General features: G+C 41.9%; 1 protein-coding gene across 2 annotated transcripts; it reads left to right on the top strand.

The window, feature by feature from the left end:
* Nucleotides 1-27,610: 27,610 nt before the first annotated feature.
* On the top strand, nucleotides 27,611-57,486 carry NAMPT (nicotinamide phosphoribosyltransferase). 2 transcript variants are annotated; one of them, XM_033058151.2, is made up of 12 exons: nucleotides 27,611-27,759; nucleotides 39,248-39,404; nucleotides 40,675-40,778; nucleotides 43,520-43,648; nucleotides 44,105-44,263; nucleotides 44,616-44,752; nucleotides 45,867-46,092; nucleotides 47,209-47,328; nucleotides 49,863-49,880; nucleotides 52,524-52,664; nucleotides 52,773-52,907; nucleotides 54,569-57,486. In XM_033058151.2, exons 1-12 carry the CDS (start codon nucleotides 27,700-27,702, stop codon nucleotides 54,680-54,682), a joined length of 1,500 nt encoding a protein of 499 aa, XP_032914042.1. In that variant the 5' UTR covers nucleotides 27,611-27,699; the 3' UTR covers nucleotides 54,683-57,486. The 2 variants fall into 2 exon arrangements, with proteins under 2 accessions (XP_032914042.1, XP_032914043.1); XM_033058152.2 differs by lacking the exon at nucleotides 49,863-49,880.
* The last annotated feature ends 14,603 nt before the right edge of the window (nucleotides 57,487-72,089 follow it).

The following is a 72,089-nucleotide window of genomic DNA, read 5'->3' as shown; positions in this document are numbered from 1 at the left end:
GCACTTGTGTTTCACTCTGTGATTGTCTGTACGAGACAGGCATGGACATACTGGAGTCAGCCTAGCAAAGGGCAGCAGAAAAGATTAAGGAACTGGAGGATCTGATACGTGAGGAGAATCTGAAAAAGCTGGGACTTTGCAGCAGAGGAAGAAAAGCCTCAGGGAGTTGTTATCAGTGTGTATAAATAAATACCAGAGGCAGAGTTGTCTCTGTAGCGGCCTGTCACAGGGGAGAAGTAAATGGACACAAATTGAAATGCAAGAAATTATGCTTGAACATGAAAAAACCCTCAACACTTTTTTACTCTGAAGGTGCACAGACAGCAGTGCAGGTTGTCCAGAGAGCATGTGTGGGGTTTCTGTGGCAGGAAATTTTCAGAAGTGTGAAGGACACAGCGCTAGGCAGCCTGCTGGAGCTGAGCCTGTGCTGGGCAGGGGGGCTGGACCCTCTTATCGCCAGAGGCACCTTCAAACCTCATCCAGTCTGTGACTTCATTCCTATGGCATCTCCTGTAGGTGCCTGCTCTAATCCTCAGCTCCTAGCCAGGGGACAGTCAGTTGAAGAGCAGCCTCTCCCCCATCAATAAACCCGAGCTGGTGGCACTGCTCACAGGAACACACCCCCAGGTGAGCACCTCATTGCACAAGTTGTGCTGCCCCTATTCCAGGACTGGAATTCCACAGTGCCAGAGCAGTAACTCCCTGAATCACTCCACAACAAGCACTCAAGAATACCTCAGAACACTCTCTGATTTTGGGCTGAAGCAAGAATAGCTTAATATATTGATGGAATGGGGGAAAAACTCTTTATCCTTTTAGCCAAGCTCTCCTTCAGCTGTTAAGATAAGATTGACTAAATCCAGAGGAATTGTGAGTTTTCTTTTGTTAGTGATAAAATCTAAGCTGTTGTTAGAAACACCAGAGGGATTTAATAGGCTTAGCAGTGTCTCCTAAATTCCTCAGGAGGCCTGTGAATTTGGAGTTCAGATCTATGAGCTGGGAAACGCTTTGCACCTTATCAGCAGTCAGCTCAGCTGCCTCTGGAGAATGAAAATCACCTTTTTGTTCAGCTTCCCCTGGTAGCTTGCCAACCTTCTTGTTACTCAGTAAGTCAACTGTCTCTATAAAATATGGTCTCTGGTCTAAGCCACAGGATTCAAAACACAGCTTAATAAGTAAGAAGCAAGGCGAGGAGAATTATGTCATATCATAACATCTCCTCAGCAGGCAGAGGCAGTTCAGCTCCTTGACTGCACAATATCCTGACTACTCACTGGGGTTTGCTCAGAGTCTTCCCTCACCATGAAGTTGTGTGACCTCTTTCCTTCTGGAAAGCACTGGGCAGGCAGGGACACAAAGTGGTAGTATGGAGGAATGGACTGTGGAGAGAAAGTCAAATAACATGAGTAGGCAGATGAGCAGCCGGCAAACAACTGATGTGAAACTTCCTTGGCAGATTTCTCCAAATGGTTGAAGTGTACCCCCAAAGACAGCCTCATCATGACCCTGATGGTTTCACGTGGCTGAAGATTGCTTCAGCTGCTGTTCTGATAAGGTCATTTCAATAAACACAAATAGTCCATGTGTACAGATGCAATTATTGCCATTTAAGGAGACACAGAATACAATGGTCTTGCACCAGTCACTAGGAACACTGAATTATAATTGCAGCTATCACTACCTCTCCTCCTTCCCTTCAAAAAAAATTCCCAAATTTATATGTATTCTACTGGTATTCAAGCCCATAACTGGAGAGGCTGTGCCACAATCAGAGCTGCCAAAGCCATGGTCAAGGCCCAGACAGAGACTCCCATGACAGGCACCACAAGGGATGGGAATAAAAACAAATACAAGGGCAAAGGAAAGGATGTTCCCAAACAATTTTATTGTTCTGAGATGTTAAATATTTTGCAGTCACCTTGACCAGCTGTGGAGTACTCTCCATTAAACATTCATCATTTGCTATCCCATCAATCACAGCAAGTGAATCAGTAAATAGCTGGGATGAACGTCAGATTTATGTCTGAAAGTACTGATAATTTTTTCCAAACAAAACTCTATCTAGCTCTAGAGAAAACACTCCAAAAAACAGTCCTCACTCACAGATCCAAGCAAAACGTGTGCAAGAAACCAGGACTTGGCTGTTTCTCTCATGTTAGGAATTTGGGTGATTTGAGATGCTTCACTCTTAATTTCAAGTAGCAATGTGAGTTTGCTTGTGCTGCAGCAAAGAGTGTATTGGTGGTGTCATTTCCCTCAAATACCCTTTTGGCTGAAATGCAGTCCATGTTCCCTTCAGCATGACAAATAACACACTTCATCTCCCCCTGGAGCCTGGAAAATCTGAAATGAGATTGGCACTGCAATATAAAGAGAGATATTCTTAAAAGGGAGGCAGAATAATTTGACCCAAGTGGAAATAATCACTGGCACTCCTAGCTACAGACAGTCCTTAGATTTCAAGCTGTATTTCAATGTAAAATGACTTTTCCTCATCACATCCATAGAGCCTCTAGCACAATTGCATTTTGATCTCAACTGTGGGTTTCTGGCACTGCAATAAAACAAACATTGAGCTTACTAAAAAATATACAATCAATCACATGTGCTCTTGCATGAGCTATCCATGCCCTCAGCATAATTTAAATGCAGGTGTGGGTCTGTGTATGACTTCAGCTTCAGTCATTTAAAAACTAACAGTGTCCAGAAGAAAACTTTTCTCAACTAGTCCTGCATTTCAGACAAGTTGAGGGTTCTTTTTAAAAGATGAAACATGCAGCTGGTCTGCCATTTGCTGTGGGTACATAAAAGGAGTATTACACAGATAGCAAAGGAGAAATGTATGGCTCTGGCAGATGGCATCATGCTCAGGGTTAGCCAAATCCCCTCTCAGGCACTGGAGATCAGATGGCCAAGCAGAAACACTTTCTGCCACAAACCCCCTGCATGCTTTTGAGATATCTCTGTACTGGGAGAGGAAATATGTCAATTCAAAATCTTGCTGTGATAAAACAAAATTTGACGTATTTTGGGAAATATGTTCAGCCATAGGCCCCCCTTGGCCCCAAGGCTTTCCTTCCCTCATCTGAGCCTCTGCCAAGCTAGAGTGCTAATCACAGCTCCTGCACACTCTAAAAGGTGATTACCACTAATCTTGAAAGCTGGGTTTGCAAAATGAGCCAAAAAGACCCTTGGCAAGCTTCTGTCCATGTATCTCCAAAATCAGTAAGGTCTCTCTGAGAAGCTGGGAAAGCAAGGACTGGGTGCATGCAGCTGCTAAAGGAACTCAGCAAAGGTGACTGACACTGGTGGAAGTGCCGTGCAAAATCCTCAGCACTTCCCGTTTGTTTTGACATTGCTCTTTAGTTTATGTGATTTCAAAAAAATCTGCTTTGCTCAAAGTCACTGGAGATCTGAAGCACATGGTTAGAACAAGGGGCTCCCACCACTTCTCTCACAAATGACACCACAGGGCATCCAAAATGTTGAGACCTTGCAACTGACTCCTGCCTGCTCCTTTTCATGCTCAGCCTGAGTTGACAAACACTTGTCTCCACAAACTTGAAGGCACTCTGGGAAATCCCAGAACTGCACAGGCACAGTGACCTTCCAATTCTGTGTATCCTCTTCCAGGGCACTGTTGTCATGCCATGGCACACACACTGACCCTGAACAGTGAAATAAGGCTTGGGTAGGTTCTGGTGAAGGCTACAGACCCCGCTCTTGCCAACATATGGCCAGGTTGCCACTGCCTGGCACATTAGTAAATGCTCAGCATGTACAGAGGCAGTGCATAGGAACTGGATGAGGGGAGGAGGAAGGTGAGGAAAAGATTAAAAAATGGACAGGACAGGGAGGGGAGAAGTAGGGCTTGATTCAGAGAAAACGAGCAGGAGCATCATACAGCTTTGTTGGGGGATGAGTTAATGATTACCTTTGATCTCCCCTTCTCTTTCGCCTTTCCTGAAACCTGACACTGCCTCATACTATCCTGTCCTGCTCCAGACTCCCTTACAGACATCTTCAATACCTTGCACAGTGTGGTCTTTGCACGGTCTTTCCTTTCGTCCTTCCTCCCTCCCAATCACTGGAGTCTGTGCCTGCTCCATTGGTTCCTGCTCTGCCCCAGCTGAAGAACCATGTCTGTGCAGTCACTTGAGCTGGGATACTGCTGCCATCATGCCCACATGTTCTCTTATGATTCCCTAAATTCCTTTAAAAATCAAAAAGTCCTGTTCAGGACAATTCTGCCTTTATTGTGAAAGCTCTCAGCTCCAGCACGTCCTTCCTCTTCCTCCTTGGAAAATCATTCCTAACATAAATCATTTTCCCTGTGCACACATATATGCCAGGAAATCTCTGCCTCTCCTGCTGGTTTAGGGTAGTGATGATGCTCCAAAGCCAGCTTTCCCTGCCTGTCAGGCCAGCTGAGCACAGCCCACCCCACAGCACCCCACTGCTCACACACCTCCTTTCAAACCAGAGCAGCCTCTCCATGCAACACCTGGAGTTTTAGCCTAAAGCCAAGAGCAAAATGGAGCCAGGACTGCGACCCAAGCACCAGCTCATGATCAGCAACTAAATCATCAGGAAGATCCTTGGCATGGGCGAGGTCTGGGCAGCCTGAACTGTGCCCAGCCAAAGCATGGGCTGGCAGGAGCCTGGGTTCTTGCAGGCTGTTGAGATGCAGCCTCTGTTTGGCAAGTGGAGAGTTTGGCTGTATGGACAAGCTGAGCTGTGCCAGGGGGGCTCCAGGCCAGAGAACAGGGGTTTGTTTACTAGCATAAATGTAGCCTCAGCATCAGGAAAGTGTTAAGCATTGTTTTCAAACTCTCAGAAACAAGAAACACACAATAGTATCTTCAGTAAAGTACAGTGGATATGGTATGACTTTATTTTTGCAACTTTATTGCAGGATTGAGTCAAGGTAGTCTAAACACTCTCCTGTACCCAGATTTTACATTCAGGATTTCATTGCTTTGGGATAAGCACCTTCATTCCCATATCTGCAAGGCAGTGATTTTCCTCACATCATCTGTCAAACTAATGCTGCTGCTCCTTCTTCTGCCATCTCTGCCTCTGTACCTTTTCCCATCTATCACACAATCCCAGATCCAACTGGCAGACTGGCAGATCGTAACAGGTTCTGGCTGTCAGACATGCCAAAATTATATCTAACTTTAGGCTTTAGATCACTGAAACAGTAGAATGCTGAATGAGAAGTTCATATTTGAGAAGGTGTACTTTGAAAGGGCATCTCTTGGAAGGTGAAGTAAAAGCCAACTGGATCCCTGCTGTCGTGCTGAGCTTGGTATGGGGGGACTTATTGAATATCAGGAGGCACTCAGAAACTCCAGGCAGCTGAACCCAGTGCCTGTGCTTGAAACTGATCCCTGACAAGGAACTGGGATTATGTTAAGATTAAATGAACATTTTTTCCCCATATTACATAGAGACAAATATTCATTCTCACTTAAAAGCTATCGGCCTACAGTGCAGGGAAAAAAATCTAAAAGTGGACTACAGGTGGGAAAATCCCTCTTTGCGTTATATTTATCCTGCAAAACAAGCATGTCTTACCCTCTTTGAACACATCTTGCTGTGTCTGAGCAGGGTAGCATATTAAAGAACACTCTTTTATTCTCCAGATTCCTCCTCCCTTCCCAGCTGGAACATGCATCATCCTCACCATTTCCTCTTGGCTTGGTGCAGGATAGCAGGATGACAATGTGGGAAAGGCTGTGCTGGCTGGGAGCTCTGTGAGTACGTGGTCCATGCAGCCAGGGCAGGCTCTGGCCAGCCAGGAGCACATGTGGAGATGGCAGCTCGCATCCCTCTGTTTCCTAGTGGGTGGCAGGAGCTCTATCAGCCTGCAGACAGATCCTGGGAGAGTTAGGGAACAAGCCTGGAGGTTGCTTTTGTGCAAGGACATGTATTAAGAAGAGATTTTACACTCAAACTACCTAAGCGAGCAGGTGAACCTCAACAGGGTGTTGAGAAACCATGAGTTCTTGTAAAGGAAAAGTATTAAGTGTCTCTAGCTTGATGAATTAAAGCAATATTGAATTTATTCCTATCTTTGGGACTCAAGGCCTGAAAACTTGTGTGTAACCCTTATGGATTCTTAACCCCGACTGTGATTTCCCAGGGCTCCAGGAGAGGACACAGTACTGCTCATGGTCACTCTAACCAGAAGCCACAAAACACCCTTGGGTTCATGTGTCCAGCTGCTTCCATGATCCTGCCTCCTGTCAGGCAGGTCAGCCTATGCTGAGGTCCATGCTGCCCATTCCCATTGGCCACAAGCCCATGTCAACACAGCACTACCACCACAGTTTCTGTGCCACTGCAGCATGGGCTGGCTCTGACTCCTGTTTACTTGTAAGCAGGAAGAAGGGAGAGGGTGTTATAACATTTGAAAAATAAGAAATTGGTTTCTTCTAAGCCATTTAATTGTTCCTGCTCCTGTTTCACTTCCACAGGCTTGTTACCTCTCAGCAGGCACGGCTGTGTGACAGAAACAGTCTGTTTTTTGCTGTGGGTCCCTGGGCCCTTCTGGGACCCATCTCCCACTGGACTGTCTCTAATGCTTTTTCCTGTTGGAAGCTTTGAGGTGGATCCATTTCATCCTGCTTCCTCAGAGAGTTATCCTGCATAAAAATGCTGTAGCTCTTTCCCTGACAGGTCCTTAAGACATGTTATAACTATTTGTCATATAAATGCAAAGAAGCTGGCAGCATTATATTCAGATGGAGCCATTCATCACCAGAGGTTAGCAAGGCCGAACTTAATTTAATAGCATGACAAAATTCTTGTTCTGTTTTTGCTGGAACACCAAAGCTGTGGGTGAGAACACTTCAGACCCGAGATCCAGACCTTGTCACTCCTGAGTAATGGTGGGCACAGCTCTGGGGGCATTGCTGGAAGGGAAGATTGACATATGGTGCTAGCCTGACAGTTCTGGGGGTAGCTGTTATTTTCTGAAACTTTTGCATTTATTTTGTTTTATGCTGATCAGGAAAGCTCTGAGCTGAGAGCAGATGGTACAGATTTGCTCAGGGTTATTGCTGGTCGAAACCAAAAGTACTGTACTCCATTCTCACAGACAGCTATTAAACTGGGGATGGATATAATTTATGCATTGGTATTTCACTGGAGTTCAGCTGGGAGTGAAGCCACGCTCAGCTGGGCACTGTTCACTTACACAGAGGGAGTTACGGTTCTTCATTCCTAGAAACCCAAACCTGAAGTGAAAATCCCGGATGCCCTGACCTCAGGATTTTACCAAACACTTCTCTTACTGTTTCAGAACCCTTTTCTCAGCAATATAGTTTCCTCTTTCTCTCTCCCAAACTTGAGGAGACCAGATGTGGTATTGCAAGAGCTGCTGACCCACCGGCTAGCAGGACAGCCCTTCAAGGCACCTCTGAGCTGCTGCAGCTCTGCTCTTGGGGTTGCTGGGAGTGGCTGTACTTCTTTCTGTATTAAAATATGCCTTGTCACATCATCATCCAGTTCAGGCTTCCTGCATAAATTTGAGACCTGTTTATTTGGTAAAACACAGGCTAAACTTGCTGTGGACACTGTAATGCAGTGCATCCCTGGGGCGGTCTTTTCCTCCTTATTGAGGGAAGGGGAGATGGCACAAGGTAGTGTTGGTAACAGAAACGTTTCTCTGAAGCAATTACTGACAAATCCACTGTCTTTCTCAAAGTCTCTATTAAAACTACTGATTCTGAACACTATGGTCTAGCAGAGCTCAGAGGATCTCAGCAGCTCAGTGTCCCATGTGGCAGGTCTGGGGCAGGCCTGCACAATTCTTGGGGATGGAGTGAAACAGCACTTTGGAAAGAAAAGTGTCTCTAGGAACATGGAGAACAGAAGAAACAGAGCCACGAGGCAATACCCATTTACCTTTGCAAAAGAAATTAACAGACTGGGATCTCCAGAGGCTTTATAAGGCCACCTTGCTTTCCCTTTCAGCCTTGGCTGATTTACACACATACTTGTTTTGCTCCAGTGCATAAAAACATGCAAACTGTGAAATCTACTTAGATGAGGAAAAACCTAAAGTTAATGTAATGGTTGCCATCATAATTTACACCTAATTACAACTCATTACAAGGCTGTTTTGCTACAAATGTGATGGAAGGTAGTTATTCTCTTAAAATAGTAGAATTGAGCTGCAGGTTTGGATAAATAAAAGGTTAACAGCAAACACTGATGTATTACTTTGGACAATACTACAATTTTTCAGCTGAAGTTGTATGATCCAGAATGAATTTGAAGTGTGTGCAGCTTGCATAAATTCTTTCAATTAGTAATTCAAGAACAGAGATTTCTAAAGCCTACAACCAGGATAGTATCTTCAAGTGGCAGGAGCTGTCAGACTAAGCTCTAAGTATGAAACTCAAGTCTAGCTGTAGTTATAAGTGTGGTGAAGGTGGGTGTCAGGGCCGTGGCCCTCTGCACATCCCGTACTCTGAATTCTTTAATTCAGAATTAAGGAACACCAGGAACACCCTAGCTTGTCATCAGCACAGATGAGATAGCAAAGCTGGTTTGAGACAACAGATTGCCTTGAAAACAGGTCTGAACTCCTCAACACATCCATAATTAAGTAATTGACACTCAAAGGACTTCTCCAGATGGGAATTTTTGACAGGTCTACATATTCCCCCAGGTAGCTTCTGCTGCAGCTCATCTCTTTTGTATATCTAAATGTGTTTAAAGGGTTTAACATTGTGGGTGGATTGTCCCTGGCATTCTCACACGATTCTGCTGATTTAGGGGTTGCAGCAAGGATCAAGTTGTACATAGATATAACATGTGCAAGCAGTCAGTACAAACTGTTCCTGCAGATGCAGAAGAATACTCATGTAGGGCAGTGTTTTGTACACAGTTAAGATATTTAAACCAGTTTTGTATGTCATTGTCACAGACAAAACAGTCCAGAATTGGGAAATTTTACTTAATTTATTGCCAGACCACACAATCTTCTGATCCCTGAGATTTGGATATCAGGAGAAAAAGGAATACAAACAGCTAGACCCTTAATATGAAACTCCCTCCTTACCAGGGTCAGCTTCCTTTATTTTTTCTGCAGTCACAACTGTTCCATCAAAACTCCCTGGCACTGGGATGGGTGGTGGGAGAAAGTGGAAGCAGAGCACATGATGGCTTTCTGCTGCCCGCTGTAGCTGTTTCTACTGCACAGCTCTTAGTGATTCCTGACACCATGAGCAATGGTTTCCATCACCCTGCACACCATGGCCTTTGTTACTGTCCTCCCTCTGTCCCTGCCCAGCACAACTCACTCATGGGTGTGTTTCTTCACCATATGATTTCCACTTACTTCAGGGCAGGCTGGAATCATTTTTGGCAGGCAGCAAGGCATGGGCTCACCCCAGAGAGGCCAAACCAGTGACACACGAAGCCTGGTGACAGCTGCCCAGTGCAGTGATATGGTGACAGGGATGGATGGCCACACAGGACAGTGGCACAGCTTGCAGCCAAGCACTTGTACAGCCCCTACCAAAGGGGCTCCTATTAGCACAGGACAGCAAGTTCTACTTTAAACAAACGTTCTCTCATTGATTATCTCTGCAACATTGGCCTGCAAGAGAAAAGGCTACTAAAATACCTCTATAGCACTCCATCTAAAAGATGCACAGCTCAGTATAGCCCCATGGACATGAGGGTTAACTGCATAGCAAGAGAAGGCTCAATTCATTTAGAAACTTTAGTGGTCACATTAGAAATAGAGCCAAATATTAGCAGAGATCAGTTTCTTGTTGATGCTGACAACCGAAGGAGATCTGAAAAGATGTTCTGTGTCTGTCCATCTCTCAGAGAGCATGGCAAGGGAGGAAACCTGCCAGCCTGATGCCTGTTGAGGAGCATTCTTATTTCAGGATGAGTTTCAGTCCTGGTGTTACCATGGGCATGTGAGTGTGTATAACAGGGAATGTGCTGAAATTGCAGGATGGATATCAAAGCCTTGCCCACAATCAGGCTGATGTAGCTACCACCCTCTTTAAACAGAAATCTGGGACCACTGAAGCTTACATAAAGTGCTCAAGCAACTCCTCTGTGTAGTTGTACTCTGAGCTGGGAAAACAGCCTCCTTGTCGAGGCCTGTTCCAGCAGTGTCCATTTTGGGAAAAGATTAAAAGAAGTTTAAGTGAGTAGGAGAAACCTGCAAAGCTGGGACATTTGAGTGGATTCCATCCTTCTTCCTTCTGCTGACTGACTTAGGAGTTCTCACACCTGATTGTTTATCACACCAACACTGCTGTATATGAAGGTACAATGATTGTTATAATTAAATCACTTCAATGATGTAAATAATTTTGACAGCTTTTCTTGTACTTATCTAAGCTTATAAAGAATGTTAACTCTGGTAGCAGTTATAAAGCCCTCAAATACCCTCAGATATTGCTGTCCAGAAAAAGTGCACTGTGAGATCTAAACATTTCCAGAATGTTTTTTATGAAGGAAACCATGGCAGTTTCTCAGGGAATGTTGTTCACAGTAGCCAGGCACTTAGTTTCAATACTGATCCCTAATCCTACTTTGAATGAATCAAAAGTGGAAGTAAAATTGTACTATTACACAATTTCCCAGCCAGTCAGTTCTGCTGTCAGCAGATGTGATGGCCAAAGATCCCCTTAATCACACACACAGGATGTGTGAGTGATACATGTCAAGAATAAATATCAACGTGAAAGTGAAACATTGGGAAATATTTCACGTAAAACCTAAGTTATGTAGTGTGTCAGAGGGTTTGAGTCATGGATACATTATACTGCAATATTAGATGCTGCTGTGAAAATGTCATCATTAGCACAAGTTTTACCCCCTCATGAGGCAGAATAAAATACAGAGGTCAGTTAACCTGCCACATACTGCACTCTTTTTTACTGTTATGGTAATAGTAGCTCCACTGAATTCCTATGTGTAATTTATTTCAGGTACAGATAGGTGCAAAAATATTTAAATATATATATTTTAAAATATATTTTATGCATATATAGAGTATGGATCACACTACTCCAGAGAGTTAAAAGCTTCTACAATCACAGCACAAAGAGGGACTCATGTTACTGATATTTACTCCAGGGTAAGTACTGTCACACCATGTGTACCTTTTGTCTGTCAGATACATTAAACTGAGATACAGTCTGCCAAATGATGAATGTTTCTTTTCTCAAATTCCTTTAAAGATGCTCAACTTTCAGCTGTCCCTCTCAGACACCAGATGAAAGCATCATTCAGACATTTAACAACTGAGTTTCGCTGCACAACTTGTCCCAAGGCCAGGGTAATGGAAATTCCTTGAGGACATATGAAGGTGATCACTGACAGCACATTCTTGGCTGGCAGGTGTTTCAGCACTTGATAAATACCTGGAATATAGCCCACTATTTTGGGAGTAGTTGTATAAAAGCTAATCTGATTCAGAATTCCTGTGCAAATGTTGATAGATAAAGTGGTACAAGATAATTTTAAATACAGGTTGTCTTCTTCATTCCCTTTGCACTCCATTAAAAAAATAAATTCCTTAAACCTTCCTTTGCCTTTAAAGTCCCCAATCACATTTTCATTGCACATCATTTATTTATGTAAAACCTGGAAACTGAAGGGTTGTTTAATTTCAGTATATGCCTACAGACTAGGCTAAAGTCCATGTGAGTTACTATATGCCTCCAGAAAGCCTTGGAAGCAGCAAGGGGCAATGTTAGTGCAGCTTGTGAAGGGCTGCAGATGTCTGTTTAATTAGTCTGAGACTGCATTTTTCCAGAATGAGTTAAGCTGTGAGCTGTGGACTGTTAGCTGACAAGGCTGCCATACCACAGCTTCAAGGGATCTGAAACTCTGCATTCACAGAGGAAACAAACCATTTTCATGGCTGCCTGCTGTAAAAGAGCACTTCACACTAGTGCAGATGGAGCCCTTATCTCCATCATCCCCAACAATTCTTTAAGAGATGGAGCATCCAACCTTGTGTAAATACTTCTGTTCAGTACCTGAGTACGAGGAGTCCAGGTTGATTTTACTCCTGTTACAAGGCAGGTGCTGAAAAAGGCCTGGTGCAGATTTTACTTATCTAATGAGGAGTAGGTTCAGGATGATCAAGGAGCTCCTGCACATGGTCCATTTAGAGAGGCTGAGATTCTAACCTGGCAAAGAGAAGAGTCTAAATGATCCATGACAGAAGAGCAAAAGATAACTAGCACAAACTGAAATTTAAAAAGTGTACCAGTCTGGACACTGATAAACACTTTTTCACCATGAAGAAACTCCCAACAATCAAGCATTAGAACAGATTGTCCAGAGAATTTGTTGAGCCTCCATCCTCTGAGGACTTCAAGACCCAACTGGATACAGCCCTGAGGGCCACAATCTGATCCCACAGATGACTCAGACTCCTGAGGTTCCTTCTAACCTGAACTATTCTATAATTATAAACATTTCATGGAGTTCTCATTGCAGTTGCAGTTTGTCTCTGTGCTCCATTCCCAGTCTGATGACATAGCATGGTCTTAATTATTAATTATTGCAGCATGGTCTTAACCAGAATAACTGATGTGATGTAGCTGGTTTCTATGCAGGAATCTTCTCCAGCTGATGTCAAACAAGGGAAACACCTGTTAAATCCAGCACACTCCACTGCCTGTAATTGGTCTACAGCAGGAACAGTGGCTGGGACAACTTTGGAAAATGCTTACATTCATTGTGTGCTGCACTCACATCTCTTCTCTTAGGGTTGAAGCAACTATACAAGGTAAAATAGCCACCAGTGTCAGGCTTCTGGGTAGCCAAGGGCCATGGCATGAAGACTGAGGATGGTGCTGACAGGAAGGAATATATTTCCTTATTCCATTGGATGGACTTCACCTGGAGCATTGTTCTTGATCTTGGATAGGAACACCAAGTCCAAGGATCCCTCTAGCATGACAGGCTTTGCATGAAGGCCAAACTACCTGTGGCACCATCCTGGACTCATGATCAAAGCTTTTATCTAGATTATTTTAAGTGAGATAATTTTTGACAAGTCCTTAGCTATATCCTAAATCTTGAACAAACATGCTGCTTGCAAGCATCCCCTTTGAGCACTATTGCACTGCTGACAGCACAACCTGACCCCCCTCTTTTAGCACAGCCTCACACAAACCATGTCAATTCTAAATCCCACATCTTCCTTCTGCAGGAGGATGAAATCTGGGACATCTGTCTTTGAGAATAAAGACAAACAAAAAGTAATCCCCTAAACTTGAACAAGATAAAGAACAGGAATAAGGATAGCAAAAAGAATGGCAAAAAGCCTCTGGAGGAATAATAGAAAATAGCAGCAAAATGCAGTGCCCATGGCAATGGGCCCTGGAAGCAAGTTGCTGAGTGGGGACCTTAATATGAAACTCTGAGCTATGGCACAGGTCAAGGAGAAACACAAAATGGAGTGATCACAGAATGAGGTACACGCTGCCACAAAAGCTCCGCAAAAATGGTAGCTCTTCCAGATGACTGCATGGACTTGAAGATTCAAGGGCTAAACAAAATTAAAGGTTGAATGTTCTGTTCTGAATCCAGAGCTTTGGACAAAACTGTTGACCAAGAAAACCCCACAGGACATTTTAAAAATGGTTACAAATTTGTATGCCTTGATTTCCCAATATATTAAATGAAAAGAATGTTACCCACTCAATATACTTTATATGCTTCATTCCTTCAATGTTCAAAGGACACTGAGATCTTAGGAGGGTAGGCAGATATAGAAGTACAAAACATTCTTTTTGATTACCATCTTATTGATCAAAATTTCTTATATACTTGGAAATTCTGTCTGAATTGAAGTGACTTTTCAAAGCCATACAGCAGTGTTTGAGTACATGTGGAAAATAACCTGAAGACCTTTGTTCCAATTAAGATGAAGAGATGGGAAATTTATTCAGAATGTTGGATTAATATTCTTACTTAAAAAAAACCAACCAAGCCAACAGAACTGTAAGGCTCTGTAAGAATAAAAATACAATACAAAACCTCACAAAGTAGAAATTCTTCTCATCTCTTTGGACTTCTGATCTGGCTACAACAAGGACATATTAAAATATAAAGTCTCAGTTCTAGGAAAAATAATGTCTTAAAAAAAATATCTGTGTGTAGTACATAAAACAGTATTTACCAAGGAGTCCATGTAATCAACCTTCATTAAAGAAAAGTATGTTTTCAAAACCTAACTACATTGATGACTTTAGCAAAATCTTGCAACTATTTGGTTATGTCCCACTCTTAACAGGAAGGGAGCACCCAAGATCCATAAATGCTCATGGTTGACAGGAGCAACAGAAGTCAAAGGGTCTGCAAAAACTCAAAGTTTTGTTAGTAAATTACACATTTTGCATAGAAATTGCTATTTTAGCCCCTGGTCTGTTACATATGCACAGAGCATGTGTTTTGTATAAAAGGATAAGATGAAAAGGAAGAGAAAGACATGAATTAAAGAATAAGAGAGAAAAGAAGAGAGACCACTAGTCCTGGCTCCAGTGCTGATGCAGTTGATGGGGTACCCAGGGTCCTGGGAGAACTGTCTGGGCTTGGGGGGTAGTTTTCTATAGATAATTTTCCCCACTCTGAAGACAGATGCTTGCTTTCTATACAAATTAGTTATGTACAGACAATTCTTTCAGACCTTTCTGAAGGAAATGGGTCAGAGGATACAGGGGTCTTGGGTGGTCCTGTTCCCCCACACCAGTCCATGCCCACTTCTTGATCTTATTCCTGACTTAAGTAAGAAAGAACGAGTGACTAGAAACAGTAAATCTCATGAACACATATAGACTTTAAAGAGCTTCTTATTAGAAACAGAAGCTGAAATAAAACCTTGTTTGTTTCCAACTCCTTTTTTAGGATAGAGCATGCTCAGGCTTCCAGACAACTCCAAAGGTATGGATGACCCAGCTTTATTAATGCTGTGTCACAGAGTGAGGAGCCCTAAAACCCTGCATCCACTGTCCCCTAAGATTCCAGATTCACCAGATTGGTTAGGCATGATTTGCCCTTAGTGAAGCAATGCTGGCTGTCTCAAATCACCTTTTTGTCTTGATGTGCCTGAGCATTGCTTCCTTGAGGATCTGCTCCAGGATCAAAGATGAGGCTTACCAGCCTGTAGCTCCCTGGGTCTTGTTTTCTTCTCTTTTTAAAAACAAGAGCAGTGTTCCCCTTTTTCCAGTCACTGGGGAGTTTGCCTGTCCACCATGGCTTTTGAAACACTTCCTCGGCCTCATTCTTCACCAGCAAGGTTTCCTAGGCAGTTGTGCCCAGAGAGGGGGCAAAGAATTGTCTTCTCCTTATAAGAGGATTGACACAAGTGCCTCCTGACAAATCTAGATTCATCCCATATGATCAGATCACACATGCCCTATGGACCTGAAGAAGGGTTTAGGGAATACCTAATACAGCCTTCCTGTGCCTGAAGGCTGCAGCTGAATACAACGGTGGGGAGAAATCACTAGGAGGATAATCAAGCACAGGAATAAATTCTCTAGAGATAATGGAGAACCTGTGTTCTTGGAAATTTTCAAGGCATGACACAAAGTCCTGAACAATACTGTCTGAAATCTCCATTGACCTGTTTTGAGCAGTAGGCCAGACTCAAGCTAGAGCTCTTCCAAGGGCTGCTCCAACCTGTACAGCTCTATGAATCATCACATGGTTTAAGTGGCCTGAGAACCAACAGGAAATTGTGGAAAAAGGCATCAGCTCAGGATTTGCCAAGACTACAGCTCACCTTTTTCCCTTCATGGTGCATCTCCTTATAGTAATTATGTTGAGACAGACATAACTGGCACCATCACCAGTCTTTTATTGAAAGCCTTTCGTGCCTTGTCTCAGGCAACTCCACACAGCACTTACTCCTTTTCCTCACAGGCAGCTCCACACAGCACTGACTCCTTTCCTCCTCCCTGCAAGTTTCCTTATTCCTTCTGCATGACTGGCTAAACCCCAAGCTGTTCCTTATTCAGGCACCTAACCCTGTCTGTCCCTCACACAGCACCTTCTCTGTCTTTTGTCCCTTCCTCCTCACAGCACAGCCAGCTGGCTCTATCCCAAACTGCACCAGCTCTAGGTCTCAAGCTCCCACTATAAGTTACTCTCAACTAGCTGACCCACTCTTTTATAACACCCATCCTCATTGGGCAGGCAAAGCCATTTCCACTTCTTTGCAATCAGTACAGCTGTAATTCATTGGGGAAAATTGCCTTCTGTACTATCCTTACAAACTACCTTCCCACATCTCCTCTCTTACCAGCTCAAAATAACATTGTTTTTAGAGACTACTACTTAGCCAGGAATATCCTCCAATTCCCAGGTCTCAGTCTGGACCCATACCACCTCCTGACTGCATCTGGAGCTCTGAGTGATGTGGCTATATGGAACTTCATAGCTGTCCTCCTTACTCTAACCAGCTTTGCACATCATATTAAATAACCCCCGCTCTTGGGAAGTTGGTATAGAGAGAAGCTGAACAGGGTGACACAGTCAGAGCACCACTGTACCGTGGTGTGACTCAACACAAATTAGAACACAATTCCTCTGTGGATTTCCTGATCTAGTGGAACCCCATAAAACCTGCCTGTAGTCATGACTCACAGGAAGGGCACAGAAGGTGACTCCAGCACCATTTGCATAAACAAGGATGTCTGGCTTCCTTCTACGTATACATTCCCACTGTTGTCTTCTGCACATTTTCAGTCTTTAATTTCACTCCCACTCTTCTTCATTGCTCCATTCTAGTTAGTTGACCCTCACTGTCCTCTGAATATTACCCTTTGTGAGGAAAAGTTTTGGCTCTTCAGTACTTCAGCATCAAGTAGAACACTGTTGCTTTAACTACACACTAGGACATATTCCCCTCAAATTTCCAAGGTTGCATTTCCATTCTCTGTAAATAAGACCTTTGGGATTAGCAAATATTGCACAACATTTATTAGTTGGCTGTTATTTAAATCTCAAAATTCCTCTAAATTTAGATCTTCTGATTGAAATAAAATAGCAGATCCTTGTGACAATATAGGTTAGGTGACTGGCAATGCATAAATGCTAATAAAGGGACACAGATAAATCCTCTTAACAGGAATATGCATTAATTTTTACTACTGTGATCAGTTTATAAAGAAAGAAAACATTACTATGTAAAACATTGGAGGAGGTAGCTGTAGAGAAAAATAGATCAGATAACTTCTGTTTCCCCAGCAAGAGAAAAACTGCCAGCAGCAGTAAAGTAGAGGCATTAAACAGAAAGACAAAGTGAATGGAAAATGAAAACATAAAGGAAGGCACTGGTTCAACATAGTAAAGTTAACAGGGGCTGTGGAAGAGTTCACATTTTATCTAACACCAAGGATTTGACAAAACCTAATCATCTCAGCAAGTTCACAGATTTCCCCAAATATTTGTGGAATGATTATTAATTGCTACCTGATAAGATAAAGGCCAGCATTTTTTCCTTGAGGATTATCTCATATTCCTGTTTAAGAAGTAATACTAAGATATGACCATTGTTTCATCTCAGTTTCAGTGCTGTTGTGCAACAAAAATCATACCTCAAAATTTAGCAATCTAAAAATCTCACTTCTGTTTTCACTGTCCTTGAGATCTCAGGATCAAATTCACAGAGAGAGATATATAAAAGATACCTTGCTAACAATCCAGAGAGAAGAGAAGCTATAAACAACTGAATTTCAGGGGTGTGTTCCAACTACTTAGTTTGTTTCTTGAGAGCACTGAGGAAGAAATGAGACTACAAGCAGGAACTGAATTCAGAGACCTTCAGAGCAGGGGAGAAGAGGAAACACTGCATGCAGAAGCCCATGCTGTAATTCAGTGCATCACAACATAACGTATTGGCAAACTCCCCAGGTATCACCACAGCAAAAGAACAAAGCCAGACCCTGTTGCAGCTGTTAAGACAGTCTGGACTGGTACTATCATCAGTCTCTTATTAAAAGCTTTTCACACCTTCTCTCAGGCAGCTCCACACAGCACTGACTCCTTCCCTCCGCCCTCACTGCAAGTTTCTTTCTTTCTTCTAGCACAACTGGCTAACCCCAACCCATCCCTACCTGGCAACCCAACCCTGTCTGTCCCTCACACAGCAGCTCCCCACCTTCTCTGTCCTTTGCACAACCACATGTCCCTTCCTCCTCACAGCACAGACAGCCACCCCCATCCCAAACTGCCGCAGCTCTGAGTCTCAGGCTCCCCCTGTAACTTACTCTCGACTAGCTGACCCACTCTTTTATAACACCCATCCTCACTGGGCAGGCAAGGCTGTTTCCACTTCTCTGCAATCAGTACAGCTGTAATTCATTGAGGAAAATTGCCTTCTGCACTACCCTTACAAAGCATCTTCCCACAAGACTCTACAGGTATCTGTTAGGTAGGTGCAATGCAAATCAAATAGCTCAAAGTGGGATCCCACATTGATTCCTGATGCAGCACAAGCTGTCACATAAAATGCCTGCCCTCTCTCTCCCTAACAGGCAGCTCTTCCTTCTACTCCTCAGCCTCATAATTAAAGATAAAGTGGGTTGTTTTAAATTTATGCATCAGTCTGATCTTTATTGAAATTAAGGCATGAAGTTCATCCCTGTCTCATCCTGCCACAATAGCTCCAATCTCCTTTTCCATTTCACGTTTAATTATAAAGCACTAAATAAAAATTAGGACAATGTGAGTAAAGTAAAATTGAATAGAAGGAAAAAGAGCTAAATCCAAATGCACCATTCATAGAAAACTCTGCATAGCAGGGGCCAATTTGTATATCCCAAGGACCTCTTGATGCCTATCAGTTTGCTTCTGTGTGTGCCCACAGCACGACTGCTCCAGTGCCTGCCTCTCCTCAGCCCGTTCCTTTGCTTACACCCAGAGCACATTTCTAGGCCATGCTCCTTGTACACTAATGGGATTAAGCTCTTCACAGAATGCAGCTGCAATCTTTTCCCGTGTGGACAGCAGGAGCAGAAAATTGCCCACGCGTTCAAGCAGCAGCCCCAGAGCAAAGGGCAGTGCAGGAGCTCCCTCCCTGCACTCCAGCCACTGAGGCTGCTGCCAGCACTGGCTGTGCTCTGTGGAGAGCACCGAGGGTGGACTGGGTCTGCAAGAAGAGCAAGAAGAAATCTGTCTCATTTATGCTGTAAGGATTGCAGTGCAGTGCTCTAGGACCCTGTACACTGCTCCAGTGACTCTGCATTTCATGCACATCAGTCCACAGAGAACTTGGGAACCACAGTGACCTGCACAGTGCAAATATTGTGTAAGACCACTTTAAAAAAACCCAGCAACATCTTTTCAGGGATCATTTGTGTTTGAGACATCAAAGAGAAAGACTTCCAGCTCTGCAAGTGAGTTTACTTATACACAATATCATCATTTTTGCCATTACTCACCAAACGTGCCAATTTTAATCCTGCTGAATTCAATAGACTGCTAACATACTAAATTTAAGCACCCAAGGCAGTTTTTGAATGTTATCAGCTTGCTAATATTCTAAAGACAAATCTTTTCCCTTCATTTTTACCTTAAGAAGCAACAAAATACAAATCCATAAATTTCCATGAGGATGTCCCTGCTTTTAAAGGTGTTCTCCTAGACAGTTGTATTTCAACCTTTGCACAGAAGGAGCCCAAGGAATGGCTCAGTCCAGCAGCAATTTGCACGCACCAGCTCTGAAGGAGCAGAAATGATCCTGCATCTGTGTGCTGGGATTCCTCACCTGCAGCTGGGATGACTTAGCAGAACAGCACTGCATCCTTATGCAGCATCACAGCCCCAGCCATGTTACAAACACCCTTGTTGACTGAAACGGTCTTGATTTGCCTCCTAGTCAAACTGTAACCTGTTATGCACTGTTATGAGAATGGACAATGCTTGGGGCTCTGTCCAATCACTATCAATTTATATTCACTCTCCTCAGGAACAACAGGAGCAAGGTATTTCCCTGATAAACCTCACAGTTCCATTTCAGAAAGGACGCTGGGGGAAAAAAAAAATCACATTTCTTTAAACTTCCAGTGTAGCATGTTTTATAACCGTGTGATATTTTTTGGCCAGAACACTGTCTGCATAGTAGAGCTTGCCCTCTATGTAATCCTTTTGGTGAGCATAAATAAATTATTCTGTTTCTTTTTCCCCTTCTCTTTAAAGACACAGTGCAGAAGACCCTGAGTGTATTAAAGTCAGTAGCAGCTCCCTGGAATACCACTGCATTTTACAGGATCAGGCTGAACTAGAGTGTGTTTGAGCATGTTAACACAAGCCCAGGGAAAAAAACAGTTCAAGGCTGAAGTTCATGTGAGGACAGTGGCTGATGTCATAAACTGTGAAACTGTAACTCCTCTAACTGATGGGTTGTAGCAAGATGCCCACTATCTGTCCCTCTACTGCTTCTTACAAATGTGTTGATTTACTTTATTTTGCTTCAGGTGTTCTGCAAAGCCAGCATGAATATTACAGAAACTGGGCAATCAGTAAATGTGTATAATCTTCCATGCTGACTATTCCTCAAAAAAAGAAACTCTGGGTAATTGGTGTTTCTAGGGAGTTCCATTTTTTTGGTTTTTTTTCTCTTCACGGAAGGCACAAACCAAATGAAGAAAATAGAACCTTGAGCTTGCTAGAATGAAAATGGAGACCCAAATCATTAGGAAGTCATCTTCTGTATTTCTAAACTGGACAGGTGGCATTTGATCCTCAGACATAACTGGGGCAGTTTGGTTGAACTTTACATGTGCTGCAGAAGCTTTGTCATTGTATTTTCACCTGGACAAACTGTGTATCTGTCTCTCATGTCTGAATTCACACTGTGTATTATGAAATACAAAACAAAAGTCAATCAGTTTAGCTCCAGGTCTCTGATCCCTTCGACACACAAAGCTCAATTATGCCCTGCAGACACTGTGGTTGCTTTTGTAACTGTGTTAGTGCAAGGGCTCTGGTTGGAGTCAGTCCACATATCAGGTGATAAACAAACACTTAACTAGAAATGGTCTCAGCTCCAGAGGACTCAGCATTTACTCCAGAGCCGTAAACACTGACTAAATTTTAAACGTAACTCCAGATAAACAGCACTGAAATCTTCACACTGTGACAGAACATCACAAATTCCACATTGGCCAAACACTGCTGAAGAAACAATTTAGAAGTATATCTGAAATTTGAAATAAATGTATTTAAAATATTTCATTCTATTTCCTATAAAACCCAGAGGCATTTATTATGATGAACTCTATTTGACCAAGCTGATACTCATCATTGTAATGAAGTGGAAGATTGCTGGTCTGAGAGGCAGAGAAAATACTTCGTGCTGATTTGATCCAAACAGGAAAAAAAATCAGCTGTTTGGAGGTATAGGAATCTCGATGTGTGGACATAGTACAGGAGATTGAGTCTAATATTCCTGTCAGCTTCCTTCCTGCACTGCGTCCCACACTCCACAGCCATCATTTGACCAGCTGCACAGGCTTATTTTAGTTGCACATTAATTGTGCCAGGGACACAGTATAGCTCAGAGGTTACTATTTCAAAGTTTGTTGGCTCAGGTACAGTACTGCACAAACAACATTACACAGTGTTTGGTATCAGTTCAGGCAGTGGTTTTGCCATTTTTATATGACCTGGGACATAAAGAACCAGTCTTTTTAACCCAAACCAGCTCCACACAACTGTATATCAGAACCACAGTACAAAACCAAGAAAACCCAGAAATGCAAGACTTGCACCTCTAACTTTATAAAGCTGCATTAGATTCAGCAAGCTCTTGCTCAGGAGGGTGCTTCTTGATCCAAGCTGATGCTAGACAGATGCACTCAAATACCCATGAGCAACATTTACTTGCCACCCAGCTCATGAGGAGACCCCACCATGGAATAAGAGTGGCTCTTGGTAGAGGGCACCTGAGGACATCGCCAAAACTGTAAACTGTGCTGGAACCACAGTGCCAGTTCAGAACCAAGAAGGCATATTTGTAACAGCAATTTTCACGGTGTCCTGTGTCATTTGACCCATCTGTGTAACAGCAGTTTCAAGGTATTGCGACTGAACTTCTGTTACTCTTTGAAGAACATGCAAACGCCTCAGTACTGGTTATGCAATGCATACAAAAAAATAATTTATGTGGTGTGATACAAAACCATCACCACAATCTGAAATTTGCCTCTTCCAAAAGTCAAGGCAAGAAGTCTCACAGCATGTCTGGAAGGCTACCAATCCAAGTGCCAGCAAAAACACCAAAGATAAGACCTAGTGGGCAGATGTAGTTCTTAAGGAGGTATTAAAAAAAGCTCAGAAGCATAAAAACTGACAAACACGAAGGCCAGAATTATTTATTCACTTCTACGGAAAATCATCTACTTCTCTGTAAATTCCTTGTGATTGGGATACTATTTAACAGGACTACTGATGGATATGGTTGAGCAATGAGAATTAAATTCTTGAGCACATTAAATTCTACTGATTTTAACCAATTATGCACGGATTTATCTGGAGTCCCAGCCAGGTATCCAAGTGAAAGAACGCTACAAGAACACAACTGAGATGTTGCAGAATGGTGTAGGATGGGAAGCTTTACAAAGAGTAAAAGGAGTTTAGCCTTGGGGGCAGAAAGAGTCTCCAGGTTCCACTCTGATTTCCTTACAGCTTCACAGCAAAGAACTGTATGCAGCAAGGTGGCAAGTGACAGATACCTGATAAACTCCAGCTGCACCAGCCTGCCCATCAGGCACCAAGGGAACTGTTGCAAAAATTATAAGCTCAAACATCACCACAAGTACCTAAAGCACAAAGAAGCACATCTAAAATTCTGTCCTTTTGCCAGCATATCTGAAAAGAAAACCAACAGTATTAAGAAACAATGTTGACATTTAATATGTCAATATGCCTTGGAATTATCACCCAGATAAAGGGAGCACAGGGGATTTGTTCAGAAATAACAACCAAAACAACGATAAACACTAGAGAGAAATATTCATGCCCTGTATAAAATCATGGTGTGAGCAGAAATTCCAGTCACAGCGATCTTCTATGCAGTGGTGATGGACTCTCAAAGGCAAATGAAATAAATATCAAGTTTTGCAGTAGTGATTGAAGAAAGGATATAGTGTAATATCCGTCTTAATTTAACTGTCCTTGCATACTTCCTAAGACATCAGCCTGAGGACAAATTTACAGGATAGTTTTCTTCCAGATACAGCAGCAGATGACATTATGGACTTTAGATACATAAAATGCTGACTGCACAACTCTGCTATACAGAGTATCATTTATTATCAGAAGTCTCCAGGGAACAAAATATATCTCTGAATGAATATGAATTTATTAAAGCTACCATTAGAGCTTTGCTTATTAAAAATATATAATTTTTAGGTAGTAAAAGTACCTCTAAAATATTCTCGCATGCTGAAGGAAAATGTCGGAAGATAACTGTTGAAGAATCCCAACCTTGTCTGTAGGCAAATGGTATCAGGAACAATTTAGCTCTCATTTAATTGAAGAACATTATTTCTTGGTGAGGTTCCTTCTGGAGGAAGAAGTTAAGCCCCACATACATTACAAATCCTGATTTCAACAAGCCAGTTGAACAGTCCACAGTCAGTTTACAGACAATAGAGGACAGATACAACACAGAAACCAAGTACAGTAATTTCACGAATACAAGCCGCACCAATTTGTCCAAAAGTTTGGTGGAAACCCGGAAGTGCGGCTAATATTCGAGGGCGGCTAATACATGGACAATATTCTAAAAGCTGCCAATACGGAAGTGAGAGCCCGCGGCAGCCCCAAGCCAAGCTGGAGCCCGGCCGGCCCCGGCAGAGGTGGGAAAGCCTGGCAGAGGCGGGGCCAGCAGTGTGGGGGGCGGGCGGCAGAGCCTAAGCCAGCAGGGCGGGGCAGGGGGGGCGGCAGAGCCCGGGCCAGCAGGGCGGGGGAGCCCGGGAGAACTGGGGCTAGCAGTGCAGGGGAGCATGGCAGAAGCAGGAAGGCCGGCGGGTGGGGCTGCCTGGCAGCGGGGGAAGCCCAGCAGAATCGGGGCCAGCAGCGTGGGGGAGCCCGGCGGTGCGGGGGCCTGCAGTGCCGGCCAGGGCAAGGAAACGCGGCGGTGGTGCAGACGGGAGGGGGCGGCCGGCGAGCCCGGCGGCGGCGGCGGCGGCTGGCCCGCCGGCAGGACAAGCAAACGCGGCAGCGAGGCGGTGCTGATGGGAGAGGGGGGCCAGTGAGCCCAGCAGTGGCTGCAGCACCACCCGGCCGGCCCCGTCAGCAACCATGAGCGGGCCGAGCCTGCCTGGCCCCGCCCCGAGCCAGTAAAGCCCGCTATGCCGCGATCCTGTTACTAATTGGCCAATTTGTGAAAGCTGCGCACGGATTCTCGCTACGAACGAAAGTGCGGCTAATATTCGGGGTGCGGTTTATCTATTGACAAAGACAGCAACATTGTCGAGGCACCGGGGGTGCGGCTTATAATCCGTGCGGCTTGTATTCGTGAAACTACTGTATTTGAGCTTTCCAGGATTATTTCTCTTTCAACATTGTAACAGTACTCCCACCATCTACTACTGCAAAAGTTGTATTTAATTTTTTCCAAACTTAAAATACGCTCTCCTCACCAGCAGGCAGTGATTTGATACAGTTCTGTTTAGCATAGTAACATTTTCTATTAATACTCTGAAATGCCCTAATGTTACAATATTTCATTATAGATACAGCTTAAGATATGTTCATATGAGCTAAATTAAACCATTATTCAAGCTCTGGCACAATGTAAGATACTAGAAACAGCCAGCAGGAGGGGGAACAAGATGCTGACAAAAATTCTGTCTGAGCAAATAATCATTAATTATTCTATTGAAGGCTTCAAGATATATCAGCAGAATTATGTAGTGAGAAATGTCATTTAAAAAGAAAACCAACAAAACAAGCCTTATAGCATTTTTCTGACTTCTCCAATTTCTTGCTAAGATTTAGATAAAAGACTGATCTGATAAAATAACTTTTTCTTCTTACTAATCATCTTTATATTAAAGCAAAATTTAAAAAAACCCCCAAAACTAAACTAAGCTTTGTCCCTTGCAGCAGAGAAATTTCAGCATGAAAAAGATAAGGACAGCTAACACAGATAAAGGATGTGTCAAGGGGCAAAATCCTGATGTGATACCACAGAAGAAAGTTTTGTGACAAAACATGGGAGATTTGCATATAAAGATAATTTAAAATTATCCCATTATCATGTTGTCACATTGATGGGACACTCAAAAGGAATCCTCAGAAGAAACTCAGGAAATGCTAAGTCCAGACAATTTCAGAAAAATAATTTTTTGTTTAAGGGGGCTGTTGAAAAAGTAGAGCAGCTTTCTAAACTAGCAAGCACTTTTAACAAAAGTTTTGCCAGTGGAAGAGAGCAGACTGTGTTGTCTATGCAGCAACAAACAACACAGAGATAAAAAGGGGAAGAGCTACAGAGAAACCTTAGAAAGAAAATAAAAATTTCAGGGTTTTTTTTGCTTTGATGAGGGAATTAAGGTAAGAAGATAACTTTGTGTCCATAAGACTGAACAAAAGCAAGCAGAAAATCTAAGACAAGAAGTAGTTGCAAGTTCATGGTGGCTAATAGCAATAACAGCAATTCCCTTTGCTATTTGCAGATTTTGCTGGAAAAAAGCACTCAAACAAGCTGGCAGAAGAAAGCTACAGGAAACTCCTCATATAAGGAGTCTCTTAATGTTTCCAACTTCTTCACAGACCTTTTCCTGTTCAAGGGAAACCCTTTCCCCCCTGAGAAAACTAATGAAAGTAGTTTCCCAGAATCCCAGAATGGGTAGAGTTGGAAGGGACACAGTGGGTATCTGGTCCTACCTCCCTGCTCAGGCAGGGTCAGCCCAGAGCACATGGCACAGGATCACAGGATTGTGACTGGATGGTTTCTGAATATCTCCAGTGAGGGAAATCCCACAGTCACTCTGGGCAAGGTATATATATATACATGTATATATATATATACATATAAAAGTGTGCTTTTCTCTCATGGAACACATAAAACAGGAGCATGCTGAAACCAACAGGGACTCACAAAGATATTCAAATAAATGTGGCTCACTGGGACATTATGGATACACCAGGATCTATAGAGAATGATGTCAGAAATACCTAGATCTCATTCCCAACCTCACTTTTTGCAATGTTTTTGGACATTCTTGTTTCTATCAAAATCTGACTGGTGAAACACAAAGTTTCTTAATCATATTAATAAACAGTAGTTATACAACAACCTAAGTTTTAATTCATAGTTTTGCAAGAATAGTTTTACAGAAAAGGCTAACCAAGCATTGTTAATAGTTATTTTTCCGTATGCCTGACTAGCAAAGAGGGAGACAACCATCTTCCAGTTGTGGACGAGCCATGGCTGGGACAGGAGCTGGATTTGCTACGTGCTCCAAAAGTGTGTTCTCTCACCTCAGACCGATTCACGGACCTGCAGAATCCCTTAGGTCGGGAAAGACCTTGGAGACACCAAGCCCCACCTCTGACCGAGCACCATCTAGGCTGAACAGCCCATGGCACGGAGCGCTGCACCCAGGGGCGGTGACTGCACCACCTCTCCGGGCCCGCTCCCATTCCCGTTCCCATTCCCATGTCCGATCGCCCTTTCTGGGAAGGAATTTTTCCTGGTGCCCCACTGAACCTCCCCAGGGGCAGATTGAGGCCGAGCACTCTTCTCCCGTTCCCTGGGAGACGAACCCGGCCCCAGCCGGCTGCAGCCCCTGCCAGGTGCTGGCACAGGGATAAAGTCACCCGAGCCTCCTCCTCTATTCCAATACCAGATAAACACGATTCCAAACCCTCAAGTATTTACTCCAATTAGAATACCAGCCAAAATTACAGCGAGTGTAAAAGAAAGCTTTGGGAAAGCAGGTGTAACTTTATATGCAATCTCTGATCAACAGCAACTTTAAAGAAGGCTCGGAAGTACTTTCTGTCAAAAAGCTCTTCCACTGAGGCAGGCGGTGCCGAACGAGGCAGTGGTGGATGGAGATCTGGGTGCTCGGCAAGGCCGGGAGGTCCTTCCCGTACGGGCATCAGCCCCTGCTAAGAGGGACCGGACGGCGCAGCGGCTGCCCTGGAGCTCGGCCCGGCCGGGGGAGCTGCGGGCGGAGGTTGAGGTTGGTGCCGGTGCCGCCGCCTCCCCTTTCCCGGAACCGCGGCTGCCGAAAACCGAAACCGGGCCCCCGCGCACGCGCGCGCCGCTCCCGCCCGCCCCGGCCCCACCGCCCGTTCAGCCGAGCGCGCGCCGCCACAGCGAGAGGGCGCTCGCCGGTGGCGCGGTGACGTCACCGGGCCGGCCCCGCCCAGACCCAATGAAAGAGAACGTGCGGCGCGGGACGCTCCCCGCCCGCCGCCCCCCCTGCACCGACCGGCGGTGCGGCCAATCACAGCCCCCTCGGCGCCTCGGCCCGCCCCCCAGCGGTGACGTCACGACCCCGCCCGCGGCGGCACAGCGGCGCAGCCAATCAGCGCCCCCGCGCGCGCCCGCGGTCCCGTGTTTCCGCCCCGCCCCCCTCTCTCTGCGCTCCCCCGGTTCCGAGCGCCAGCGGTGGCGGCGCAGCCCGGTCCTGTCCGTGCGGGCGGCGGCGCAGCCCGGGACTCGGCGACATGGAGTGCGCTGCGACGGGGGCCGAGTTCAACATCCTCCTCGCCACCGACTCGTACAAGGTGGGCACGGACAGTCGGGCGGGAGAGAGGGGGTCACCTCTGCGGGCACCGGACCCGCCGGGGCGCGCCATCGGGGGGGCCCCGAGCCAGGCCGGCCCCGCAGCCACCGGCCCTGTGTCTGTCCGGCTGGGGCTGGGAGATTCCCTGGGGAGCCGGTGAGGGTGCCCGGCCTCACCCGGGCTGTGCGGGGGGGACGGCGGCGGCCTGGCCGGTGCTGCCCCTTTGGCCCCCAGCAGCCCCGAGCCGCTCCCCGCGGGGTGCCCGGGGCCGCGCAGCCGGGGGGCGGCGGCGGGGCCGGAAAAGAAAGTGAAAGCGGGCGGGGTGGGCGCCGCCATCCCGCCGCCGCTGGGCGCGGGGTCGGCCATGGCGGGCACGCGGGAGGCGGGGGCCGCCCGACCCCGAGCATCGTCCGGGCCCGCCGGGCTGCCCGGCCCCCGCCCCGCGGGGTCGGAGAGGGCGCGCGTGTCGCTGCCCGGAGCAGTCGCTCCTTCCTTCCCCCGGCTCCCGTCCCTCCCGCTCTGCTCCACTCGCGCCGGTCGCTGATGCGGTTGTGTGCCCGGCGGTGATGCAGCGCGCTCCGGGAACCGGCTGGCGCAAAATGCGTGTTTTGTAGCCCTGCGCTTAGCTCCCGGCCGCTGCGGTGTCACATTCGCTAGGCAAGGTATTGGTTGAGAGGGGAGAGTCCCCCGGCACGGCCCTCCCTTCTTTTCCTGGAAATAGCGGTGCTGCCAGCAGTGGCAAAGTGCAGGCGCTGTGTCCGCGCTCCGACCGCTGGTTTCTGACCCGGGCGCTCCTGGCGTGCCCGGGCCCGAGGCTGCCCCTGCGCAGCGCTCTGCCTCCGCAGCCCGGCCCGAGCCGCGGGACTCCCCCCGCCTGCCCGGACACAGTGCCCGCCTCTCCTGGGCTGGAGCACTCACTTATTCCCTTCAGGACCTGCATTGCAATGTCCACGAGGTTGAGGGTGGCCTAAACAAGACTCCAGTAACAGTCCTGGTTGTCGCTGTAAGACATTTATTGTGTTGTATGTAGATCTCTGAACATTGGGCTGCTGGGATGAGTTTCAGGGGTGAGGGTACTTCTGCACAGAGGAGTTGAAAAAGCAAAAGCTATCTTGTGACTAGGTCTTGTTACTGAGTAACTGCCAAAGTACAAACCTCAGTATGTGGTCCAAGTTGGCTTGTAGAGATATTATTATTACTATTGCTACTATTTTCATTATTGTAAAGAAAGTTCACAGTTATTCACAGTTCACGGTTGCTGTTTGTGGGAAGGAGTTTTGGAAGGTGGGAAGATGCTGATAAATCTTGGAGCAGCTCAGTCAGGGCATCCTGACGCTGCGACTGAGGGCTTGCAAAGCTGCTTCCATTCAGGGTGTAATCTGGCTGCAGTGCTCTTTATGAACTAGGTTTAAGTGTTTGTTATTTAACTTACTCAAATATGGAAGATACACTTTTTTTTCCATGTCTGAGTATTTAATCACATTAAATACTGCAGGCTTGGGTTTAAACAGTGTCTACTTTAAATCTAATTTGCCCACTACTCTTTTTAATTCTCTGGTGTGCTCAGAGATTGGTGGTAGTGTGACACACTGGAGTGACATAAAACCAGTTTGTTTCTGTTTTGTTTCCTGTTTCATAGTATGGATGACTTGGTAACATTCCAGGAGTGGTAGAAATCTTAAAGAGGTCAAATAAAGGTCTGAGGTGTTTTGTTTTTTGTTTTTCCAGTTTAAACCGAATTTGGATGAGGTTTTCTGTGGCACTTGGAGCATTTAATATTATATTTAGAACATTTGCCCCCCTCATTTGCTTTGTTAGGGCTATTCCATATCTGGAATATGTCTTTCCATGTGCTTTTTTTCACATCTTAGGAACTCCAGTGTCTCTGAACAGTGCTTAAACAAGTAGCTGCTTTTATCTTGTTAGGTAATGTGAGCAAACATCACTTATCTTCTCCGTGGATGATACTGTCATTTCCTAATCAATGAAACACACTTAGCGGAGCACTTTCAGTAAAATTGCACTAAAATATCTGGTAGTTTGCAATGTCAAGCTTTTTACAGGAGTTACCAAACATTCTTATTAGCAATTAAAGCAAAAGTGAGAGTTGATTGGGGAGCTTTTCTTTTTCTTTTTTTTTTTTTTTAAGATGGTTCTACTATATCCATGACTGTAGCAGAACTGTCTGTACAGAACATTTAGACTGAGAAAAAACATGGATCAGCTCAGAAGTTTACATGGTGATCCAGTTGCAGTAGATGCCAGTCCATACAAGCTAATGTTGATGACAAAAACCACATAGAAATAAACAACTGTGAAAGAAAAAATACGCACAGACCATACTGAGCAGTACAACCCAAAATTAGGCAGTTGTCCATCAGAAAAAAGTTGTGGCGTCTTCAGGGTCATATCTGTCACAACTTGTTAGTTTGAGTAGTAGCTCCAGTGTCCCAGTTCTCTGTTGCTGCAGTTGGAAATTTGGGGTGAAAAGACAACTCATTACTGGTTTAGTGCCTATACAATTTCAGAAACAAAGTGATTTGGTAGGCAAAGATTTGTCTGTTGAGAGCCAATCCACCCTCCCCTCCTTCTACACTATTTCCCTGTCTGCGTCTGCATTATAGGACATTTCCTCTTAAGTAATAGAGATTGTCAAATATTCAAAATCTTCAAAGTGTTTTTGGAAAACTGCTGAGTATCATACTGATTGCAAGTAAAGTGACTCTTTTAGCTCCCAGTGAATATGCACTGGTTCCAGTACCAAGCTTCCATTATAGACTGGAGCTTACTCAGTTGTACAAGTGCTCCAGGATTTTGAGACTGGGCTTCAAATTATATAGTTTATCCGTAAACCCAATAACAAGAAAAATGTTTTTACATCACTTAGATTCTTCTTCCTGTGTACTTTATTCCATATTCTTAAGCTTTTACAAATCCCCCAAAAGTGTAATTCTTCCTGTATGCTGGGAATTATATGCCATCCCCTCAGAGTCTGGGCGTGGGCATATGGTGTGGTGTGTGTGCAACAACATGTTGATAAGTAACAGCAGTCTTTTTAATTCTTCTGATCATGAGACTCTCAAGAGATTTATCGATGCAGTGTTTTCTGGGGAACCTCATTGTCTTTATGTGCAGTATAGCAATGGCATTTCTATTAGTGAAGTTTTCTGCTAGTGATTTGGTATTACTGAAAAGGGGAAGTATTTGAAGCCAAAGTCCTTGTTGATAGAAAGCTGCAAGTGAGGGGATATCAGTAGACTCCTTCAAAATCACTGTTCGTGCTGTGTGATGTTTTAGTCTTGTGTCTGTAGCAAGACACAATTTATATAGCTGCACACATATAGCTAGCTAAATACAGATTATACAATACCCTATAGCAGTCTTGCCCCTCTGTGACAGTGGAGCTCTGTTCACTCTCTGCCCTTCCCCAGTGAAAGGTCCATGCACTCAGTGCCTCATTTGTCTGACATTGTTGACACACCTCCTCTGCATTTTCTTTCTCTTTGGTTCCCAGTGCTCTGTTTAGCCTATGTTTATTTATTTCTGCACAGGCAAGAAATATTTCAGGGTGTATGCAGTCTGAAACTGTATTGAGAGGATCAGCTTGGCAGAGCTGTGTTGTCCAGTGGGAAGACAGCTGTGATTGGCATGGGCCAGGCCTGGGTTGGATGGACCATGAGCTGCAAGTGGGGAAAGGCTGAACCTTGTTTGCTGGAGTAATAATAGTTTATTTTGCTTTTGCCAGTGAGATCTATTACTATTGCTTGGCATGTTTCGTAATTAAGCTGATAGCTATAATAAGCTGCCATGCAATTACCTCTTAGGAGGAGCTGACTTGCTATCTAGACTGTAAATGAGATCTGTTTCAGAATTAATTTCTTCCTGGATGCTTCAAGGAAACCCAGAATATATGTTTTAACTCTGTATGTCTTACATGTTGAATTTTAAGTATTTGTCGCTTCAAATGACTTCTATTACTCTGCATGGATGTAGGAGAGCACTGACTTCTGAAGCACTTCACGTGAGTGTGTGTTTATTCTAGGCTCTGACAGCCTGTATATTCTTTATTTAGAAGGCTAGAGGTATGTGAGGAAGAGACATGGGTACTCTTTAACCTACTGGGTTTGACTAGTACGTAATGACTGCAAAATATTCTTTACAGCAGCCCGTATATATTTTTTTTCTTAATTAAAATCTTGTGGTGGGAGTGTGAATGTGTTCTCTTATCTCCTGTAATTGTGCCAGTGGAAAAGCATCGGAAGCGTCTGGCTCGGCACTCCTTGTAAGACGCAATCTTCACGCTCTCTGGGTTCATTATCTTCCAAGTTTTGATTTGCAGTCACATGGTCCTGTTACAAACCCCAAGACACCATTGCTCGAAAGGAGCACTGCAGCAGTACAGTATTCAGACAATTTTTAAATTAATGGAAAGCAACCCCTTCTAGAACCATTGCAGCTTTCATTGTTGAAAAGGTAAATGTTTTTCCTTTTTCATTATGGAAAAAGAAACTTACCACAGCATGTGCAGTAGTACAGCTGATGTGTCACAAATGTATAAATAGTAAACATAAGGCATTTTGTCATCACTTTTGTGATAATCTTGGATGTAAACTGTTGGTTTGACTGAGGTAATTTTCTTCCTTGTAGCTGGTATAAGGCCATGTTTTGGATTTGTGCTGAAAACAATGCTGATAATTCAGGGATATTTTTGATTTTGTTGAGCAGTGCTTGTGCAGAGTCAAGGCCTTTTCTGCCCCATCCCACCAGCTATGAGGCTGGGGATGCACAAGGAGCTGGGAGGGGACACCAGGACAGCTGACCCCAACTGACCCAAGGGATATTCCATACCACATGACACCATGCTTAGTATATAAAGCTGGGGGAAGAAGGAGGAAAGAGGGGAACATTTGGAGTAGTCTTATTTGTCTTCTTCAGTAATTGCTACATGGGCTGGAACCCTGCTTTTCTGGGAGTGCCTGAACACCTGCCTGCTCATGGGAAGTGATGAATGAATTCCCTGTTCTGCTTTGCTTATGTGCAGAGGACTTTTACTTTCCCTGTTAAATTGTTCTTACCCAACCCATGAGTTTTCCACTTTTACCCTTCTGATTCTCTCCCCTGTGACACTGGGACGAGTGAGTGAGTGGCAAGCGGGGCTTGGTTGCCAGTTGGGTTTAAACCACAACAAAAAGCATGAAAATCTTTATTGGTAAAGTAATCTACTGTAAAATGCACTGTATTTTGTCTAAGAAATTTAGAATACAATCAGTTCCAGTGCTTACACTTGAACCTTGTGTTTTAAAGGAATGTGGACCTGGTCACATATGGCATCTCTGCTGATAACGTGCAGCTTCCATAAGAATTTAGTTGCTTGTGTGGACGTTCCTTATTTTTCATAGTACTGACTGATCTCTTAAATTCTTTTTTCTCACCTCTGATCCTCTTATTTTTCAATACACATATAAAAAAGGATGGATGATCTCAGATACAGAGACATTAGAAGTGGTACAAGGTCAACATTCAGTCATAACCTCCATTCGGTTATCTCTCTCATCTCATAAGGGCAGATATCTCTAAATATTCTCACTTTGGTTCTTGAATATTGTCTCAATCTTATGCATTCTAATAAGGTCTGTCTAAGGCCTTTTTTTTCCCCTTATGGTAATCTAAGCTTGTATAATCAAAATAGTATGATTGTACTTGACTCTTGGATTTCTTTTATAACTCACTTAAAAATGTCTTGCACTTTACCTGCTGTTGTTGGATGCCCTTTCTCTTGAGTTATTAAAGATTGGTTCTTCTGACATTTCCTGTCTTGTTCAAATAAATGTATCATTTAACCATACTTGCTTTCAGTTTGGTTTTCATTTCCACTGTTGTGGTATGCAGTTCTTCTGTGATTGCTTTGAATGCTACCAAAGCATCCCTGTTGAATATAACTGTTAGTCACAGTTGTGTTTTTTTTTTCCTGAAGAGGGTCACATTGCCTTCTAACTGCAGTTAGTTATTTCATCCCAGTGAGATGTATCCGATAGGGCCGTTCCTTTGCTCCTTAGTCCTGCTCCATCTCCTTATTGTTGCTAATAATGTTGTTTTCCACGTAGTTTGTTGGCAAACTTTGCTTTTAGCTGCTCTGTTGGATAAATCTCCTAAAGGTTTAGGTAAAGCAGTATTTCATACCATGGCCTCTTTCCACAATGTTTGTAAATAATGTGTAATGCCACAATTCATGGAGGTCCTGGGGTGCTTTGCAGAAGTGTCCCTAGTGTAAATACCAGCAGTACGACTGCACTAAAATCACCTCACTCAGCAGGTGTACTGGGGGCTGAGGATCCCCCAGCTATCTCTTGCTCATCAAGACTTGCAGTACAGTGACCAAGCCTGTGCCTCAGGCCCTTGTGCTGCACACCTGCAGTGTCCTGGCCAAGTGGCCCAGTGTCCAGGCCGTGCTGCTCCTGGCTTACCTGCCACCTGTCCCTCGGATTCTTCATGGCTGTGGTGTGTGACACAATGGGTTCAGTGACCAAGTTGTTCTGTACCCACTTTGCACTAAGGATTTTTCAAAATAGCTCCAGAAAGTTCAAATGCTGTCTTGCTTGAACTGGTATCATCTTATCACATGAGAGTTTCAGTAAGGTAAAATCTTGCTGGATAGATGTTTGGGTAGTTGTTTTCTTCACTGAAGACAGGGCTTGGAAGCATCTTTCTGATGGTTCACGTTGCCATCTGACCTAGGGGAGCACCAGGAATTAACCACCAGTGGATATTTTGGCCACACCTGACTTCTCACATCACATCTGTTTGTCCATGTTTTCAAATGATTGAATTATATAGGCTTTAATAACTTTTGATGTGAAGTTCATTGCAATATCTTGTCGAACAAAGATTGTAGACTGTAAGAATATTTATATTTTTATGTCAGAAGTCTTCTTATCTACCTTAGAAAAATGCAACATTTATCTCAGTGATCCCTGTTTTATGATGAATACCCATTAATTTATTTTTCTTAAAATTTAACTCTTAATGTTTAGGATGGGTTTTTTGATAGACGATCTAAATGCGATTCATGCTTCATGGTTTTTTCCTCAAAAAACTTGATTTAGTTAAATTGATGTAGCCTTTGTTGAGGTATTCTTTGTTCAGAATATACCTTTATTTGCATTAAATTTAATAAGGAACTCTCACAACTGAAATAAAAGTGCTCTATTTCAGTCATAGTGCATAATCTTGTAGGTAGTAGTTCCAAGGCTGTTTGTCATATGTTTTATAGACAAATCCTAACCCACAGCCTTTGAACTAAACATCAAAAGGCCTTTGAAGATACTTGGGGGAGTTGTTTTCTTGTAAGGGTCTCTTAATCCCAGTAGAGGCTTTTGTTTGCTTTTCTGTTTGTTGGTTAGGAAGTTTTTTCTTCCTGAATAGAAGGGGTTTCCTATTGACTTTATAGTCACTCCTACTTATCAAGAGCTCGTCTGTACATGTCCTGCTTCTGTCATCCCCTAACTGAAGGCATAGAGTTATCAATACTGTCTCAATCTCTAAGTCACATAAAATTTAATTTCAAATATTGTACATTGCCTCTGGTTGTTCTTTCTACTCTCCTTTAGGATATAGAAAGATGCAAGTCTTCATCAGACAACAAGGAAGGGTCAGGCATTTTTTGAAGCATAGTTTTCATCATCCAAGCACCTTATAGCATTGTGTCAGGCTTTTCCTTATTGATTAGTTTGTTCTGTTTTCAGTGGCATTTTTTGTGTCTTCTGTGAACTGTTCTCACTTCTAGACCTTGATCTTTTTTCTCACAGTTTTTTACCACCAGGTATTTCACTACATGCCAAACCTCCTGACCACCACTATGGTAGATGGGTATTATTTCCCCATGTCCTGGAAGTCCAGAAATGACAGCTGACACAATCAGCTGCTGTGACATTTTGTGGGCAGATATTTCTGATAAGTGTGGTGTCTTGTCTGAGGGCTTGGAGGCAAAACAGATGGCCAGATATCTCAGCAGGAGTTGTAGATCTTATGCTTAACTTCTTGCACACCTGTACAACACAGAACCAAAGAATAGTTCGGGTTGTAAGGGCCCTTCCATCTAGTCCAGCCCCTCTGCAATGAGCAGGGTCATCTTCAACTAAATCAGGTTGCTCAGAGCCCCATCCAACCTGATCTTGAGTGTTTCCGGGGATGGGTCATCTATAACCTCTGGGTAACCTGTTCCAGTGTTTCACTACTTTCATAATTAAAAAAATATCTAGTCTGAATCTACTCTCCTTTAGTTTAAAACCATCTTTCCTTGTCCTGTGACTACAGGCCCTGCTAAAAAGTATGTTCACATCTTTCTTATAAACCCCCTTCAAGTAAGCAGTGGCTGGTAAGCATGGTAGTTTTAAGATTGTGGTTGTGCCTTTAATTATTGAGTAATATTTAAAAGGGTGTCTCAGCTTTGTAGATAAAACTAACAGTTTTGTGGAATGTCACAAGAAGCATGTTTAAAGTTACAGCTGTAAGATTTGCTCAGATGTAAATATTTTAATTGACAGGGGATGTGTATTTTCACTGTTTAAATAGATTTTAATGTGTGAAGAGTATAATTGAATACTACACATATGACTTGCAAAGTTAGTTCCTTATCTCCTTCAAGTGCTTAAAGCAACTGAATCAATGAAATATTTCTGTCAAACACAAACTTTTCGTATAGGTTTGAATTCCTAGAAGGAACTATTTTCTGGACACTAGCTAGTATGTATTTTTAGATTAAGATCTGATCTTATGTCAGAAAAGATAGCTAAACTTGTGATGCAATGTTTGAGGAACTTGAGTGGGGTTTTTTTAGGTTGAAACTGTCAGCAAGGTAGTCAGGAGGAGCTGTGTCCCCAGGTATGCTATATAAAGGATAAAGTTGTTAGCATTTCAGCCTGATTTCAGCTCTCAAGTTCTGGTTTGCAGCCAGAGCACTGTGTTTTGTGATGATGCTTCAAAGCAGAGCTAGAATGAGTCCCTAAATACGATAAGAAGAGGTGACAGTGTTGGCTTCAGTAACTTGCCCGTGGTTGGTAGGTTGTATAAACTTTTTAAAAGAAACCTTAGTATCCTATCTTGTGCAGATACAGTTTTCATTGTTTAGTTTCAGCTGTTGTGATGAGAATAGCAGCATTGCTTTGGTTTGCTCTTGAGCTTGCTCATTTGGAGAATTGGTCCTGGGACATCTCCTGTGTACACTTGCAGCTGCTGGGCTCTGTTGAGCCTTTGCTCTGAAATCTCAAACTGAAAAGTCCAGTCCCAGTCGTGAAAAGCAAAATTTTTTATGACATTTCTGTAACTTACCTTGGTGACACCAGTGGGAAGGAAGGAGTTCCCACTCTCTGTGTCTCTACAGTTCATGAGCATTCTAAGGGTTTGTTACAGGATCTGTTTCTTAGAGTGCATTTAATACAATTTCTTGTAAAGGGTTTGTATACATATATGTATGTGTGTGTTCATATACCCATTAGTTAGAAAGATGTCAAATGGAGCCTATTTTCAGCTGCCCCATAGTGAAGAAGAGAGGATGATGTGTGTGTTTTCCTTTAAGTGTGGTGATACCATGCAGAGAGTTTTCTGCAGGTTGGCAGTGTGATGTCCTTCTTGGAAGTTCTGCATAGAACTAGGAAAGGGCATGTTATAATTTGTGAAGCGAGACATTTATTAATAGTAGAACTAAATCTAAAAGCCAGGTTTTGTCTTCGGGTCTAACATTGCTACTCTTAAGCATTCTGCTTTTGAGTGGCTGTGGAATTGTAACAGAATAGGTTTGTGCTCCATTAAATGCCTGTGGTGCCATGCTTTGTTTGAAGTCAAGGCAGAAAACATGCAATGACAAGCTTGGGTTTTATTTGATTGGCCTTGTAAACCTCCTACAAGTAAAGACAATAGAATGATCTTTAAATTGACCTTTCTTCAAAGTTTCTTTGCAGCATTGGAAACACAACCATAATAGCCTTGTGCTGGTATAGGAGAACCAAAAAATTCATTTGAGTAGTGCATTGTCCAAACTGAGTGAAATACTAAATGTAATTATATTTGAGAGGAGAAGGAAAACTGTTAGTTTAAAATCCTTTAAGGTACAGTTTTAGGAATACAGGTAAAGCAACCTTCAAGTATTTTTTTTTCAGAATGTCACAGATATATTTTTAAAATTGGGACAAGAAGTGAGAAGTGATCAAACTATCCCTTTTCCAATTCCTTGTGGTATTTGAAACAGAAAATGTTAAGGTTATTTGGAGTAAGTTACAGCAAGAAACCTATAATGAATTCATGTTCTAACCTGTAAATATGGGAGTTTGAAAGAAATTCAGACATGAGTTTCACACCATTTGAGTTTCTTTCTGATGTATGCTTTGTCAGCTGTAGAAATAGTCTTTCCTTATGTAATGTATATATAGATTTGTTCACAGACTTCTCATCATAATTTAAGAAAACTCTTGATACCTTCAACTTTGGGGATGTCTTACCTTGATTTGTATATTCTGTTATTTAAACATTGATAGTACGAAGTTCCTGTCATTGTGTATTCTTTTTATTTAATATGGAATTAAGGATTTCGCATGGTGTTTGCTTTTTACACGTTAGGAGATGAAATTTTGCAGGTTTAATGTTCTAAGTGTTTAGGGTGTACTTGTTTCAAATGCTGTTATTACTCAAAGTAAACTTCTGGCTAGATTTACTGTCAGGAACTCTGAAAAGCTGTATTAGCTGAATTCAGCATAACATTCTGTGTTTCATGACCAGTTTCCATGTAATACACACAGGCTGCAACTTCTCATGCTTCCGTTATCTTGAACATGAACTTTGTCTAATTTGGGAAAAAGGTCCATCTAACAAACTTTGTAGGGAGGTACAAACCTAAGTTCTAACAGCATTACTGGCTGCAGCAGATTTATAAACTTGCTTTGCTGTAACTAGGGCTTGAGACCCACTCTGCCCTCAGGGAATGGCCACTTGGATAAAGGGCAGTGCCAAAGCCGCCTTCTGTCGGGGTGGCTTTTATCTCAGCTGTGGCATGGTAGCCTTCGAAACTTCAGTCAAACACAAGCAGGTATTTATTTGGTAGTGGCATGGAATTTTGTGCTTCCTGCAGCTATTAGGCTTAGCCAAAGTGTGGTAGAGCAAAACCTGACCTGGCACACTGGTGTTCAGTGCTGCTCCTAAAATCCTAGCCAGTGTCTTTCCCAGTTAATCAAAGCAAAGTCATCAGGGGAGGGGAAGATTAATCTCAGGGAAGAAGACTTGATAAAGAAGGAAAGAATTACAGAGGGAAGACAGTCTTTTGAAGTGAAAATTGAAGGAGGTTGAAAACCTGGAAATTCCCTCAATGCTTGTGTAGAATGTGAATGGATAAATAGTCCAGAAGAGCTAGGAGTTACTTTTAAGCTTTAATGTACAAATATGATTTCTCTTGTGCTTTGTAGTGATGTTTTGAGTTCTTACTGAAATTTTTCTTGATCTAGGTTACACACTACAAGCAATATCCACCTAACACAAGCAAAGTATATTCCTACTTTGAATGTCGTGAAAAGAAGACTGAAAATTCCAAATTAAAGAAAGTGAAATATGAAGAAACAGTTTTTTATGGCTTGCAGTACATTCTGAATAAATATTTAAAAGGTAACTGTCTCAAATTCCAGTAAAATCTTTCCTCTAATGAAATAATCTAACTTTTTTCTCAGGCTTGTAGTCTTACAGTTGAAACAATTGCAGGTTATCCTGATACACCACAAGTAGTGACATGCATAATATCTTATTTATGTGATTGTGAAAAAAGTTGTCCACCCTCATAAATTTGGATTGACTTCTTAATCCAGACAGTTCTCTGCTATCTTTATTTATGCCAATAGTGTATTAAAAATGAAAAGGTGCTCATGTCCCGGCTTCAGTGGGCAAAAGTGAAACGAATAGAAAGAAACCAAAACTGTGCATAGAATCACAAGCAGATAGAAGATTTGGTGGAAAATATATTTTGTGTTTTGAACATTAACTTCAGTTCTGTATTTGCTGGTTTGTTTACTGTATAGGGCAATAATGGTTTTAAATTTCCCTAAATTCAATTCTAATTTTCCTTAAATTGTGGATGGCGCTCAGCTTAGATCATTGAGTATGGCAGCTACACGTGACAATATATACTGACAATTTTAAGAGTAACATGTGAAAATTTATTGATGTTGTTTAAGATCTTGTTTGCTTTTCTGTCTTACATACAAATATCACCTGTTCTGACCTGAGTGCATGTTGTCTTCTGCCAAACTTTAAAGGAAAACTTTAGTCATGTCATTGTCTTGAGCCAATAAACATCTCTGCCAATTCTATTGAAGACTGAAATTCCATTATAATGAAAACACTTGACAGTTTTGTTTCTTTTGTCTTTAGCAATCTGAGGGCTGTTCTCTAAGGTAGTTGACTGGCCCTATAGCAGTAGCATGCTTATTGAAATAATGTGCTTAGTCTGCTGGTTCCTATCACAGAGTGGTCAGTCAAAGGTTGGTTGCAAAGTTTCTCCATGGGGATTCTCCCTGGAATGGCATAGCTTAACCCTTGTGCAAGCTGTGTCCTTGCTGCATGTGCCAACTTGCACAATCAACACGTTCTTGCACAATCAGCACTACTGTTAAACCTCTTGACTGGTTTTTGACCATCATAAAAGAGTAATTATCTCAAATTATCCTGAGTCATCTGCAAACCACAAATGTATTTTACCCTCATGGTTTCTTGAGCATTCTAATCTATTTAATAAATGAAAGTAAAGTTTGGTTTAAACATTCTGCATTTAGCAGATTTTCTTCCTATCTTTGTTGAAGGCCAAGTAACTTTGCTGTTATTTATTTTTTCAGTTGATGAATATTGCAAGTTTCTAAGCTTTTATCTGTTTCTGAAACTCCAGGTAAAGTGGTGACCAAAGAGAAAATCAAGGAAGCCAAAGAAGTATATAGGGAGCATTTTCAAGATGATGTCTTCAATGAAAAAGGATGGAACTATATTCTAGAGGTAAAAAAACCCTGCAAAAATATTTGGAGATCGTTGTGAGGGATTTCTGAATCAGCTGTAGAATAAATATGACATTCTCTCCTTTTAATCTTGACAGTAAAGACTGGATAAATTTAGCTTCTCTTGTTTAGTGTACAGGGAGTAGCAGCTGTCGAAGAATAATCATATAATTGTAATTCCTTAGAGAAAAGTAATTTTCATCCTTTCAGATGCCAAATGCGGCTTTGCAGGTAATAAGGATTTATGGCTGCCATCAGCCAGCTCCTGTGAGTGGGGGCTTGTTGGCAAGGCTCCATGAGTGATACAGCACTCAGTGGTTGCCTGCATCATTTACATTTTTTTCTCTAATCATTACAGTTTTTACTCTAATGCAGAAAGCAGTACAACTTCTTGGGTGTATAAATAGTTCCAGAAAATATGCGTTTTGTTCAGTTTTGTAAATTTTTGAGATATATGAATGTTGAACTTTGTTGTAAAATACAAGGCTTGAGTGCTTGTGACACACAAAACCTTAAGTTTAGTCTTTTCACAATTATCTTTTCCCCCTTTTGTTTAAAAAAGTGTTAGACTTCAAGTAATTGCAAACATCTCTTCTCTGTAAAAGCAGCAGATTCAAACTAATAGTATTCATCAGAGCTGTACTAATCTCTGCAGATTAATTAAATGCTAAGTTTCATTGTGGATTCTGGTGAGTGAATATTTTTGGCATTTTAAAGCCCGTTTTTCAGTCCTTTGCATTTATATTTACCTGGGTACCCTAACTGTATGTACTTTTATGGTGTCATCTGTTTATTAATATATCTGGATGTCATCCTGCCACTGGGGTGGACTATAGGTGTGGAAGAAAAGAGTGAATTTCAACTAAATCTTGCAAATGGCAGCAAGGTAAACAAGCCCATGGTTTTCTAAAAGAGTTATGGAGAGATTTGTAGATGACTTGCATCCAGTTCAAACAACTACAAATGTGAATTCAATCCATATTTGTGTTTAAGCTACATTATACATTGTGAACTGCTTTCATCTGTGTTAAAGTAAGCTTGATCCCTCTTTGGATAAACGGAATTAATACACTTTTAATGTTGCCTGCCTGTCCTCATTGAGTTGTAATGTGGCTTGACTAAGTCCATTCAATTTTTAGTCAAAATAAGCATTCCTGCATACCCTCTGTGCACGTTTATTCCTTTGTCAGGTTTTCTTATTAAAATTATGTGTATGTGTGTATATATATATTTATATATATAAAAAACCCAAACATGATTTTCATGTATTGATCTCATATGCTGGCGGCTCTCAAAATAGAAGTGTATGTACTCTTTGAGTCTTTGTGTGCCCTTTATGCCCAGAGTCCCTGCTTCTGCTCACTGAATTCCAGTGTGTGTTCACACACCTGCACTGTTTCTCCCAGCTCAGTTGCCTCAGGTGTGGTAGGTAAAGTGGAGGGTGCAGTGCAGTGTGAGTGAAGTGCCAGGATGAATTTGAAATGTACACATACCAGTTTGCACAGAGAGTAGATGAATGGGTAAATACTCTTAGGGTGAAAGGTGAAAGAAAGGAATGGAATCAATGATGAGTGATAAAGATGTATGCCCTGAATTGTACATGTCAAGTCTATTAAAAATTTTTGCAAAGGACTATATAATACAGGGCCATGGCATGATTATATCATTTTTTTCTATTAACAAAACCAACACCTACAAGCAACTTTGAAATCTGTTTGGTTTGTTTGGGTTTTTTTTACTTAACTATACTTTTGCCTTCACTGAATAATTAATAAATTATTTTGATCCTTTTTGAAGGCTTTGTTGTCTTTAGTTAGTCCATATATCTCCAAATCTGTCAACTAGACCCTGTGTGATATATAAACACAATTTGCTTCAGGTTATTACATTTTTTAATAAACTTTTAACTGTAAGGTGGAGGAGATTTCTGATGTCTGTTGAGTACTGGAGAGTATGTTTTGATGCTACTTATGAATCTGTAATTTCTCTGAATTGATGCCATTTTTGTTGCCTTTAACAGGGTATCTCATGGGAAGCTTTCTGTCAAAATATATTATCATCCAAAATATTCTCAATATTGCCAGTACAGCTTGCAGAGCTCTTTCAGAAAGTTATAATTATTCTTCTAGAGTTGCTACTTGCAGGTTACTCTTTTTCAAAAGGCATATTTCACACTATGTTTAGTCCTTTGGGGATAAAAGACTGAAAAAAGAGTGACATTCCAATATGAGACTTCATGTTTAATGAGTAATTGAGATGAAAATATTTTTTAAAATAGTTATTAAATGGATCCTGCTGTAATAAATGAGCAAAGCACACGTCTGTACTAAGAAAAACTAGTGATTTTTTTAAAGATCTGGATCATAGCTGAACTTTTTTTCACTTACTGCATGTGAAAGCATTGAATAAAATGAGTAGTAAGTATTTCTTGTTCTGTGGGTAGAACTTACATATTTTTATAGAATGCTTAAGCCTTCCTGGCTCAATTTGCCCAAAGAATACAACTGATAGTCATCATTTGTTTTGATAAAGAGATTGGTTTTTAAGTTACGGGATTTTTGTCTTTTTTTGATAAATATGGATTTTTTTCATGTATTTGGACTGGTGGGATTATTTTTAAAATTGAAAGAAATTAAGAAGAAGAAAGCTTTTATTTACTCATAGCCTGACTTTTATCCATTGCAGTTAAATAAAAGAGGTGTATTTCCTGTTGTCTTAACAGTATTGCTGTTTCTTCCCCAGAAATACGATGGCCATCTTCCCATAGAAATAAAGGCTGTTCCTGAGGGCTCGGTAATTCCCAGAGGAAATGTTCTTTTCACAGTAGAAAACACAGATCCAGAGTGCTACTGGCTCACAAATTGGATTGAGGTAAGTTTTGGAAATTTAACATGTTTTTTGATAAGTAAATATTAATGCACTTTAATTTAAGGTTGAATCCTATATTGCTTTAAGAGAAATCTCTGGCAGCTTTTATTTTCTGCTTTAATTCTTTTCTGTAGTCATCTTACAGACTTTTTGCCCCCACTTGGCAAGAGATCATAATAATTGTACAGGAAATTCACAGCAGTACTTTCATCCATAAAAAAAGGAGGATGGGGGGAGTTGTGTGTCAACTTGCTAGTGATAACTCCTGAGAAGGTCAATACTTTCCCTACCTCATAAAAGCTAATTACTTAAGCCCTAAAGCAAACTGTTGGAGGCACCAGTACTTTCTGAACAAGGAATGAAAATAAATAGACCTTTTTGTGCCTGATTAAATGCCAAGTGGGCATTGTCAAGCTCTAAACAAATATGCACCTAATATTGTGATGGATTTTGTTTTAGACTATTCTTGTGCAATCGTGGTACCCAATCACAGTGGCTACAAACTCTAGAGAGCAGAAAAAGATTTTGGCCAAATATTTGCTGGAGACTTCTGGCAGCTTGGAAGGACTGGAATATAAACTGCATGACTTTGGCTACAGAGGAGTTTCTTCACAAGAGGTAATACTGGCTGTCTAGCAATTTGAAAAGTCTGATTGTTCCTGACTATGAAGAGTTGTTGCATGTGTCTGTTAACCTCTGTTAACCCTGTTCTGCTCTGAAATTGTGAATGCACAGAGCATTGTATTTGGACTGTGTGTGGAGAGGGAGATCTGGGACAGGGGGACTACAATGTCCGAATGTGAGCACTAGACTGGGAGAAGTTTTCTGTCTTCCCAGTGTAAGTGAACAAAGAGAATATTGGTGAAGTGGGAATTGAGTCAGAGTCTTGCTTTTATAAACTCGTGCTAGGTGGTGACTGGACTTAGGCTTCTGTATTTGTCATGGAAACTGAAAGTTGCATTTTCTTCAGACTGCAGGAATAGGAGCTTCTGCTCATTTGGTGAACTTCAAAGGAACAGACACTGTAGCAGGAATTGCATTAATTAAAAAGTACTATGGTACAAAAGATCCAGTTCCAGGATATTCTGTTCCAGCTGCTGAACACAGGTAAGATACTAGTCTAAGCCTTTCTGAAAACAGTTTAACAAAATGTAATTATTTTCTTACCTATCTTTGTATCCAGAAACATACCATACAGTATTAGCCATGACTGATCCAGCTGTTGAAGCTGCAGTTCTGTACTGATGCCTCTGTATGTTCTAGGGGCATGTAAGTAGCACAGTTGTTTTTAGCTATAAATATGTTTTAGATGTTTTTAACTTCCTTATCAGTGTCTTTTTTGGAAGAAACTTGAAGGCTTATAATCTATAGATATTGAGGATTCACATTATGAACTTCAAATTTTGTTTTAAATATAGAATCATAAATTGACACACTCTGTGAGTTGCAGTTCTGGACTCTCACAGTTCATGTTCTCCTTCCAGAAGAGGCAGTTGTTCTCAAACTTCCCATCAGTATAACTAGTAATGCTAAATCCTTGCTAAATCATTAAGAATGGTGAATGAATTTTTAAGAATAAGGAAACTGATCTCAGACATTTGGGACTTGTCGACACAGCAGATAATGCTGGAATTTTAAGATAAAAATTCAATGCCCACTGAATCTTATGCAGTGCATGAGAGCATTTTTAGGTCTTTGTACACAAGTAACTGAAGTCACTTATATCAGCTGATCTGAGCAGCTACATTCAACTGACCAACTGCATTCAGTAACTTACTACTGCTTTCAGCAGCTCTGGTTTATGTGTTCGCCTGTGGCTTTGTACCAAGGGTAATATTCTGAGCTCCCTCTGGAAGATTGTTTGTATAAGTTAGAATATTTGTTTTATATCACTATTAAAAAAGAATAAATTCTGTTTTCTTCTCTAGATTTTTCTAACACATGGTGAGGTACTTCGTTCTCGACTTTCCATTTTGTAGCATGAAGCTGTCAGAGCAGATGTTCTGTTCTTGAATCTGTAGTTCCCAAACTGTCTGAATTGTCTGTTTATTTAGTATATAGTGTATTTGTAGTCCCTTAAAGCAACACAGAGCTGATAAGCACATAGTTTCTGCTGTCATGTAACCATACTGCTTATCATTGTCTTGAGCTGTTGCTGGTAGGAAATACAGAATGACATGTAAATGCAATTCTAATATGAATTTTTCAATTGCCTTTACAGTACCATAACAGCTTGGGGGAAAGATCATGAAAAAGATGCTTTTGAACACATAGTAACACAGTTTTCTTCAGTGCCTGTATCTGTGGTTAGTGACAGCTATGACATTTACAATGCTTGTGAAAAAATATGGGGTGATGACCTAAGGCATATAATTGAAGCCCGAAGTCCAGAGGCACCACTTATTATTAGACCAGATTCTGGGAATCCCCTCGACACTGTTCTAAAGGTAATCCTTTCTGTATACAAGATTGGGAGGGTAATAGTTTGTTTTGTAATGACTGGCTAGCAAACATATAATGATCAAACTTGGTATGTATTGTATATATTTGATGCTGGCTAATTTGAACCAATGAAAAATGTAAATATTTACTTCATCTCCATATAGATATAGAAACTTTTGTATTTTTCATCAATCCTATACTTTCATATGGTTCTTGAAGCTTTTACAAATTACCAGTTTTGCTGATGTAATGATGTTGGAATGCTTTCATAAAGAGAACCTTTTGTCACTTAACAAATGCAACGGGGAGCAACTTGAGTGCTAGTAAATGCCAGGCCAATTCTTACTATTAAGTTTGGGTATCATGGCATCCCATGTTAATGTAATTCACTATACATGCGTAGCCCTCTTCTCTCTTTTATAAGATGTGCATTTAAGTCAGTGGCACTGACTCCACATTGAAAAATGCTGCTTGCCCCATTGCTTTTTAGAAAGGATAATGATAATAAAAGCAGTTGATACCTCTGAATTTGAGTTACTGTCAGCACTGTCTAAGTAAGAAGGTAGGGGCAATGTTAGTTACACTGATACTCTATCATTTTAGATCTATACAGCTTTCACACTTTTTTTTTTTTGCTTTTGAATAAGTGACATATCACAAACAGGAACTCTGAATGATTTTTATCGGAGCTGATATGAAAAACTCCTAACTGAAGTGTTTAATTTTAAGTATTTGTGGCTTATGAAATCATAAAAAGCTGAAAACCTCATCCACCATCATCAGGGAGGTGAAAGAAGAGCAGGATCTTCAACTGACACATTTAAGAACAAAAAGTCACAGCAAGCAAAAAGAGAGAGGGTGGAAGCATGGTTCTGATTAGCTCTAGGGTGCAAGTTCTTAAAGACCATATTGTCTGTGACTGCTTTAAGGGCTTCCACCACAATGGCTGGCATGCTTTTTTGTGTGTGTGGACAGATTTAGAGCATGATTATCTGGGTATATTTATGGATTTATTTTAATTTTTTAGAGAAAACGCATGAGTCAAATGTGGAAATTGTTTCTTTATTGGAATGGCAGGTTTTTACTTTCATTTTGAACTGTCTTCTTTCCATTTCCAATAGGTCTTGGAGATCTTGGGGAAGAAGTTTCCCATTACAGAGAATTCAAAAGGTTATAAGTTGTTGCCACCGTATCTCAGAGTTATTCAAGGGGATGGTGTGGATATCAACACGTTGCAAGAGGTAGGAGAGAGATCCTGTTCATGTGTCAGGGTGACACTGACGAGGTTGATATTTATCTGGACTCTGTTACAACTAGTCAGATGTTGCAGCAGAGACTGCTGATCCCACCCCTGCCCTTCATTCCAGACACTGGCAGTGATATCATAATGCATAAAACAAATTCATTAAAACTCCACAGGAAATTATTAAGATGCGTAGAAAACTCTAAAAGGCATTTTTTAATCCCCCTGTTGTCACCCTTCTCTTTCCACTGTCTCTCCTTTTGTTTGCTTTCATCATGCTTGTCAAATCTAATTGAGATCAAAATCTGGCAGTGTTTGGTCCTTTCATTGATGTCTAAGGCACACTGCATGATCACTGGGCTGCAGCAATAGTAGTAATTAACTGGTTTGGCTCATTAGTTATGTACCATCTGAAGTCTGCTTGTTCTCACATATTGAAGGTGTAGTTTTGAAGGAGACTTTTTAAAACCTAGGGTAAGGAAAACAAATTCGTTGATTGAGCAACTAGCGGAATAAGGATTAGCTGAAAAGCCAGAAAATAAGTGTAAAAGATTAAGCTATAATCAGAGTCGAAACTGCAATTTTACCAAGACATAAATTGATTATTTAGTATATTCTGCATACTTGAAACAAGTCATAAATTCACCACTATTGACTAAGGTAGATACGAGGTAATACAATATGGTTATAAAGGTATAGACTACAGTAATACAGATGACAAAGGACATGTAAGAGGAAGAGGACTTGGCTTGGTCTGGTTTGTCCTGAGTCTTGCATCTTCAACTGTATTAGAGCTCAAAACCAGAAATAAGTTGAATAAAGTTAAGATTAATTTTACTTGAATTTACTGACATTTGCCTTAGCTTTCTAGACTGATGCATCCTTAGGTTCTTCTCAGCTAGGCTGACTTCTGCTTCTTCTCAAAATTATGAGCAAGGGAAGTATCAGTTTTGGTTTTTAGTTGGTCTGAAGCTATCTGTACGTCTAACATGGGCACATAATGTGAACCTCAATGACCGAACTCAGATCCCCAGAGAGCAGTTAATACTGAGATTGTAATCTGATAGATTAACTATAGTGCAGTCGTGCTCTGCATCTTTCCCCCCGCTCCAATGGCCTTTAAAGTAAATTCTATTTTATTTTTTTGTCCCATGTGGCTTTTTGAGAATATACAACTGTGCTAATATGCTTAACAGTACACAAGCATGAGAGGTTAATAACTGGGAAGAAAGTTTTATCATTAGATAGCAAGGGATGACACTCTATTAAAGAAAACAAAACCCACACAGAAGAAAAACATTTCTGCTTGTTCTGAACAATGATCTAACAGGACTGATGCCTGTAGTAGGCAAGTATGTTATGGGTGAGATTTTCCTGAGTTGGGCAGAAACTGGAAATTGTTTCTTGTGAGGAACTTTGGTTGGTTCTTTTAAGTTATACTGAACAAAATTAAAGGATGTCTTATAGCATCAATTCTAATTAAAATATTAAAGCAAGTATTTAAAAATCTTTGCACTAGAGTGAAAAATGCTCTGCTCTCTGTGTTCTAAATAGCGCAATAAAACAAATTGCTGCATCTAATGGGAGAGGATGAGAGGCAGAATGAGCAATTCTTTCTTCAGGTGATCATCTTGTTTATATATTTTCCTTATGAAGCTGTAATTGATTGAGACATCTGCCTGTAAAATGTAATAGGAGAGAGGAGAAGGTCCAGTTTCCCAAGACATACAGAGCAGACAGATCACTGCTGCCCAGTGGCATCTTCTCATTTCTTCCTGACTCTGATCTTGCTGTGCCTCATGTCAGCTTTGGTCATTGAACCACTAGTCGTTAAAATAATTTAGACCACACACATAGCACCTTAGCTGAATCAGCCAAAAGGGATCAATTATGTGGTTTAGGGAATTAAATTGTACCCTAAAAAGGGGCTAATACTTGCCAGCACTATACAGAAGGAAACAAACTGTTGTTTTGAGCTGGGAGAAATGGGCAGGAAGGAAAGTGACAGTTTTCATTTGACAGCAGCAAATTATGTTGGAGCAAAATGACCATGATTTTGCAACCTAATTTTAGCTTTATTTGAATATCGTGAGTCTCCTCATCCTTTTATGTCAGCAAACCCCAGGTTTGACCATGCTGACTTTTAGAAGATTGGATAATAGCATAGCATTAAAAAACCCCTAAAACAACAACCAAACCCCAAAATAAAACTACCCACCAAAACCAAACCAACACTGAAGTATATTATTTTCCAAAAGGAGTTGACATGAACAAATACAATATATCACTGTGGCCAACTTTTTTCCCGCTCTTGTAGCCCATGCAAGATTTTTATTCCAGTTGTTCCATATCAGCTTTCAATTCTAGGCATGATTTATGGTTGCAGATCAGATGAAAGGTAATGGGTACAGTAGGAAAATCTAGAATGGGTAATGGCAAATAGTCTCATTTAGCCATCCAAAGTAGCTGAAACAAGAATATAGAAAACAACTCAGAGTATAAACTGGATTTTAAAATTCTTTGTTTTAATAGGGGATGCTGGTAGAACAGGTAAGGAAACTTTTGATTTTTCTTTGCATTTTCACTTTTAAAAATCATTCCAATCTGCTAACTCCACAATGTACTACACTTTCAAAGGATTTTCTTTGAACATTCAATTTCCAGATGTCTTTAAATTTTTATACAAAATAAATCCTCCAGTCTGGAGTCACAGTTCATGTATTAATCATGCTCATAATGGTCAGAGGAAGCTGGTCAAAACCTTGATACCTGAATTGTTCTCCCTGTATAGGTTTGGAAGCGTGAAACAAAAAAATCTGTTTTATTTTCCTTTGGGGGAAGCTTCAGTTGTTTCAGATCCCCCCCTTTTCTTCTTCCCTATTGCTACTGCTGTTTGCCATCTCTCCTCCATACCTATGGAAGTAATACCATCTGGGCCTTTGCCCAGACTGTCACTGGTACAGTCAGAGCTGTCTTTGAGTTTAGTCTGGATTTCCCTTCCCCTGCTCACCAGACAAAGATCAATCTAAGTAAGGAAATCCCTTGAGAGAGTGGAAAGCTAGAAGCCAGCTCTTCACCCAAGGTGAGGAGTTGTTCCTGTAGCATGAGATGAACAAACCATCTGTAAATGAGAGCAGCAGCACGACCTAAAAGAGGATTCATGTTTCTTCTCACCCAGGTAAGAGGGCTCAGCAGCCATGGCCCAGCTATGCTGTACTGGCACTAACATCTGTTAACCTGCAGATGTCAAGGAACATGAAGCCTCAGCAGCACGTGCCTTGGTGTAGGATGTTGTTTATACCAGGCAGTTGTATCCTGCAGGCATGTTCAAGTGAGTTCAGTGTCAGACCTGGCCTTTGCAGCTGCACAGTGAGGTCAGCAGAACACATTGGCTCAGGCTTGGCCAGCAGTTCACATAGCTCTGACTTGCTCAGGGTCTGGACAGAACCAGAGGCCAGGTGGAGTTTACCTATATTTGCCTTTTAAATGACAGCACAGATAAGTAGAATCCATATCCAGGCCCAATTAAATCTCTTTTCTTATGGCACCACTGGGCGTTGTTCTCAAGTAGAAGGTATACAAAATGCCATTTCTTACCCTTCCTTTCAGCTTTATTTACTCTTGAGGTACTTGAAGGAGAATTTAATTAATTTCAATCATTTATCTTCCCTGAGTACCTCTTTAAACTGCTTCGTGGAGAGTCTAATCACCTGAAAATAAAGATTCCTTTTGCTCTTGGTCACTGAGAGGGTATGATGTGTACTGCTAAAATCCACAGGGTTGTCACATATTTAAGAGGGCATTTGTTCAGGATACAAAGCTTTCAAAGGCTTCTTTTGAAGTGGAAGTCGTGGTGGTAGTGCTTGAGTTTCATTTTGCTTGACTTCCGAGTGAGGCTGAGGAAATTGGTACCATTGGAATGATGGAAACTCACTGATAAGATTTCTCCTGGGAAAATCTCTGACAGAAATGTAGCAGAAAGGTGTTCTGAGCATGCCCTCAGAAGGCTAGGACTCTGGTGTTCCTGTGTCATTCAGACTGAGAGTATCTGTGAAGACAGTCTGTATGTGACTAAGTGCACAAACAAAATACTAGTGTGCTCTTTTGTGCACTTGCGTGCTCTACCAGTTTGTCATGGTCCAAAATTGGAATTGTGTTTTTCATTTCCCCTCCCACTCTTATGAGTCCTAGCTGTCTCTTAAAAAAGCAGCTTCATATCAGTAGCTCCTGAAACATGAGCTCCTGTTCAGTGTTACTCTGGCACTTCTTTTTGATGCAGGTTGCTAAGATGGCCCCAAATACAACCAAATTTCTGACTATGCTGATTTTTGAAACTCTGAACTGTTCCCCACAGATTATGTTCTTCCATTGTGCTTCTTGCCTTCCTGTTTTTCTGGATGGGTGGTATTTTGCTGACTCACACACTCTGTTTTTCTCATCTGCTTTTGATGGTAAAATGTTAGAAGAGAGTTTGAGCTCCTGTTCTGGGGCTGTAACCACCATTTCAGGCTGTCCTAAGAGTAACAGGTCAGGGAAACAAATCTTGGCCCTTTATGAGCATGACTAAATGAGCACCCCTTACTCCAGGCTAGAGGATGTCACATTTGTCTGGGTTGAGTGAGGGTGGAGGGAAATGATACGGTAGCTTTTACCTGGGCTGTTGCTAGCAGTCCACATTAGTCCGTACCTGCAGGAGAAGGTGGCAAACCAAACTATTGGAGCAATTCTATGTATTTTCATTTCCCTTCTTTGAACTTGCTGATCTTACTCTAGACAATGTGGTTTTCAAGAGAATTGCTCTGTCATGTCCTTGATCAGAGAGGGTAATAACTTTTCTGGAGTTGAGCAGGATGACTGCATTTTTTCAGGATACCCATTAAGTCTTTTATTTTCTTTAGAGATCTGTTTCTCTGGGCATTGCATTACTGTGCCACCTTAGTTTGGGAATAAATGTGCTGGCATGATAATTGTGTTACAGCAAAAGCTTTCCAGCTCCATGCTGGAACTGTAAATAAAAATGCAAACAGTATGCCAAGTATTGACCAAATTATTACGTACATCTCCTGGAAACTGAATGTTAGTTGGCTTAATTGTCTGTAAAAGCATCTTGTTTAAGTAGTATAATATTTTTATGGGAAAAAATTAGGCATGGCCTAAAAGTACACTCCATCATAATTTTCTTTTTCTTGTTAGATTGTGGAGGGAATGAAGAAGAATAAATGGAGTATTGAGAATATTGCCTTTGGATCTGGTGGAGCGTTGTTGCAGAAACTAACCAGAGACCTCCTAAACTGTTCCTTCAAATGCAGTTACGTGGTGACCAATGGCCTTGGGGTATGTCTTTCCTCAACTTGAAAACCTGTTTGACATTTCCTGTTACATTACCACCATCTGCATCTATCACAAAGCCCTTTCCTCCTAAAAACATCCTCTTCATTTTAGGTAAATGTCTTCAAAGATCCTGTAGCCGATCCCAACAAAAGGTCAAAGAAAGGACGGCTCTCATTGCATAGGACACCTGCTGGAGAGTATGTGACACTTGAGGAAGGCAAGGGAGATCTTGAAGAGTATGGACAGGTAGGAATTTTCAAAATCTATTGCATCATTCTTCATGCAAAAATAGACTGAGAAAAAGCAGAGTTATTCAGAATTTATTTTTGATCTGTTATTTTGTTAAACTCCCATCTCATTACCTCAAAAATTGCCTCAGTACCAAATTCAATAACAGCAGAATGTTAGAATGACAGTAGAATGTTCAGGCTTTACAATTACAGCTCTTTCTCTTTTGTTTGTCTTCAGAAACATGAGAACATTACTGCTTTTCCCCAAAACTAAAGTCTCAGTGTTGCAGAATATGTACTGGCCAGGTAGTTTTGTTTGACCTATATTGGCTATATTGTAGTGGCCCTAGCTGGAGGTGGAACAGGGAAAGCTGTAACTAAATTGTGTTTCTACTTCCCCACTGGGATTTTTTAGAAAATAGTTCCTTCAGGAGTTAATGCTCTGTGTACAGAGTAGTTCCACAGTTTTTAAAGATGCAAATTTACACCAGGAATTCAGTTTCCCTATGAAGTCTTTACGATTGTAAAATGGAATGCTATTTCCATGAAATAAGCAGAAACTTTATGCCAATCTCAGACTTTCCATTTGATATGTCTTGTGTTTCTGCATCCAGCAATGAATCATCAAACTGAATGTTGAGTCTCTTCCCAAGTTAAGAGGACTGAAAATAAGTTGTCAAATTGCACTTCTGCTTTTAGAAGTTTTCTGATATACAGAAACTGTTTTTGTATTACTAGGCACACTGTTTTACATAACAGCAAGCGTAAAACTTGGATCTCTGAGAAATTATAAGATAAAAAAAACCTGAGTTACACACACTGAAGGTATTTTGCTCTAGACACAAAGATCTTATAGTAATTTGAAACTTTTTTCTATGCACGTATCCATGTACATATGTTAATGATGAACATTCCTATACATGTGGAGAGGGGAAGGACTTAATGATGAGAAATCTCTTCAATATAGACTACAAGGCTTTGGCTCTGAAATTAGGCAATATGTTGTTCCTTCATTTTTGTCAGGTGAAATTATTCATTAAATTTTTTTTGGTTCCAGGAAATTAGAGAGGGTAATAGGTGTGGTATCAGTTCTGGGGCTCCCTGGAAATGACAGGGAAATGTACCCTTCTGTGGGCCCATTTCTCTAAAACCACCAAGGTCACCAAGTGCAGGGACTGCTCAGTGTTGCTGCTGTGCTGACTTTCCTTAATAAGCTCTGCTTATTGCCCTTCCAGTGTGCTGTGGGCAAGCCCTTCCTGATATGCTGTTTTACAAAATATATGGGTAAAGGGCACAGTGAAGAAAGACTTTTTTTTTTTCCTAGAGGAAAAAAATACTTCATTTAAACCTCTATAACTGCATTGTATTTGACTGGTTGTGTGTCACCTTTCTTACAAACTGCTCTAGCAAGGTGTATTTAATGTGTATTTGGCTTTGGCCAGGTGTAGATACCACAAGGGACTGCTTGGCATATAGCTGCTGTCTGTGCACAGCACGACCCAAGCCCTTTCTTTCGTGTAACCTTTAGTGAAAGGTGTCAGAAGAAGCTGTAAAGATTTAGTGTCTTGACAGTGTAAAGTTCCAGCCTTACTAGGCTGGATTTGTGTGCTTGCTTTTGAGTTTGTGTAACCTGTGTTTGCCAGATCACTCTTGCTAAAACAGCGGTGTTTCTTGCAGGACCTGCTTCACACTGTATTTAAGAATGGAAAGGTAACGAAGTCATATTCATTTGATGAAGTAAGACAAAATGCCAGACTGAAGAACAGTGAATTACAAACAGCATCTCACTAAGTTCCATTCCATGTCTGTGTATGTGTGTGTAACTAGTTCGTACTGCATAGCTACTGGTTTATTGTACAGATTTGTGTGTTTGTGTTTTATGACATTGTAGCCAAATTATTTGTTGGTTTATGGACATACTGCCCTATCTTTTGCCAGTCTTTAGAAGATGAAATCAGGAAATGGTACTTACATTGTAAAACATATTTAATGCTAAAGTGTGCTTTTTAGGGCCCTTTGCCAGTAGTGATTCAATCTGGTATTGATCTTTTCACAAATGAGACAGAGCTGAGAAACTTTTTTATATATAACAGAATATCACAAAATGGATTTACATAAAATTATCATGATTGCTTTATGTTTATATTTAACTTGTATTTTTGTACAAACAAATTGTGTAAAATATATTTAAAGTTTCAATAATTAAGTCTTTCCAACTTTTCATGATTTTTATGAGCACAGACTTTCAAGAAAATATTTAGTGGGGGGGGAATCCATTGCCTTTTGTCCATTAATCAGCAAATAAAACATGGCCTTAAAAGTTTGTTGTGACATTGTTCCATTTGACAACTAAATCAGGACTCGTATCTCCTTAAGATCCCATAGAGTTGCTGACCTCACCATTTCTTGTAGTTGTCTGTATTAGTAAATCTGCATTAAACAAAATTACTGTTCTTACTAGAAGGTTTAGGTATTACAGACCTTGCTGGCAGAGTAAGGTATGTAAGTGAAATGCCAAATTTGAAAGGATTCTCTACTGCAACTTAACTTGCCAAGTCTATCCCACTTGGTATATGCACCTCAATATTTTAAGAGTAAAGTTTTTAAGAGATCTCCTCTTCCACTATAGAATATATGTGTAAAATACTGAAATACGGAAGCGGTGTATTTTAAAGTAATTACACTTCTGGGTTTATTTTTCATATACTGTAAGTGACATGAATTTAAAGCAAAATACTGGACTGGGTAGTGCACTTTTTTACTTTTTTGTATTTTTTTCATTGATTTGCCTTTTATCTGACTGGATGTTAAATTGTACAAATGTTTAACTATTTTTGTTAACAACTTTAATAAAACTATGCTAGCCAAACTCCTACATGGATGGCAGACCTGTTTCCCCTTCTCACCCCATCTGTTGTGGTGAGGAGGGGCTTTTATTTTGCAGAGGGTAACTGTAAAACAATGTGTTTGAGAGATACTTTTGAACTGTCTGCACTTGATTGTATTTGCTCTCTGCATATGCTTGATATGAGTATCTGCTGGAAAATGAAACTGTTGAGGATTTTATTTGAGAAGCTATGTAGTAACCTCTGAAATATTTGATAGTACTGTAGGATGGCTCTCACTAGAAAAGTACCTCCCTTACTTAGAAAAAAAAAAAAACAACAAAAGCAAATAGTTCCTGTTCTGCTGGTGATCAACTATCAGCCAATTGCTTAATATACTGATGTTATTAATGCTTCTAATTAGTAGATGATCTTACTGGAAAATGTTAAAGCCTAAAGTAATTTAAGCATACAAAATTTTATAAAATGTGCTTTTAAAGGAAGATTGAAAAGCCATACTTCATTGTTCTTATCTCTCACCAAAAAGGGCCACATCAAAGCATCCATAATATTTCCAGGGTTTGTGGTTAAGATGTTTATGCCCAGTCTCAATAGTTCTTGTTAATAAAAACTTGTTTTTCACTTGTAGTGTATGTAATTATACATTTAAGTGATGTATTGTTTCAAGAATAGTGTTTTAGTAAAACTAAATGCTGACCTTTTACACTGAGGAACTGCCTTCCCTTAGCTATTAATTATATTGTTTGGTTTTGGTCAGGAAAGATTTTGAATCTGGACTTAGGATCAGTAGCAGGTAAATAGTACAGAGCCTATTTCACTCCTCCACATGTGTACTAGGGAATTTTATGATGTATGGTTTAAAAAACAATAAAGTAAATGCTGCTTTCATTCTGTACCAATAAAAATTTTGATAACTATTGACTACCCATAACTGATATTTTTGTACTTGAGAACTGAGGATATACTGTGGAAGCACTGTTTTCATGTGTACCATGAAATACATTATAATTGTTCAGTATTGTCTAAAATTTTTCAGCTTATTAGTTGGAAACTCAAAACAAATTCTCTACTTGTGCATGTCACTTTCAGAAAGTTGTAACGTCACTCATTTTATTAAATGTTAATAACTTTAAAAAAAAAAAAAAAAGAAAAACACCTGGTGCTATTCAGACCTGAACACTTGTCTCTTTGTGTTTGGCAGTTTGACATTCTGGGCATCAAGGAGTTGACAGAAATTACTGCAGTGCTTGAACCATACAATATCCTAATTCTTCCACATGAAAGCAAACAGCATGTTTGTTTGCTTTAAAATGCTAGATTTGTAGTCATTGATATATTTTAATTATCCCCATTTCATAATATTATACAGTATTTGTATTTAAAAATAGAAATTGGGAATTTTGTGTTTAATACTCTGATTTGTAACCATATTTAGCATAAGAAATGGATTTTGTAAGACTATTTTTTTTTCTTCAGCTGCATGATTATTAAAAAAAAAAAGATAATTTTTTGGTACTTTGAAAGATCTGAGGAGAGAACAGAAGAGTACTTAACTGTTTGGTTTGCCAAAATCAAAACAAAGCTTAAACAGTTCTTTTCTTATAGGTTTTTACATTCCTTCTTGTTTAGTGAAGAATAAGTATTCCTCACTTAAATCCTCTGTTAAAGTAATTTTAATGTACTTGGCATCAAATACAAGTATGTAATACACATGGAAATAAAGTTTTAGTTCTGGCAGTGAAAACCATAGCCATCTGACTGTGTCTTAAAGTTCTGATGTTGGGCATCAGATGCCACCCTGGGCTCTTTGTTGCCAAACAGGGGCCAGAGCAGGGCTGTGCTGTCATTGCATTATTGCATTCCTTTCAGGACAGCTGCCCAGCTGCCTTGCAGGCACTTGGGGTTACATAAATGTGCAACCAGCTCAGTTCTAGAGAAGAGAAAGCAAACTGGGCTCTTTTTTTCTTTTTTTGGTGTGTGTGTGGTTTTGGGGATTTGGTTTGTTTTGGGGGGGGAGGGGTTTCCTGCCTTTTTTTTTTCTTTTTTTTTCCTGAGTACATCTATGCTTCAGCATTTTGTCTGTTTGTGCTTAAAAGTAAAGCACTTGTTTTTTAATTTGATGTAAGGAATTATCCTCTATATTTGGCATAATCCTTTCTCAAATAAAGTTTCATTATTTAAACCTTAAAGTCACTAGAATGCTTGTTTAAAGGCAAATTAACCATCGCTGTTGCATCCTTAGTTCACTGCAGGATTGTGAAAAATAATGCCAGCTCTTTAGCAGAGAGAGTCCTTTGGACAGGGTTTTTGTAACTAGAAGTTACACTTTAACTCCTGTGTGACTTGAGTTGCCAGCACCAATATGTCAGTAGGGGTGGATAAGGCCCCTCTGTAATGATAGCATAGTTTGTTGCTGGCCCTTCAGCTCTTTCTGTACTGTAGAAAGGGGCTCTTGTAGCCCACAGTAATGCTTGAGTTTAAAGATTTACATGGTTGAATCATTATAATGATTTACAGAAAGTATGTACAGCCTAAGTGCCAGGCAGGCTCCTCTGCTTCCTTTCCATGCTGTCAAAACTCACAGTTTCTCTGATTTTCTTACTCTGATCAGGCTTTGTGCAAGTTAAGTCACTCACCAGCTCTGAGTGTGTGGTGGTGGCGGCTTCCAGGTCATCTGCAAGAAATCAGCAGGGAAATTCCAGAACTTGGCCTGTGCAGAAGGCAGGAAGATCCTTATTTGTGTCCTCCAATCCTACTGTAACAATTAAAATTATTACTGTGCTGAGCTGCTTGAGGCAGGGACTGTGAGGGTGCATTTGTACAATGATAATTGCATCTCTGCCTGGAAAGGTTTGGGTTTCTCTGAGAGCCCCATCAGGGTCCTGTAGGTGCACATCTCCATGAGAGATCATCCTCTTAAACCTGATGGATAGGGGCCTTGTGTGGAGAACCACATGCCTTCTAAATAACCAGGTGATCAGAAATAAGGAAATAATAAGATTAAAGGTGCTTTGTAAAATTGTGCTTCCCAAAATCACAGTTGCTAACTGTGGATGTTTTGTTCTTTGGGGGAGGTGTTCCTGTTTATTAGCAGCACAGCTGATCTTGGTAATGATTTTAAAACACCCTTCACAGAAAGACATTTGGTTTTAATTAACCAAAAGGGATGAAAAGTACTTAGCAATAGAGTATTTCCATAAAGTATTTTACTGTGGCACCATAATTTGTTGAAAGGTAGTCTGGTGTAATACAATCCAGAGCAATTCAGAAGATTTGGGAGTGAAGTCAGCAGAGTCTTCTCAAGTAACATTTATTGTTCCATATAATTTCCTTACTAATCTTTGCACGAGTACTCCTAACTGCTTTTTGAACAGAATTTCTAGAATTTTCAAATTATGGTGAGGTCTCCTGGCATCAGAATGGCAATCTTATCCCTACTTCTGGCTGGAGCAGAGGTCTTTTAAGGACAGATAAGGAGCCATCATGCCTCTAGCAAGGTTTTTTTTTCCCTCTTATACAACTCTTCTCTGTTTAAGGGCAAGTTTATTGTTTGTTTACCATTGAGCAAAAAACAAAAAAAAAAAAAAATAGTAAATTGGGGTTGTATAACTCCTATTTCTCCCCAGCAATTTAGTTTATATACAAATCAGTCCAAGATATTTCATAAAATCACTAGATAAATTTACACAAACATACTCTAATTTTTAATATATGTATTTATGCTTCATTGATTATAGTTAGATCTTAGGATCTGATTTTCTGTAGTTGATCCGATGCTCATGTCATGTAAACATACTGCATATAGCCAGATAATTATAAATTGCTGAAAATGGCTTTAGAATCTTCATATAATTACAGTACTTAAGAAATTCAAGTGGGTAGATAAAGGATGCAAGGTTCTGAGGGCTGAACATTTTTACTTTTTTGTTATTAATGTAGCTAATAAAGCTTCCACATCAGCTCTTCTATACAAAATGAGATAAGGAAACTTTGTTTTATAATGTCTGAGTACTTCTATCACCAAAATATTAATAAAAGTAATACACATGTCAAACAAACAGCATGGACTCTGAACCTTGTCTCTTGTAAGGTAAAGGGAAGAACTTCAACCTCAAGCTCAATTCCCTTTCCTGCAAACAGGAGAAGAAATAAGTTGTTTTCCTCAGCCTTTGGGATGTGCTTTCCTCAGATTCCTGGTGAAGAACAAGGCTGGCGTGCTCTTCCCTTTCAAGGTAGTTTTCCCTATTTCAAAAGATGCCTCCCTATTTTAAGCATAAGGAATTGCAGCTCGTTGTTGGATGTGTCAGGAGATGACATACCCCAGCAATTTAAGAGGATAATCTCTGGGTGGAATGGCTTTGGGTAGAGATATGCCTGTAAGTCACAGAAAGGTCAGTCAGAGCACGACAACTAATCTCCCTCTGGTGGGGGTGTCTCCCTGCCCTTTCTGTCTCAGCTGACCAGGTTCAAGTCTATCCTGTAATCTGTGAAAACATTGAGTCTGTTCAACCAAAACAAAGTGTTGCCAGGCCCCTGTGATTACAAAGCAGTGGTCTGTTAATGTGCCCTAGTCTAACCTAATCCATTTTTCCAGCCTTGTATCTTGGAGCTGCTTGTTAAACCAAATACCAGTGACAAACTTCATAAAGCTCCTGTTCTTCCCCCACACTGTGGGTTTTGCAGCCTCACCTCCAGCACTACTGCTTGAAGAGTATTATTTGTTTTTATTGCTACTGTAAATCTCCAGAAGAGAGATTTATATCACCTCTGTACAAGGTTTTGCAATCATTACACCTTCAGATAAAAGGAAATAGATTCATGCATTAAGATCAGAGAAAGGTGACCCTTTGTTACCTTTTGTGTGCAAGTTGTGACCGTGAAAATGTTAATAGACATGAATCTGGCAAAAATAAGTATGTGTTCTCTTGAAAAGTGTTTTCCATGTAAATGCCCTATACTGAAACATACATTTAGAACCTATAGTCATTGGTGAAGCACTGCTGAATCCTCAAGCACTTCAGTTTGGTTTCTGCAGGTGCTTCTTGACAGTCCAGTCTCACCCATGTCCCACGTGGGTTACCCACAGGTAATCCCATCAGACAGAGGCTGCACTGGCATGTGGAGTAGCAAGACAAAGTTCTTGAGTTCATGGAGACCACAATCCTGGGTCTTGTGTCTGCTGGGAAAGTCCAGCTATGTGAAATAACCTGTCCCACTGCCATCCTGAACACCAAAGGTGGGTTTGCTGAGGCTAATGCAGCTCCAGCTCTGGTTATAGCTGTGCAGACTATTCCTGTGGCTGTTTTGTTGTAAATGAGCACACATGGTTAAACCCTGGTCTGTCTTTCACAGCCCATGGTGGATAAGGCAAGACCTGGGAAGAGTTTCAGTAGTTCCTTCTCTGTTACAACAGTCCTGCCCAAAGGCATTTTGAGACAAGAACCCAAATGGTTATTGAATATGTGGTGTGCTGTAAACCAGGATGAGGAGGGAGTGACTTTGGAGGTTGTGGTATGATTGTAAACAATAATTCCTTTCCAAGTCAATTGATTAGACACAAGAGCTGTCAGTGGGATGGTTGTTACAGCATCACAGCAAAGGCTAGGCAATCGAGCTGCAAGTCAGATAAGGCCTCTGGTTCTTTTCCAAATGACTTTCTCTGTCCACTACTCTCTTTAAACACATGGAATCTGGGGAGTACCACTACCATCAATGAGTAATTTTCCTACAACAGCATAAAACTCTGTGTCACACTGTTCTTGCCTGACATTTGAATTGCCAGGGTTTTGTTTTGTTTGGTCTTAGTGCTTTTACACTTTGTACTGACATTTTTATTAAGCTATTTTTTGTAACACCAGGATTTTCTATTTAAGAGGTAGTGGAAGAATGATAACGTGTCACTTTACACAAAGAATCGCAGAATCACTGGGTTGGAAGAGACCTTCAAGATCATGAAGTCCAACCCATGCCCTAAAACACCTCACCTAAACCATGGCACCACGTGCCATATCCAGTCTTTTTTTTAAACTCATCCAGGCATGATGACTCCACCACCTCCCCAGGCAGACCACTCCAGTACTTTATCACTCTTTCCATGAAAAACTTTTTAATTATATCCAACATATATTTCCCTTGTTACATCTTGAGACTGCCCTCTAATTCTGTCAGTGCTGCCTGGAGAAAGAGACCAACCCCACCTGAGCACAGCCACCTTTCAGGGAGCTGTAGAGAGTGATAAGGTCACCCCTGAGTCTCCTTTTCTCCAGGCTGAACAACCCCAGTTCCCTCAGCCATTCCTCACAGGGTTTGAGTTCCAAGCCCCTCCCCAGCCTCGTTGCCTCCTCTGGACACACTCAAGCATCTCAGCGTCCTCCCTGAACTGAGGGGCCAGAACTGGACACAGCACTCAAGGTGTGGCCTCACCTGTGCTGAGTACAGGGAGAGAATGACCTCCCTGCTCCTGCTGGCTACACCATTCCTGATCCAGGCCAGGGGCCATTGGCCTCCTTGGCCACCTGGGCACACTGCTGGCTCATGTTGAGTCAACTGTCCATCAGTCCCCCAGGTCCCTTTCTGCCTGGGCACTGTCCAGCCACACCATCCCCAGCCTATAACGCTGCAGGGGGTTATTGTGGCCAAAATGCAGGACTTGGCACTTGGACTTTTAAACTTCATCTTATTGGACTCTGCCCATCCATCCAACCATTCCAGGTTTCTCTGCAGAGCCCTCCTCCCTTCCTACAAGATCGATACACACTCCCAACTTAGTGTCATTGGCAAATTTACTAGTGAGGGATTCAATACCCTCATCCCTGTCATCAATAAAGTATTAAACAGGACTGGCCCCAGCACAGACCCCTGAGGGACACCCCTGGTGGCTGATCCCCAGCTGGATGCAGCACCATTCACCACCACTCTCTGGGCCCAGCCATCCAACCAGTTCTTAACCCAGCACAGAGTGCTCCTGTCCAAGCCGTGGGAGACAGTGTCAAAGGCCTTGCTGAAGTCCATGTACGCAACATCCACAGCCTTTCCTGCATCCACCAGGCGGGTCACTTGGTCATGAAAGGAGATCAGGTTGGTCAAACATGACCTGCCCCTCCTAACCCCACACTGGCTGGGTCTGACACCCTGGCCATCCTGTGAGTGCTGTGTGATGGCACTCACTATAAACTGTTCCATGACCTCACCAGGTACTGAGGTCAGGCTAACTGGTCTGTACTTACCAGGATCTTCCTTCCCACCCTTTTTGTGAATGGGTGTCACGTTGGCCAGCTTCCAGTCATCTGGAACCTCACCAGTTATAAAAAAATTTATATGAGGTTGGGATAGTTTTCTCCTGTGCACATTGGTTTATGCCAAACTTCATCTCCTATTATAATTTGCATTCACGGTGTTTCATAAAGTCCTTTTGCAATTCTTCACAGTCAGCTCCCACCTTTGTTACTGTGCATAACTCAGCACCTCCAGCAAGTTGTCACCTCCTCACCCATCCTTCTATACATTGTTTAACATGTTGAGCAGCAGGAGCTGCAGCACAGATCACCAAGTGGAGTTTCACTCTTTGAGAAATCTGACTAATTTCCTATTATTTTCTTTGATCAATGCTGTGTACATGTAAGAACCTTTCCTCGTGTCTCAAAATTTCTTAGCTTCCTTAAAAACTTTTTTATAAATCTTGTTGAATGCCTTTTTGAAATTAAAGTAGGTTATATCCACACACTGTTGACTCCTTCAAAGGACCTCACTTTTTCTTGCATTTATCAATCAGAATCTCCCTCAGGAGCATAAATTCAGTCTTTCTACTGTAATTTCTCCCTTGGTCTTGCTGTGCCTTTGTCCACAAGATCAAAAGTCTTTTGAAAATATGGAAAATCCAACTCCAGACAAGTCAGGGAATTTATGAAACAGATTCTTGTTCTCATGCTGTCTTTGTCCTTTTTCAGTACAGTGCTTGATGAGAATGGCACAAGATTCTGCAGTGGAGCACCTTGGGATAAGAAAAGCAGTAAGCCATTGGGACTTATCTGTTCTTCAAGTTTTAATTAAAGAGGGACAATTACCAAGGAACAGACTGACTTATGGGAGGCTTCACCTGGTGATGCCTCTCAGGGACTTGCATGGACAGGAAAGAAAGCTGGACACAGTAACAGACACAGCCCCACCAAGCACTGTGAACTAGAGATAACCTAGTTTGCACAGTGCTCATCCTTGGAGTCCAAAAAAATTCCGTTCAACAAGGGTCTCAGGATTAAACCAGATTCCAGCATACTTTTGAGTCAAGAGCCATTTATTTTAAAACCACAGGCACAGATCTGTAGACATGTCTCGTGTGCCAAAAAGATAGATGTATAAACCTGGTCACTCTATTCCTGAAACAAGGATTTATTGGAACAAGTAGTTCCAACATGGGTGCCTCTGTCATGTCATGTCACATAAAGTGAGCACTGGCAGTTGATATTTTATATAATAATGTTTAGGGATCATATACATGTATGTACATATGTACAGTTTGTACACATAAAGATGTAAATCTATCTGTATATGAATAGATAGAAGTTTACAGATGTTGTAACCCTGTACCCTGATGCTTTAAGAATGGTATGTCCCTTTAACCCTGTAACCCCTGCAAGACCTATGGACCGACCCTCTGAACGGGATTGGCAAGAAGCCAGGATTATCCCCTCCCCTTTTCCTGACCCACAGAAAAACCCTCAGACCTTGAAGATCTTTCTCTTTTTCTCCTGCTCTGCCCTCATGGAAGCCTAAGAATTAAACTTCTGAGATTAAGAGCCTCTAATATCTCATCTGTTCTACATGATAGCACCCCAGGCCAGCTCTGCAGAGTATTTGAGGAGCGGGGCAAGGCCAGGGTGTTGTATCATACAGACATGCATATATTCTAACCATGGAAGGAAATATCCATAAATGCTAAGGACATTCTATTAGTGATTGTTCATAGGCTTTGATCTTTTATAAACCCTGTGTTACCTGGATCATGCTTACTCTGTTTTTTTCTGATAACCTCATTTTATACATGAAAGGGCTGTGTAAGCAGCCTTTTCAGCACCACCTGACTGGCAGCTTATGATGAAATTATCATCTGTGGTTACCCCTAAATCTGTCTCTGAATTGCTTCTTGCCAAGACACTGCACATCTGTCTCTGGTGTTGTGTAAGTTGGTATTCAGCTATGTGCCAGTGAATGTCATGGGACTGTGATCAGGCAAGTCAGGTTTACATAACAATAACCTGTCTTTCTCCCTCTTTATTACCCCTCAACTTACATGTCTCCCACAGACTTTATCAATGAAATTTTTATGTCATTGTCTAAGTCACCAATGAGCAAACGAATTGTGGCAAAAAGATCCCAGTCCTGTGGCAGCACTGCTAAATGTGGTCTTGTTCATTGGTGATCGGCAATGATCAATATTTTGAGTTCAATGAAAGAACCAGTTTTTAATCCACATAGTCAATTACCTGTTAGTTATATATTATTTGAGTTTTTGAAACCTAATGCAGTGTTGTAGTAATGCCTTGGAGGAATTAACATTGCATTATGATCGTTTTCTTTATTCAACAGACCTGGAAAAATAAAATAACAAAAGAAGAAACACCAGCCCAATTTCACTCCCTTTTTACTACCCGCTAGCAAAATGCTCTGAATTGAAATGGTAAGGACAATCTCCTTTCTCCACCTGGGATCTCCTTTCCTCTTTATCTTTGAGCAGGACCTGCTGCTGGCCAAATCCTAGTTTCAACTGCAATACCTAATGATGAAAAATAATGTCTTTAGGTAAAGAATGTGTTGGGAGTATTTGGCTGGAGAAAACACAGCCCCAGAAAAGCGGTATCTGTGTATTAGCTAGATAAAGTTACGGGAGAAGCAAGGACCATCGCCCTGGGGACAGCCCAGACCTGGCTGGTCAGCCACCCCTGGACAGTGAACTGCTCCAGCCAGGACCTGACCACCCATGGGGCTCAACAAACCTCTCTGGCAGAGGAGCCTGTGCAGGTTTAGAGCAGCTCAAATGCAAATGTGTGCTTTATTTAGGGATTACCTGGAGTGGATCAGAGTAATGTACCATAACACACCTCCCAGGGCCTGACCCAGTCACCTCCCTGGCTCCTCCAGCCCTGCTTACTTGCTGAAACCAGGAGTGTTCATTTCCTGCAGGAATACTCAGACACCCACTGCAGCTTCCATGAGCAGTTCCCTGGGGCCTATGAGATCCCCATGGGATAAGAGAGCTCTGCCTGGGGTGGTGTCCACCTGTGTAGGACAGACACAAAGCAAAGCAAAGCAAAGCTGTGCAGACCAAAGGAGACTGTAGGAAGCCAACTCTGAGAATGCCAGGTCCCTCTGTCTGCATCTAAGACAAGCCAGAGGGACAAACACTGCTTTGTGTATCCTGTTAAGCTTTCCTGTATAGCTTTCACTGGTGACCTATCAGCTTCTAAAATCTTGGCTATAACGTACTGAAATACACTTTGCCTTTGCTATCACACCTGTTCAAGTGGAGGTGGAGCAGGGAAATGAACTGGAGCTGGCTGAGCACACTTGGAGCACACTGCTGCCCTGGAGATGCAGTCAGCAGCATGGCCAGGCTGTCCTGGGTCCTCTCCACCAGCAGTTGCCACCCAGATGCTGCTCTCAGGAGGGTTCTCCCTGTCCCTGCAGCCCAGCAGCCCCTGGTGTCACTCCACTCACAGATCAGCTAAGTCCAGAAGGTTGGTTCAGACTCCAAAAGGACAGCACAGCCCTGGGTGATGGGCAGGTGTGGCAGAGCCCATGGCCCATGGGAGATAATCTGTACTCCTGCCTCATTCACTGGCACTTACAGATCAGATCCTCTCCAGTGGGCTCAGTGTCAGCTTGGTGCTGGTCAAAAATGGGCAGCAGCAACACCTGGAAGGAAAAATAATTTCAAAACTGGAAGAATCTGGGATTCCCTGATGTCTTTCCTGCATGAATAACACACCACGCAGTGTTTGTAAGTAGACTCTCCTCTGTATTTTTAGCAACTGATCTATGAGATCATTTTGCTATTTTCAGTTGTTTGTGACTTGGGACTTTTCTGCTAGGTACATTGCGAGTGGGAAGGAGCACAAACCCTCAGCATCCAGTGAAGGCATGAGCAGACCCTGTGTACCCAGTAAAAGATACTCACTTTCTGAACAGCTTACCTCCCTGGAGCATCTTCAGTCCAGGGCATCTGTTGCAGTTGTAGAAATGCCCTCTAGTGTTCTTCAAGATGCAGGAAAATAAGCACCTACCCAGGAAAAGTCCAGACAGTCTTCAGTGAGCTTCCATATAAGCAGGCAGTCTGTTTGTAAGCCTGGATGGCATCTCCTATGCTCCACAAGCAAACAGCATCTTTCTTAAAGCAGGAAATACAATTCCTGCATGTGCCTTTTGGTGCCTCAGTGGATTCAGTGCAAGTGGTCTCACAGCACATTTCATTTCCTGCAGGTCCTGCACCATTCCCAGTGCTGGCTACAAGCACCTGTGTCTGGCACCATTAGCTGTCCTGGCCTTCCAAAGGGCAGCTTGATCATCTCCCTCCTGCCTGCCCCTCTCCTGCCTGCCCTGTGGCACTACAGTGTGCCTTTACAGCATCTCTGATCTCAAAGCCAGACACCCTGACCCTGAGTGCTGCTGTTCATCCACCAAATAAGGATGCAATAATTAATTAAGAGATAGGCCACAAATTCAGTGTACTTAAAGCCTGCAGGATTCCCTCAACGACGCCCATGCTGTGCTAAAACTGTGGATTCCTGCACTGATGCCAGAATTTTAACATGTATTAGACAGGAACAGCTTCTTGCCACCAGGGCCAGGCTTAGAAGAGGTGATTTACTGGGAGTGCCTGTACATGGCACAGCCCCACCAGCACAGGGATTGGAATGCCAGCCACAGCTCCACACCCTGGCACCTTAGACACAGCCTTAGCCCCTTGCTCCACCTGACAAATTTGTTTCACATTGTAGATGTGATTTCTTGGTAACAGCCTGAGTTCTGCATTACCTCCCTTTTCCCCCCTGTCAGCAAGGTATGGACATGCACCCACCTCCCTCATGCGATAAATAACCTCCCACTGAATGGGCCCTATAAAAAGAAGCTTTTTCTCCTTCCCCAACAAACCTGCACCACACCAACCCCCCTCCAGCAGTCCCTGCAGCAATGGGCACCCAGGCACTGCAGCACCACCATCCCCTGTGCTCAGTGTCCCCCAGCCAGGCCTCTGTCACACAGCAGGACATGGGGACTTGGCTCACACCCAGCCCTGATGACCTTCAGACCTTGGCAGAGCAGCAGGGTTCCCAGCCAGGATGAAATTCTGGCTCTGGAAACCCGAGGGTAAACCTGGAGCCAGAAAAGTTAAATTTCATTTGAGCAGACCCCCAAGTCCCAGCTACTTTTGGTGTCTCCACAGTTTCAGGTTCACCAGCTCAGCCACAGAAGTTTAAAGCTACTTTATTACATTTTCTGTAGTGCTTATTAAAATGGCACTTTTAGTACCAAAAGGAGACTGTTTATCTGTTTTTATTTCCTCTTGGGTTAGAAGAAGAGAGTGAACTTGAAATATGAACTTGCTTTCTCCAAGAAAACAAACTGACCTTTGAATGTTACAAAAGCCTTTATACAATAAATTGGCCAAAGAGGACTGGAATTTCTTCTGTAAAACATATTTTTCCTTAAAAAATGCCAGTTTGCTAAAACCAGAACAGTTTGTAGAAAGGCTTGGTTTAAGTGAATCTGCCCACTTGAGAGCTACTTAGAACATTTTTGAACTGCTGAAAGGCAGAATTTGTCAGCCTCTTCAAAAATGAATTTAATCTACAGGTGGAATTTTAAAAAATAGAATTTAAAAAGTAGAAAAATTAAATACAAATAAATTAGAAATGAAGTATTTTTGCATTATTTAAACTCAAAATGCTTAAACTGACCTATTCCAAAACACATTGTGATCATCAGTTCACAACAGCTTTGAAATGTGGCTTTCTGGGCAGTGGAAAGTTCACTCCCTCCCAGGTAAAGCAGCTCTGGAAAGCTTCAGGCAAGTCTAGACCAGGCTGTGGGTTAAAGTTTCATGCCTGTGCTCTAGACAAAACTGGAGAACCTTGTGCAATGGCATCTCTGCCCCTTCTGATAGGTTTATTTTCAGCTTTCAATACAGCACATGTTCAAAGCCACAGGTGAAGCATTTTAATCCCCCCTCATCACCAAAGGCAGTGCAAAACACCTAATAAAGAAAATACATTAAGCTAAGGGCACATGTTGGTCTTGCCAACCAGTACTAATACTAACAAACCTTAAAACCCTTATTACTGTTTTGGTGCTGCTTTTCACAATCCCCTCCCCTTCCCTCTCCCCTCCCACCACCAAAAAAAAAAAAAAGGTGTTTTTCTGGGCTGGAACTACTGTGAGGCATGTTTAGAGCAAGACAAAGGTCTAAGAAATACACATATTATTGTCCAGGATACATACTGGGGATAATTGATGGGCATGGAAAACCAAAGGAAATTATTAAATGTGGGAGTGTGAACTGGTTGAACTGGTTGAACTGGGTTTTTTTCCATTTTGGGGTTTTTGGGGGTTTTTTTTCAGCCCTGATTTCTGCACCACAAAAGCACAGAAAACCAATTACATGCATTCTAATTCTGGAATGAAGTGGAGGTTTTAAGTTGAAAATGAAAATGGAAGCTTTATCCTACAATAATATTCTCCAGAGCCTGCACTGGCACTACTGCGCTTCCTGTCTGGATGAAGTGATGCTGCTTCTGGCCTTAGGCCCCATGACACACCAAAGTCACCAAACTAAAGTTCATTACAGATATCTTTTATTGTGTCTTAGGGCCAAAAAGGCAGCAATAATATTTACATGTGCACAGAGTGTTTCTTAATTCACTGGGGTTGCATCCAAGCAGGTTGTGTGCAGCTGTGCCATTCCCTCTTCACTCCCAAAGCACAAATCAGTGTGCTGGTTTGTGGTTGTTACAGAAGACACCAAGTGGCCTGTCTTTACTCCTCATTTTTTTGGTAATGCATCCTGCTGCAAGTCCTCCTGCGAGCTGCTGCTGTTGAGTTTTATTCTCGCAGTCTGAAACAACATTTTCATACCAGGCAGGGTATAACCAGTGTGTATCTGCCCTTGCTCAGTTCCTCAGCTGCACCAAGAGATGCATTATTTGAAACACAGTAGACAAAATTTTCCTTCTCTTGGTTGATCATCCTGGCAGATTAGCATGAGAGTCCTCCATCTGGAATTAATGTTTGCTGGTCAAAAAAAATCACCCTTTCCTTATTTTTTTTACTCCTTGCTGCTTAACCTAATGTTTTCTTGAATAGCCAAGAGTAGTGACATTGTGGGTTTTTTAATTTCATAGAGCTGTGCTAGATTAACAGTCAAAACCCAAAAGCATTAGGACTAAATATTTCTAATAAATATGATTGAAAGAGAAAGAAGTCTGAAGGCAGTTTGACATCTGAAACAGGTGATTCAAGGGTCATAAAACATTCATTGCCATAAAACATATAAACGCCTGGAGCTTTTGGAGTAAATCAAGTACAAGCTCAAAGATCATCGGTCAGGGATGCCTTTAATAGCTATTTAATTAATTAACCATTGGATCATGCAGTTCCTAGTCCCCTTCTGTTAATGGGTTTATCTGTGCACTGAGCTCACACCATAGCCCAGGGTATTCCTCCTATTCCTGTCCATCTTACTGAACTCCCCTGTCGTTAGATGGAACTGGTTTATTTGAGGACCATCTTTACTTTAACTGTTCATTTAGTGTGGTTATTTTGACAATCAAACTAGCATTAAAAATGCTGGTTTTAATCCAGCCTCAGGGTAACTCTTTTTAATCCAGCTCCAGGGTAAGCTTTGGGGTGAGCTGCTTCAGATTTCAGACACAAGACACCTGTACTGGGCTTGCTGAGGGGACTCAGTGGCATGATGTACCTAGCTTTGCCTCTTCACCATAATGCTGCTTGCTTTTTTTGGCATTTTGTCTCAGCAGGACTACAGGTTCTTGTACAGGGAAATTATTTATAACCCCTACTATTCAAGTAGAAAAAAGAAATCAGGTAGAAACCCACATAGGAACACCATTTAAGACCTAGAACTGCATCTTGCCAAAAGAGAGAGCTGTCATCTCCTGGAGTGAAACACCGCGTTTGTCATCTTCAAAGGACAAGAAAATATGAGGATGTCCCCACTATTGTGGACAGATGGACACATATCTCTGTTCTGCACCTCTTCAAAGGTGCAAAGTCTTCATACCCGGTGGTGGGTTCACTCTCAGGCTGCTGCTGCTTCCTGGAGGCTGGGATCTGCTGGAGTAATCCCATGGGCACAAGAGCACATTTATGTGTTGTGACAGAAGGGTGACAAACCTTCATGGCTGTGCTCAGCACTGTGTTGGAGCTGGAGGTTGCTGGTTGCTGGTCAAACTTGTCACTTTGTGATGGGATTGTGAGCTTTGGGAGAAGCCAACATCAGTGAATCTCAGCATTTTCAGCACCAGCCTCTGTTACATGAAGAGCCATCTGATCCTGTGAGCACTTTCCCCACAGCCCATCATGGTCCAAGCAGGTTTCTTAGCTGCCCAAGAAACTCTTGTGCTGGGGCACTTCTTGGGAGGGTGGGGGACAATGTCTCCTTCCCTCTGTGTTCCCAGGCTGAGTAAGTAGCTGCTCCCCAGCTGGCAGGGACCCTGCCACCTCCATCCTCACCATGGGGCTCCCTGAAGAGAATGTGGCAGCACCAATGACTGCACGGCAAGTGCACAGGAAGTCCCTGTGTCACACATGTCACCATGCCATTTGTCACCACTGCTGCTGTGTGACTGCTGATGTCTCACTGATTTTAATTATTTTTAATGAGAGTGGATGGACTTTAAAGTCCAGGCAGAGGAAGGTGGATGCATGGCTCAGTCTTGCTGAGTAACTTCATGCACTAAGGCTAAGCTGAATTAGCTGGTGGCTGGGGAGAAATACGTGGATGTGCCTTTGCTCCAGGACACACACGTCCTCCAACCCAGGCAGCCCTGGCTGCTATGACCTACCCCAGCTCTACGGGGACACAAACAAATCTTCCATTACTTGCCTGAGTGGTGGATGCAGGCCTGTGTTGGGCACAGTCACAGGGAGGGATTTCATGAGGCTTCCAGTGCTGGCAGGGAACTACCAGGACAAGTACTGCTGGAAAACAAGCCAGCACAGCTTGGCCACTAACCATCAATCTGCTGAGGCCACTGTGGCATGTGTGGGCTTATTGTGTGGGTGCAGGTGTGGCTGGGAGGGGTTCGAGCAAGGAGAAGGAGATATCATGTAGACAAAGGGGA

Source organism: Catharus ustulatus, chromosome 4, assembly GCF_009819885.2.
Source record: "Catharus ustulatus isolate bCatUst1 chromosome 4, bCatUst1.pri.v2, whole genome shotgun sequence".
Classification (NCBI taxonomy): domain Eukaryota; kingdom Metazoa; phylum Chordata; class Aves; order Passeriformes; family Turdidae; genus Catharus; species Catharus ustulatus.
The sequence above is the reverse complement of the archived record's forward strand: the minus strand, read 5'-3'. Positions and strand labels throughout refer to the sequence as shown.

Coding starts and splice junctions, on each gene's coding strand:
- NAMPT (XM_033058151.2), top strand. CDS start 27,700: ATGGAGTGCGCTGCGACGGGGGCCGAGTTCAACATCCTCCTCGCCACC. Junction 44,264..44,615: donor GAGGAGTTTCTTCACAAGAG/GTAATACTGGCT, acceptor CATTTTCTTCAG/ACTGCAGGAATAGGAGCTTC. Junction 52,665..52,772: donor TGGTGACCAATGGCCTTGGG/GTATGTCTTTCC, acceptor TCTTCATTTTAG/GTAAATGTCTTCAAAGATCC.